The sequence below is a fragment of the Ursus americanus genome, chromosome 2 (genome assembly GCF_024610735.1).
Source record: "Ursus americanus isolate L20-20 chromosome 2, mUrsAme1.1.p, whole genome shotgun sequence".
NCBI lineage: Eukaryota > Metazoa > Chordata > Mammalia > Carnivora > Ursidae > Ursus > Ursus americanus.
The window spans coordinates 29,763,993-29,824,940 of NC_142128.1; the positions used below are offsets into that span (position 1 = coordinate 29,763,993).

The 60,948-nt window shown below is 42.9% G+C and overlaps 1 pseudogene; it reads right to left on the reverse strand.

The window, feature by feature from the left end:
* Positions 1 to 43,951: 43,951 nt before the first annotated feature.
* Positions 43,952 to 52,937, reverse strand: LOC123778613 (large ribosomal subunit protein uL15 pseudogene; annotated as a pseudogene).
* Positions 52,938 to 60,948: the final 8,011 nt, after the last annotated feature.

A 60,948-nucleotide genomic window follows, 5' to 3' on the forward strand; every position in this document is an offset into this window, starting at 1 on the left:
ATACTCTTGGGTGACTACATCTTCAATTTCATGGCTGATTCCTTTGTGATTGACTTATTAAGCTAAAGCAGGAATTGCACACTAAAATACCTCGTGGGCCAGGAAGGAAACATCATAAATGAGGATGGTTAGGTGCAACTGGAAAATACCCAGTATCTTCACAGGAATGGATACCCAGTGCTGCTAGATAGTCTACTTTTCAGAGTGGGAGGGTTTTTTTTTTTTTTTCAGTTATAAAATGTGCATTTAAAAATGCAAAAATTCCTGATTTTTAAGGGTTTTTTTTTTTTTTTTGGTAGTTGCAAGCTTTAGAACATAATTTAAAATATTATGGGGCCAAATAAACACATCTGTAGCCTAGATACAACTCACAGGCCATCAATCTGAGAAAGAGAGTTAAATGTTTTACATCTGAAATGTTATTTTAGTGTGCAATGAATATTTAATTTACAATGAATAACCTTGGGTACATCAAATACATATCAAATATGTTTATTGTTGCACAATACAAAGCCTGTAACCCTGTAAGAATTCAGTTAAGGGCCAATTTTGAGGTCTGAGGTTAGATTGCAGTGGGCACACATCACAAAGGGTTCCCACATAGCAATTTACAGGAAAGATGATGGGATTAAAGATCAATCGCCAGCAACTTGCACATGTATTATATTAAACAAGGCAGATACCTTGAGTCAGTCTTATTTCCAAATAACTGATCCATTATGGTTGAAAAGCTCCAGCCACACCCCCTGACCTTGCCCCACCATGTCCTCAAGGGTTAGACATTAATATTCATTGACGAAGATGGGTCTCTTAATTGCTTGTAGCTTTCAGCCCATCAATCATTGTTCTTGGTTCATCCCACTCAGTAACTACTAGTCAAGCCTGTTGAAATTATCTGATGTATTTGCCGAGATAGAAACCAGAACGGTTCCTCAGAAAAATGGCCACGTTAATCAAACCCTACAACTTGCAGCAAGTAGAAATCCATCCTAGGGTTTCATTCTATTAACCATTAACTGAAAAACATATTTAATATTCATGCCTAATGGACCCTAGATATCAAATTGATAAAATATCATATAGCATTAAAACACACACAACAAGATATTCAAGTAACTCTGCAAGGTTATATCTAGAAGGACTACAATGAGGTGAATGGAGCTAGAGGGTATTATGCTAAGCAAAATAAGTCAGTCAGAAAGACAAATACCATATGATTTCACTCATGTGGAATTTAAGAAACAAAACAGAGGAGAAAAAAAGAGGCAAACCAAGAAACAGACTCTTAACTATAGAGAACAAACTGATGGTTCCCAGAGGGGAGGTGGGTGCGGGAATGGGTGAAATAAGTGCTGGGGAGTAAGGAGCTCACTTGTGATGAGCGCTGGGTGATGTATGGAAGTGTTGAAGCACTATATTGTACACCTGAAACTAATATAACACAGTATGTTAAATTGGAATTTAAATAACAACTCTAAAAAGAAAATAAAAGGACTATTGTGTCTCCGGCTTTGCCTCCCTAGGAATCTGAATTTAATTCAGAATTTATTTTATAATAAAATTAACTTGATTTACTTATTATTTAATTAAATTAATTAATTTAAAATATATCTAATAATCAATAATCTTAGTTACTAAAGGTAGAATTCTAGATTCCTGAAAATGTGAATTCCAGTAAGGACAAAAATGGTGGGAGAATGAAGACATGGGGAACCAAGTGGAGTGTAAAAATGGGGAGCTCACCCACAGCTGGAGTCTGATCACTTATGCCAATGCCTGTCAATTTGTAGAGAAGAGCGGGGATGCCCTGTTGAGAATGATTTCAAGACCACATATTGATTTCGAGGGGAAGACTACTCTAATGAATTAGTCATGTCTGCTACCTGCATAGAAAGAAGGAATGGTGGTATGCTTGCCACATCTATGCCTAAGTAGAATAACCAGAATATTTACACAAAATTGTCAGAAGTTTTAATTTTCCTGGGACAGTGTCAGTTTATGCCTGTCATGTCAATTAATCCCTGTGAATTACACACAGTCCCTCCTTCATGTTCAGAAGTGTCCTAGTCTGGATAATAAGTGATAGATAGCCATCCAGGAAAAATTTTTGCATGATTATCATGAGTTCATTTTCTTACTCAAGAAATATCCCTAAATCCCTTCTGTTGGGCCTCGATGATTCATGATTAACCACAATCTTCCTTTCCCTAGATCAGGGTTTTCTCAATATTCTACTCAAAACATCTCAACAAAACACAGCCTTTCCTTCTTTAGACACATGCATGATTCCACACTTCCCATCTGAAGCACCCTCCGATATATTCTGGAATACAACCATGAGATCACCCTCCTCAGTCACTCTTATACCTCTAATAATTCTCCCCACCTTCTTCCCCACAATAGCTCCGGGAAAAAAGTAACCTCTCTTCTGAATGGAGCTCATTTGTATTTTCGGCCATACCAGGTATCCTGTCTATGTCAAACAGTGTTGATTTTTAAAAGCCCAGATTCGCAAAAGACTCTGAAAAAATGCATGTCTCAGATTTTTTTTCCATGCCCGATTCCTGGGACTTGAAGATCTTTGATTGTGTCTGGATTTTCTGGTTGGATTCTCAAGGATGGAGCCTGGGTCCTTTAAAACAAACACTCACCACAGCTGAAGTTCTAAGCTCTATTTGTTCTAACAGACACATCAGTCACTTTGTTTGCTATGAGCAGGCTCTAGGATAAGCCAGTTTCACAACCTCAGCAATATTAATGAGCTCTAAATGAGCTGGGTGATTCTTTGTTGTATGGGACTATCTATGTGATATTTGGTGGCATGCTTGGCCTGTACTCACTGGATGCTAGTAGCATTCCCTCTCCCCCAAATGAGAAGTGTCAGGGGTGGAGCCTGCTTAAGATTCTCTCTCTCACTCTCCCTCTGTGCCGCACCCCCCCAACTTGTGCTCTGGATCGAAAAAAAAAAAGAGAGAGAGAGAAAAGAAACAGTAAAATGTCTGGAGGGGATGGAGAGATGAGTACATTGGGGAGAGTGTTAGGGAGTCAGAGATGGTGGGGGCAGATTTAAGCCCAGTTTACAAACGTACTAGGAAATGGAGTTGGACTTCATCAACCGAGCAGCAGAGAATCACAGAACACTAACAAGAGGGATATGGTCAGATCTGGGCTTTAGAGAGACAACTTGGGTGTTGGGTAGAAGCAGGAAAGCAAGGTGAACAGCATTGTCTTTGAAATCAGGCTGCCCTGGGCTGGGATCTTGTTCTGCCATTGACTAGTCTGTGGGACCTTGGGCAACCCATTTCTTTTCCCTAAATCCCTATTTCCTCCTCTACAAAATGAGGATGATAACCCTGTTTACCCCACTGGCTTGTTGTAAGGATTAAGCAAGTTAATCCATGTAATACGCTTAGAGCATCTGGATATAATTGAAGCTCATTAAATAATTATTCTTTTTAGATTGCAAAGGGGAGTAGGGCTTGAGACTGAAGGCAGGGAGCCCAGTCTAGAGGAGGCAGTAAAACATGGGGGCATGAGACAGCACAGCGACTGAGTGATGGATCAGGGATGAGTTAGTTCCCACCTGAAATGAGTTGACTCAAGAAGTTTGCATTCTCCAGGCTCCCAGCAGCAAGGGACCCAGTTCTCCAAACAGATGCACCATCCCTGGGTGTCCCACTGTATCCATCTCTGGACAGTCCTGTGCGGGAAGTTTCCACCACCTCCAACCTCCCTTGACAGTGTGAGCCTGTTATCTGATCTCTCTTTGTTCAGAAAGAGTTAATTAAATGTGGGTCCGCAGTTGGAGAGTACATCTTAATATCATTCTGCCTTGTCTGAGTTTTCCCTTCCTTTTCTGCAGCCTACCTTCTGTTCTGAGGAAGAGGGGCTACAAATGACCTGCTTCAGGACCAAATAACAATTTAATAGAGTGGAGATTCATTAAGACACTGCTGATGGTGGCTATAGTCTCTGAATGGAGAAACAGCCCAGAGGATTTCAATTTTCTACCAGTTTTCTGACCTCAATTTACAAGGCAGAATTAAGTTCTGGAAACCAGAAAACAGAAAAAAAAAATAATAATGATACTACTGGCTTTTAATCACTGATAGAATCATGAGGAGTTTGTAGACCTCTAACCTTATCATTCAGTTCTCTCTTTTAAAGAGAACTTTATCAGGAGTGGATAGCTGATGTGATGGCTATTTCCTTTCATTTTCAAAATGTATTCTTTAAAAGATATTTTCAAAACACAAACCATGTGCCATGGCAGTGCCATGTCTTGGGAAAACAGCGATAAACAAGACCAACGTAGTCCTCGCGCTCATGGAGCTGACTGTCAGGGAGAGCCAGACAACAAAGAGGGGACTACTAGGAAAATTGTGGCAATTACTGTAAAGAAAATGAACCAACTTCTCTTTATGTAGCTCAAGGAAATGAATCCCAATTTTAAACATGATTCTCAGGTTATTTTCCCCCACATCATAAATGTATGAAGCTGACAGACAATTTCATACCCACCTCTGACAATTTTTGGAATTGACTTAAATTGATTGAGTCGTGGGTTAACGACCCAGAGTTATTATTTGCTTTCCTACCTATCTGCAAAGTCAGGGCTCAGGAAAAGAAAAGGGAAGCTTTCTTTGTTTTAGATTCTTCAGAGCTAGATGAAGTCTGGTTTCTTAGGAATTTTGGAGGAACTTCAGTGACAATAGTAAAGCAGAGGTTAGGAGAGAAGGCCCTGAAGTTAAATGCTTGGGTCCAAACTGGGCTGTACCACTTGCTAGCGTGCAGCTTTGGGCAGGCTTGTTCACCTTCCCATGTTGTCCTGGTCTGTGAAATGGGATGATATTCCATTTCTTAGTGCTTTTGTGAAAACTGAATGAGGTGATGTTTAAAAAGCTTAGCAGGGGCGCCTGGGTGGCTCAGTCGTTAAGCTTCTGCCTTCGGCTCAGGGCGTGATCCCAGATTTCTGGGATCAAGCCCCGCATCAGGCTCCCTGCTCTTGTGGGAGCCTGCTTCTTCCTCTCCCCCTCCCCCTGCTTGTGTTCCCTCTCTCACTGGCTGTCTCTCTGTGTCAAATAAATAAATAAAATCTTAAAAAAAAAATAAAAAGCTTAGCAAAGTGTCTGACACATATGACACATTAAAAATAGAATATAGTGGATAAAGAAAGTTCTCTTTATGGCCAGGTGGGGTGGAGGTTACTTGCCTGGTCTCTGAGCTTTAGCAACTGGCAACAAGAGGTAGTAGGTTCAAGTCTAAGTTTTCTTGGATATGAGTTTGGACAATTCAGTTCCCCTCTATAAGCCCAGCTTCCTCCTCTGCAAAATAGGGTAATAACGACCATCTCTGGAGGTTGTGGTGAGGGTATGAAGACATATTTGTAAATCATCTAGCATGGAAGCCAGTCCTCAACACATGGGGGAGATCATCATCGTCGTTATCATCATCATCTTCATCATCATCATCATCATCATCATCATCATCATGGTCAACTGTTTTTGCTGCTTAGATGCTTTTCCCATTTTTATCTGCCTAAGGTTGTGTTGCTTAGAAGCAGAATTTGCAACTGGGATTCCTGTGCAAATGGTTATTTGAGTGAGTGCTCTCAGGACAAACCTGTAATGGAGTAAGAGAAACAGGAGAGGGTGGGAAAGGTGGGGATGCAAAGAAGTGGTTTCAGGTGATGACTAGTCTTAGCTGGATCCTACAGGAAGCTCCAGTGTATGAACTGTAGCACAGAGTTTGCCCTATCCAGAGGCCAGGGAGCTCGGCTTTATACCCCTATATCAGTCACTCATTGGTTGCTGGCGACTCCCGGGAGAAGGACCTAATTCCCCAGACATGTCGGTGAGAAGGCTTCTACCAACAGCAGGGCAATCCTCTAGAGAAGTGTGCGTATGACCTGTTAGCAGTCAGTGGCACAGCCGCTGGAAGATGGCTGCATGGGCCTTGCATTGAGGCCCATTGAGGATTGAGGGACACCAAGAGTACCTACTGTAGCTTTCTAACGCACTTTGGTTTTCTTCTGGGGGCTCCCCTCCCCTACTCTCATTGTGATGACAGCTCTAAGGGTAAGCTTGAGACCTGTGAACTGGCCAAAGGCAGTTTGGGATGTCTGTAGCCATGGTGATTGGCTCCGGGATGAGCATGTCATCTCATGAAGCGAATGAGACCCAAGGAAACTTTTGCTGGGTATGAATGCTGGGAGAGAGCTTCTGGCTCCTTTCTGCAAATAGGGCTAGCAATTGTGGATTTATAAGCTGGGCCAGCGGGGGTCCAAACATGGGGGTAGGAGAATGAAGATAGCCCAGTGAACGGTAGTCAGGTGATAGAAACCAGGGAGTTCCCAACTAAATCCCTGGATCAAGACATGCCTGAAGGTTACTCTACTCTTGTGCTTCCAAGTTAGGGAGCCCATTTTTTTCTCTCCCTTTTGCTTAGTTCTCTGAGCTGGGAGTTCTGGGTACTTGCAACCAGAGTCCTGACTAATATCATCACTGTAATGGACCCAGAAGCACTATGCAAATGAGAAGCAGTCAATCAATTTATAGGATCATTGTTGTTATGTAAATAAAGTTCTCTTTTGACTGAGTGAACGGAGGCTTCCAAAGCCGGGGCAGCTTTCCAAATTAGGTTTTCATCATCTCAGGCAAAGAAGAGGCGTATTAGGCAGCGCAGAGGGCACTAATGCTGCCCCTACCTCTGAGAAAGAGGTTTTCCTAACAGCTTTCCCTGCCCACCCAGGTCAGGTGCTAGCAAAGTGACCTTCAAACAAAGTGGCCGAGACAAAGCTGACAGCCCAAACCGGGCGGGAGGAAGGGATGGAAACACTTCAGAAGGAGGGGCAGACAAAGGCAGAGAGGGTGAGCAAACGGGCAATGTCTTGATCTTGTTAAAAGATAAACTGAGGCACACTTAACGTTTTAAGAGTTTATTTGAGCAAACCTCTGTTTGAATTAGGCAGCACCAGACCGGGAGTGGTTAGGAGTGCTCCATGCTCCACCACGGACAGGAGCCAGAGGAAAGACTCTTAGAAGGGGTGGACGCAAAGCAGGGAAATTATTTGATTCACTAGAGCTTACGTGGTTGCCTTATTTGAGAAAGGCTGGCTGGATGATTATGATTGGTTGTCCTTAGGTTTCCGTGTCTTGACCTTGAGGCTTCAAAGGCTTGGGCTTTGTCGGCTTATGTAGGTTACTAAGGCTTTAAAGCCACCTCAGCCTAATGACCTCTTTGTTTAATTAATTTTAAAAAATGAGCAGAAGCAGTTCACTAACACAGAAAACCCCTTTTAATCCACACAAAGGATTAGTGATAAGGCAAAATGCATTAACCTTCCTCGTGGTTATCAGCATTTTAAAAGAAGTTTATTCTATTTTTTTTTCATTTCTTGCTTTTTTTATTTTTTAAAATTTTAACTTTTTCCATACTCTTACAATATGCACTCGTATTGCCCCACTGGCCTCAAATCACAAGATCTCAAAACTAAATGCAGCCAGAGAAAGAGACACAAGAATTTGTGAAAAAAAGTAATAAAGGTCTTTGAGTCCATTAGACTGAGCTTGATTTCTAGCCTTTCTGGACAAAAGAACATCTTCTCTATGAGTCAGTTTGGAAATTCTGTATGCCTTTTCTCTTAGTTGCAGGATTCTTCCAGCTTAAGGATAGGGAAGGCTCTAGCAGTTAGGGTTTGTTTAGGGGTATGAGAAGTCTAGAGCCACAAGGGGAAGACTTTTGAGGAGGGCCCACCAGAATCAGTAGAGTGAGGGGTAAGAACACTAGACAAGAAGTGATGAGAAAGAAAAATGAACTCGTGGATGCGACAGTGTGGAGAGAAAGGGAGGGAAGGAAAAAGTGGTTGCCGGTTCTAGTTATATGGGTCCTGCTTGCCTGGCCAGTTGGGGCGAACTGCCAACCGTGCCTGGCATATGGTACCCATGGCAGGTTGGTGTAGCCAAGAGTTATATTTTCCTTGGGTAGCATTTTTCGAAGTGCAGTTCAGGGACCACCATCAGCGTGTCCTGAGAGACCTGTTTAGAAAGCTAATGGTTCTTGTACTTTCCCTGCTGCTACTTAATCAGCATATCTGGGCATGGGACTGGGGGTTGCATTTTTTTTACAGCTTTACTGAGGTGAAATTGACTTACAATAACTTTACATATTGAAGTATACGATTTGGGGCACCTGGGTGACTCAGTCTGTTAAGCGTCTGACTCTTGATTTCAGCTCAGGTCATGATCTCAGCATCATGGGATCCAGCCCCGAGACGGGTTCCATGCTCAGTGGGGAGTCTGCTTGAGATTCTCTCTCCCTCTCCCTCTACTCCTCCCACCCACTCTCTCTCTCTCTCAAATCAATAAATGAGCCTTAAAAATAATAAAGTATAGGATTTGATGCATTTGGACATTAGAATGCATCTGTGAAATCGTCACCACAATCAAGATTGTGAACGTACCTGTCACTTTTAAAAGTTTCCTCAAGCCTTTTGTAATGCCTTCTTCATCTGAATACCTTCTTCCCTCATCCCGACATAACCATGGATCTGCTGTCACTATAGATTAGTTTGCAGTTTCCTAGAATTTTATGTCAGGGGATACACGGCATATATACTCTTTACACAAGCTTCTTTACACAAGTGTAAAGCTTCTTTGACCATATTTCTACAAGTCTTTGTATGGACACATGCTTCCGTTTCTCCTTGGTACATATGAGGAGTAGAATGGCAGGGTCATCCATTAGTTGAATGTTTAAAATTTTTTTTAAGATTTATTGATTTATTTGAGAGAGAGAGAAAAAGAGTGCATGAGTGGGAGGGGCAGAGGGAGAGGGAGAACAAGAGAATCTCAAGCAGACTCCCCTCTGAGCTCAGAGCCCCACACAGGTCTTGATCCCACAACCCTGAGATGGTGACCAGAGCTGAAACCAAGAGTTGGACACCCAACTGACTGCGCCACCCGGGCGCCCTGAACGTTTAAATTTTTAAGAAAACCCTAGACCATGTTCCAAAGTGGTCGTCGCTTTTTACGTTCTCCCCAGTAGTATATGGGGGTTCTGATTCCTCCACATCTTCATAAATTTTGGTCAGATCCATCTTTTACATTTTATTCTGGTATTAGTGAAGTGGTATCTCAGTGTGATTTATTTTGCATTCTCTCAATGACTAATAATATTGAGCATTTTCATATGCTTTTTTACCTTCTGTATGTCTTCCTTTAAAAAAAAAAGATTTATTTATTTATTTTAGAGAGAGAGAGAGGATGAGTGGGAGGGGCAGACGGAGAGAGAGAAAATCTCAAGCAGACTCCATGCTGAGCGCAGAGACCGATGCAGCATTTGAACTCATGACCCTGAGATCATGACCTGAGCAGAAATCAAGAGTTGGAGGCTTAACTGACTGAGCCACCCAGGTGGCCCTACGTTCTGTATGTTTTTTCTGGTGCAGTGTTAGTTCAGATTTACATTGGATGGTTTGTCTTTTGTTATTCAGCGGTAGGAGTTCCTTGTATATTCTGGATAGAAGTCTCTTGTCACATATGCATTTTGCAAGTATTTTCTCCCAATCTGTGGCTTCCTTTTCATTTTCACAGACATACTTTGGCATCTTTGGCCATATATGTGTGGGTCTATTTCTGGGCTCTTTCCTGTTCCATCGATCTTTGTGTTGTTTCTTTTGCCAACACCATACCATACTCTCTTGATTACTGTAGCCTTATACTATGTATTGAAGTCTTATAGTGCAATTTCTCCAACTTGTCCCTCTTTTCCAAAATTAGGAGCTTTTCATTTCCATATTAATTTCAGAAGTGACTACTCAGTTTACACAAATATGGCCTGTCGGGATTGTGAATGAGTTTGTAGAGGCCTTATAGATCAATTTGAGTATTGATACCTTATCACTGTTAGGTCACTCAGCACAATCTCTCTCTCTCTTTCTTTAGGTGTTCTTTAATTTCTCTCAGCAATGTTTGGTGATTTTTAAGGTGTATATGTCTTGCACAACTTTGGTCAAAGTTATCCCTACGTATTTCATATTTTTGGTATTATTATTTTTAAAAAGTATCATTTTATAAATTTTAATTTCCATTTATTCATTACCAGTATATGGAAACAAAATCGATTTCCAAAATATATTGACCAGAAACTTATTAAACTCACCTATTAGTTCTAGTGGTTTTTGGTAGATTCTATGAAGTTCTCCTTGTAAATGATCAGGTCTGTGAATAAAGATAGTTTTACTTTTTATTTCTCATATGGTTGCTTTTGATTTCTTTTGATTGATTGCCTTCCTGTGCTGCTAGAGCCTCTAAATGATGTTGAGCAGAAGTAGAGACAGCAGGTAAACCTGGCTGATTCCCGAGTTTGGAGGGAAAGTATAGAGTCTTTTACCATTAAATATGGGGCTGGCTGTAGGTTTTTCATGGATGCCTTTTTCAGGTTGATGAAGTTTTATTTAATGCCAGTTTTCAGAGTTTTTATAATCAATGGATGTTTGTTTTTTATAAAGAGTTTTTTGCAACTATTATTGAACTAATCATGCTTTGTTGTTGTTTTTTTTTTTAACAGGCTGCTCTTACAGTGAATTGCTTGAATCAGTTTCCAAATACTAAACCAAGCTGTGCTCCTGAGATAAACCCCACGCAGGTATATTTATTATCTCTTTACAAAAATCCTAGGTTTCATTTGCTTGAATTTTATTGAGAATTTTTGCCTTTGTGTGCATAAGAGACATTATTCTATAATTTTTTCTTTCTTCTACTGTCCTTTTCTGGTTTTAAAGTCAGGGCAATGGTGACCTCATAGAATGAATCGGGCAGGTATTCCTTCCTCTCCAGTTTTTTGAGAAGAGTTTTTGTAGAATTGGTATTCCGGGCATACCTCGTTTTATTGTGCTTCCCAGATATGGCAGTTTTTACTAATTGAGGATATGTGGCAACTGTGTGTCGAGCAAGTCTGTTGGCACATTTTTCCAACAGCATTTGCTCACTTCGTGTCTCTGTGTCACATTTCGGTACTTCTCACAGTATTTCGAACTTTCTCATTATTATTATACCAGTTACGGTGATCTGTGATTGGTGCTCTTTGATGTTGCTATCGTAATTGTTTTGGGATGCCGCGAGTCATGCCCATACAACATGGTGCACTCAGTTGATCAATCTTGCGTGTGTTCTGACTGCTCCACTTACCAGCCATTCCCTCATGTCTCTCTCTCCCTTGGGAGTCTCCTATTCCCTGAGACACAACAGTATGGAGATTAGGCCAATAAATAACCCGACAATGGCCTCTAAGCGTTCAAGCGAAAGGAAGAGTCGCACATCTCTAGCTTTCAATCAAAAGCTCGATGTGATTAAGCTTAGTGAGGAAGGCATGACAAAAGCCGAGATAGGCTGAAAGCTAAGCCTTTTGCTCCAGACAGTTAGCCACATTGTGAATGCAACGGGGAAAGTTCTTGAAAGAAATTGGAAGTGCTACTCCAGTGAACACATGAATGATAAGAAAGCAAAATAGACTTCTTGCTGATAGGGAGAAAGTTTTAGGAGTCTGGATAGAAGATCAGACCAGCCACAGATTTCCCTTAAGCCAAACCCTCACCCAGAGCAAGGCCCTACCTCTCCTCAATGCTGTGAAGGCTGAGAGAGGCGAGGAAGCCGCAGAAGAAAAGTTCGAAGCAAGCAGAGGTGGGATCATGAAGTTTAAGGAGAGACGCCGTCTCTGTAACATAAAAGTGCAAGGTGAAGCAGAAAGTGATGATGTAGAAGCTGCAGCAAGTTTTCTAGAAGGTTTAGGTGAGAGAATTCATTGAAGGTGGTGATGCTGAACAATAGATTTTCAGTGTAGATGAAACGGCCTTCTATTGGAAGAAGATGCCATCTAGGACTTTCATAGCTAGAGAGGAGAAGTCACTGCCTGGCTTCAAAGCTTCAAAAGACAGGACGACTCCCTTGTGAGGGGCTAATGCAGCTGGTGTCTTTCAGTGGAAGCCAGTGCTCATTTAGCATTTTGAAAATCCTAGGGCCCTCCAGAATTGTGCTCAATCTTCTCTGCTTCTGCTTTGTTAATGGAACAACCAAGCCTGGATGACAGTACATCTGTTTACAACAGAGTTAAGCCCACTGTGGAGACCTGCTGCTCAGAAGGAAAGATTCCTTTCAAAATATGACTGCTCGTTGACAATGTACCTGGTTACCCGAGAGCTCTGATGGGAATGCACAATGAGATTAATGTTGTTTTCCTGCCAGCTGACACAACATCCGGTCTGCAGCCCACGGATCAAGGAGTCATTTCAATTTTCAAGTCTTACTGTGTAAGAAACACATTTTCTAAGGCGACAGCTGTTCTAGTTAGTGATTCCTCTGATGGATCTGGGGAAAGTCCATTGAAAACCTTCTGGAAAGGATTCACCTTTCTGGATGCCATTAAGAACATTCATGATTCATGGGAAGAGGTCAAAATATCAACACGGGAGTTTGGAAGAAGTTGATTTCAACCTTCACCAATGACTTTGAGGCGTTCAAGACTTCAGAGGAGGAAGTAAGTGAAGATGTGGTGGAAAGAGCAAGCGAATTAGAAGTGGGGCCTGAAGATGGGACTACATTGCTGCCATCTCTTGATAAAACTTTAACACAAGGAGTTGCTTCTGACGGACGAGGAAGGGAAGTCATTTCTTGAGAAGGAAACTACTTGTGAAGAGGCTGTGAAGATTGTTGAAATGACAACAAAGGATGTAGAATATTATATAAACTTCTTCGATAAAACAGTGCTGGGGTGGAGAGGATTGACACCAGTTTTGAAAGAAATACCACTGTGGCTAAAATGTTATCAAACGGCATCGCATACCACAGAGAAATTGTTCATGTAAGGAAGAGTCGACTGATGTGGCAAGCTTTATTGTTGTTTTATTTTAAGAAAATGCCACAGCCACCCCCACCTTCAGCACCCACCACCCCGATCAGTGAGCAGCCATCAACAGTGCGGCAAGACCGTCCACCAGCAAAAAATCATGACTCATTGGAAGCTCAAATGATGGTTAGCATGTTTTAACAATAAAGTATTTTTAAGTTAAGATATGTATATTGTTTTGTAGACATAGTGCCATTGCTCACTTAATGGGCTACAATATAAATGGAACTTCGATATGGAGTGGGAAACCGAAACGTTCACTGGACTCACTTGATGGGGGTATTTGCTTTATTGTGGTGATCTGGAACTGAACCTACAGTATCCCTGAGGTATGACTGTAGTTCTTTAAATGTTCGATAGAATTCACCGGTGAATTCATCTGGCAAGTTAGTTTTCTTTGTTGGTGAGCTTTTTAAACTATAAATCCATTTCTTTGGTAGGGAGGAGTCTCTTCATATCTTTGACTTCCACTGGGCTTATCCAAGGCCACTTGAGTCACTTTGTTCATTGTCATCTTTAAAAGCTTTCTAGATAATTCTAATGTGCAGCCAGGGGCAAGAGCCCCTGGTCTAGTCCAAACATAGAGATGTAACTCATCAATTTTCATAGCTACAGAATATTTTATAGTACGGTTGCGTCAAAAGTTATTCCTTTGCTTCTCTATTCATGTTCACTTCGGTTGTTCCTGATTTCTTTCCCTTATGCTCTGTTGTTTGGTGCAGAAAGTTTCATTGCTATACTATTTTCTCCATGGGGTTATAGCTTTTATCCTTTTATAATCTCTCATTTGGGCAAATTCATGCTTTTGGTCTTGAATTGTATTCTCTCTGATGACACCACCACCACGCATCCTTTCAACTGTTTTTGCATTTGCCATTTGCCCAGTGTATCTTTAACCTGTTGATTAATTCACAAACTTTTGTTGTCACTTGTTTTAGGAGTAAGCAACATTTGGCTGGAATTCAAAAAAAAAAAAATCCTCATCTGAAAGCCTTTGCCTTTTTACAGGGTTATTAGCATTTTTAACAGGAATTCTGAAAGACCCTAAAGTCTTGAAGCCTCAACCTCATGGATATCATGGTGGAGTTTCAGGCACCATGCCAGCCTGATAGACCCCAGGATGACCACTCCGTCTCCCTCCCTCCCAGCTCTCTCAATTCTTGTTTATGCAGCTGTCACAGGAGGCACTTTCATTGCAAATGCAAAATGCGAATATAAACTGTTTCTTTCTTAATTTATCACTTTTTCCCTTCTCATTTACAAGAGGCTTAAATTATTAGCACTTGTCTAAACAATGCAGCTTCTCCTGGGATCTGTGAGGAGGTGTTGCTGATAACTTCCAAATGATGTCATCCCCCAAAGCACAACTCCAAAGCGCCCATTCCATCATGGGCATTGTTCAGAAAGCGCTCGCATAATTCAGAGTGACCCATAGCCCCGACACATTTATGAAAGTGCAAATTGAAAAGTAAACCAGAAATTTCATTTCCACGTTTGGGACTCTCAAAGCTCTGTGGATTCCCTATGCACTGACACGTGTCATCAGCGGGGGTGGGGGTGGGGGCAGAAGTGGTCTCCTGAGGGAGCCAAAGGATTAGATTCCCTCCAGCATCTTTTTCTCATCCTCATCAGTATGTTAAGCATTTGGGGGAATTATGACTCCCCGCCCCACCTTTCAGGAGCTCTCCATGGTAACTAATTAAACTAATTAGGAATTAAACACATCCTCAGGGCCAGGCACTGTGGTAAGCTTCAGAATACATGATTTCATGTATTTGTTGCCACAACTTTATGAGGGAAGCACTGCTAGCCTCCCATTCTTCAGATGAGAAAACCGAGGCTCTAAAAAGTGACATCACTTGTTCAGGGTCACCCAGCAAATTGGACAAGGAGCGGGAATTTGAATCCAGGTCTGGTGTGGAGCCAGAGGGATGCCTTTACCTTCAGTGATGATCTGGTTCAATATAGTGTGAAGAACTCATCATAGTCAGGCTCCTGCCAAACTCTCTGTTCTAATCTTTCTACTCTGGACCCCTGGACCCCTCACAACCTATGCTCGAGCTGTACTTAACCATCTCTTGTATGCGCTTTGTTGCCTTGCTCTTCTGCTCCTTTGCTCAGAGACTGACACTGCCCAGAATCGACCACTGTATCCCCTGTGGCATTCCATCACAGTTGTCCTTCACAGCGTCCTGGGCATTCACCTCTCCCCACCCCGCCCTCCTCCAGAGTGTGAGCCCTCTGAGTGCACGACTGTGTTTCACTCATCTCTGGTTCTGAACGCTTGGCACAGGGCCGGGCACCCAGCAGATGCTTAGCAACAAATTGAATGTTCTCCCCACAACTTTTTCTTTCTCTCTGTTAAGGAAAAAAAAACAAACCCAAAACCAAAAACATCAAGTCCTTTGATCTGTCATTTTAATCTTCTTCAGACAAGTCGGAGGCACGTCTATTTCCCTCAATGTGTTGGTTTCCCTCTATGTTGCTGGCCTTAAACACCAGACTGTCTATAGCACCTATAAGGTCTCGGGCATGCTTACATTTCCTCTCCAGAAATTAAAGAGATCAGCAGGACATATGTTTCCCGGAGCTGATTCTGACTGCTTTGCTTCCATGAGGGTTAATCATATGCAAATACCAAGGTGAATGAGTTTAGAGATCCGATGTATAGTATGATGACTGTACTTAATAACTGGTAGTTAATAATACTGGAAATTTGCTAAGAGAGTAGGTTTCGGGAGCTCTCACCACACACACATACACACGTAACTGTGTAAGGGGATTACATGTCAATTAGCTTGACGGTAGTAATCATTTCACGGTGTATATCAAACATCCTGTTGTACACCTCAAGCCTATACAATTTTCATTTAAAAAAACAGATGAATGGGTGGCTTCCATCCGCACTGTCTCAGACAGAGTTTCTTTATCTCGTGTCACTTCTCATGTGGTAGAAAAAGAGTGACCTGACATTGGTGTTGTACTAGGTGGTAAGTACTGCAGATCTGGCAATGATCAATGCCTGCTGGAGGATCCCTCACAAAGGCTGCAGTGGGGCTTGCACGCTCAATTGCCCACAAGGGCCAAGAAGGGAGCTTAAGTGACAGAGGTGGTCCAGGTGGACACTGGACCAAACGAGCGTGCCGCCACGTTTCACGGAGCAGCCTCTTCTTGCTCCTGCCATGATTTGAACAAAACAATCCACTATCAGTTACGACTTATTTGCTTGCAAGGGATAGAAATCTAATTCCAGTGGTTTCAACAAAATAAGACATCCATTGGCTCATGTCTTCGTAAGGCTCAAGCCTTCAGGTATGGCCAGATCCAGGGGCACATACTTGTCTCTTTCTAACTTTGGCTCTACTTTCTTCTGTTGGCTTTAGTCTCAGATGGGGTCTCTCTGTGTGGTGTTAGGGTGACTGCTGGCAGCCTGGATTTAGCTCTTCTCTGGTGTAACCACTCTTGCCTTTCTCTCCAACAGTCCCAGCTACATTCCCATTGACTTTGAGTCACAGGTGCATTTCTGACCAGTTTCCTGTGGCTGGGAGACTGAGATGCTCTCTGTTGGGCTGGACCTGAGTCACACACCCATTCTTGGTCCAGTCATTCTTCTCCAAACCATGCAAATGAAGAACTGAGGAAAAGGTGTTTCCCTTGAGGAAGGAGAGAGAATAAATGCTGGTAACCAAAACAGAGGCCACAGCTGAATGATTTGCATCTGTAAGCCAGCCCATCTAACCTTGCCTTTAGAAAGCCCCTGCACCTCTCCATTCCTAGAGACAGAGATGGCCACAGAGTGGTAAGCACTGGCTACATACCTCCCACCACACAGTAAGCCCAGGGCTGCTTTGGCCCCAGACTAATGAGGCATGGGGTATTCACAAACCCCTCTCCGGAGAGATTGCAAAACACAGAAGAAATTTAATAGTATCATCAAGTAATCACACCACACTTGGACTCTTTAAAATGCGCTCCTTCTTCCCTTTGATCTTGTTCTAATGGATAATGCCCATGGTACTTGCTGTGACCTAAATCCCTCACAAGACTGCTGGAGAGGAAAACCGCACCAGAGAACAGCAGCCTGGAATATCAAGTGCAAGGGGCCAATTATTCCTGCTCCTTGAGACCCCGGCTACCCGGCTTGCATATTCATGGGATCTCAAATGCAGATGAGATAGCAGCTGTTGATGAAAATCGGCTCACTTTGTTGTGGGGGAATTTGGGGACTCCGGGAAGGCCTCTTGAAGCTGATCAGTGGTGAAATGTCCTCTTCAGGGGTTGTTCTGTTCCCGCTTAGCGTGGTCTTTGGAATAATAAAAAATCTGGATCTTTCAGCTTCGAGGAGGAACAGATGCTTGCCCTCCAGCTGGGTGTGTGGGAAGGGCTGAAAGTCTGGATGTAGATTGGGAAGGACAGGGTCTTGGTTTACCTGCTGCAGAACTGCCCTAAATTAGAATTTTCCCTTTTTTTTTTTTTTTTTTTTTGAGGGGGATGAGATTGGGAGTAGGGTAGAGATGGGACTCAAGTGTTTGCTGCCTGGGATGGTTCTAGGTAGTGCTTCTCTTTAATAGACACGCAAACCATATGACTGTCTTGTTCATATTGCAGATTTTTTGTTTTTTGTTTTTTTGTTGTTTTTAAGTAGGCTTGATGACTAGCACAGAGCCCAACGCAGGGCCTGAATTCACGACCCTGAGATCGAGACCCAAGCAGGTGTCAAGGGTCAGATGCACAACCGACTGAGCCACCCAGGTGCCCCACAGATTCTGTTTGAGTAGGTCTGGGGTGGGGACTGAGATTCTGCCTTTCCCTCAAGCTCCCAAGTGGTGCTGATGCTGCTGGTCTGTGGGCCAATCTTTGAGTACAAGGTTGTAGAGTGATGGTTCCCAAACTTGGTTGCCTTTTGGAATTGCTTGGAGAGCTTTCAAAAATCAGGATGCCCAGAGGGTGCCTGGGTGGCTCAGTCAGTTAAGCACCCTACTCTTGGTGTCGGCTCAGGTCGTGGTCTTAGGGTGGTGGGATGGAGCCCTGTGTCAGGCTCTGGGCTCGGGGAGTGGGGGATAGTCTGCTTGAGATTTTCTCCCTCTCCCCTGCTCATGCTCTCTCTCTCTCTTAAAATAGATAAATCTTTCTAAAAAAAAAATCAGGATGCCCAGACCACACCCCAGACCAGTTAGATTGGAATCTCAGGGCAGCCCCCAGGAATCAGTAGTTTTGTAAAGCCTCCATAATTCCTATGTATGTACAGGGAAGTTTGAAAATCAGTGGTGTAGCGGTTCTCAACCCTACCTGCTGCATGTCATAATCACCTGGGGAGTCCACAAATACCAATGCCTGGCCTCAGGATGAATCCCTTGGGAGGTGTATTGTGGGGATGGACCTATGTTCTGTGTTTTAAAAGCCTCAGAGCTGGGGCACCTGGGTGGCTCAGTTGGTTGAGTGGCTGACTCTTGATTTCAGCTCAGGTCATGATCTCAGGGTCATGAGGTCAAGCCCAGAGTTGCGCTCTGTGCTGAGTGTGGAGCCTGCTTGGCATTCTCTCGCTCCCTCTGCCTCTCCCTTCCTGCTCTCTCTCTCTCCGTCTCAAAAAAATTAAAAATAAAAATAAAACTTTCAGAGCTGAATATCTGCAGCCGAGGTTGGTAATCAGAGATGTAAGAGGAAGTAACCTCTGTGGTCCTGCCCTGAGATCCTGTGAGTTGCTTTTGCTATTATTATCAGGAGGGGTATTATCATCACTTCTGGACTCAGCTCTGTGTCCTCCAAGGCTGATGTGCAGAACCATCACTCCTACACTCTCATCCACTTCCCCACCCCTCATGCCTCTCCTTCTTAATTTCATGACTACAGAAGTAATACGTGTTAATTGTTAGAAATTTGGAGACACAGAAAAGTGTGCCAGATAAAATGTACCCCAACAATACCTCCAAATATAACTACGATTACAATAGTACTCCTTGAATAGAACTACTACTTCCATTTCTTCTTATTTCTTTTTTTTTTTTAATTTTATTGTGGTAAGAACACGTAACGTGAGATCTACACTCAGATTTTTAAGTGTACGATGCAGCATTGTTGACTGTCGTGACATTTTGTACAGCAGGTCTCTAGAGTTTACTCATCTTGCTTAACTGAAACTTTATGCTCATTGATTAGGATTTTCCCCTCTTCCCCCTCACCCCACCTCCTGGCAATTATCATTCCAGCCTCTGATTCTATGAATTTGACTATTTTAGATACCTTAAATAAGGGGAAACCCTACAGTATTTTGTCTTTTTGTGTCCGGCTTATTTCACTCACCGTAATGTCCTCTAGGTTCATCCATGATGTAGCACATTGCAAATTTCCTTCTTTTTTAAGGTGCATAGTATCCGTTGTATGTACACCCCACATTTTCTTTATGCATTCATCTGTTGATGGACACTTGCATTGTTTCCACATCTTGGCTGCTGTGGATAGTGCTGCAATGAACATGGAAATGCTAATCTGTCTTAGAGATCCTGATTTCAATTGTTTGGGATAAATACCCATTGGTGGGATTTCGGGATGGTATGGTAGTTCTAATTTTTGGCTTACATACTTCAGGTCTTTTTTATTTTGCAAGTTTAGAGTTGTTCCATCGCCACATTTTCCCTCTTATAATACATCACTGCCCCATAGCATATCTTCATCTATATTTCTTTTCTTCTCTTTTTTTTTTTTAAGATTTTATTCTTAAGTAATCTCTATACCCCAACATGAAGCTCGAACTCCCAACCCTGAGATCAAGAGTTGCAGGCTCCAACGACTGAGCTGGATAGGTGTCCCTCTTATTTTATATTTCTTAATGACTGCCACTTGTCATGATTCATTTACCCATTCTTCCCCCCTCCCTTTTATTTTTTGGAGAGAGAATCTTAAGCAGGCTCCTGCCCAGTACAGAGCCCATCACAGTGCATGACCCTGAGATCATGACCTGAGTGAAATCAAGAGTCAGACACTTAACTGACTGAGCCACCCAGGCGGCCCTACTCTTGACAGCTATATAGATTGCTCCTTACTTTAATACAATTCCTTTAAGAAAACTTCTTACATGTAGAGCTATGGACCCAAAGAGCAGGAACATTCCTTTAGGAGAATGGATTCATACTGTCTAATTAGGGCTTCAAAATTATAATTCAGTTTTGAATACTCAGTACCTTATCTCTAGTAATCACCTAATTGTTGAATGAATGAGTGAATGACTAAATGAGTCACTGCATCTCCAGCATTAACAAGGACCTGGCCCATAGGAGTCATTCAGCAAGTGTTCCTAGAATGAATGAATGAATAGACTCTGAACAAAACATTAAAAAATGTTTAGCCATGGCTGGGATATGTCAGGAAAAGACTCTAGAATATAATTTACTTTTTTCCCTCGCAAGCTGCCAAGCCCAGTTTCCCATAAACGCTTCCCAAAGTGAGAGCTAGCATCATACTTTGCTCGTGGTAAGGTATCAGGAAATTAATTGTTCCATTTCTCAAAGACCTTTACTGCACTATATTAAAAAAAAAAAAGCCCTCCACCATAGCAATTATCTGTAATTACTAATGAAAACAGGTGTCTTAAATGCCTTTTCAAGTTGAGACATAAATGGTTCATTATCATAGCAGGCAACTACCAATATTCAATTTTCAATGGGATGTTGAGATCAAACATAATGCATAGGATCGTGGGGACACACAAAGGGAACAGCGCTTCCTGGATGCAGCTCATTATAAGAATTTGGCGGAGGGGCAGAGGTTGACAAGCATTCAAATAAGAAGCAGAGAGTATCTCGGGGAAGTGGAACCCTGCATGCCTGTGAAGTATAAAATAGCAACGGTGTAGGGGGGGTAAAGTGTCTTCTTCCAAAAGGCTTTTCAGGGAGTGAAATTAGCTCAATCATGCTATTGTCTCTGAGCTCAGTTTCTGCATCTGTTAAATGGCCATGAGAAAACCTAAATGTCTTTGGCCACAGAACTCCTTCTATACATAAGATATTGGGGTGCTGTGGGGAAGTAACTGAGAATGGATGAAAGGGATAGCATAGTGGCTGGCATGTGCCTGGGGGTCGTGATGTGATTCCGTTCTCCTTTTTCTCCTTTAAAGTTCTCTTTAATTCCCAGTTTCTGTAACCTTGTGATGATAAAGGTGGACAGGGTATAACAAGGTATCTAAGCCTTGTGGAAATCGGAGTAGTGCGTTCCTGTCCCTACACTTCTGGTTGCATTGCATGCTGGGAGTTACAACTCATGAGCCGGTGCATAAAGCAAGGAGTAGACAGTAGAGCCGTTGAGAGGTGTCAGACCTTGGCCTGACTGGCGCAGGACACTGTGTTGACATGTTTGAGGGATGGACACATTTATCTGGGGGCCATGTGTAGTTCTTGCCTCCTGGTTTTAGCTGGAAATAGTGAAGTGGGATCAATATTTCCTCTAATTTCATTCTTCTGGGGTTCCCTGTTTTAATTCAGATGATGGAGCTTGTGGTATCCGTCCTGTTGACAATATCGCTAGCAGAATGCCCCCCTGGACTTTGTGATTTCCACAAATGCAAGCCCCAGGAGCTGTTCTGCTCTAAAAGGCTTCCATGGCTGTGTGTTTGAGGAAAACTACATTCACCCTTTCCCTCCTGGGAAATTCGCAATGGAAATCGACATATTACTGCAATGAGAGTCCTACAGCAGAGAAACCCAATTAACTGGGTTTAGCCAGTCCTTCCTAAACCTATTTGGCCACAGAAGTCCTTTTATAGGTAAGAACTATTAACATCCCACTGAGCTAGTGTTCTGTAGAGCGCATTCTAAGAAACACTGGTTTACAGTCTTTTTCTTTGGTTTCTCTATCAACTTTTGCCTTCTCATGTATCTTGATGAGCATCTTTCTCAGTTAATGAAAAACTGAGCTGCAAGGCTATTTTGTTTTTGTCCATCCAACAGTCTGGATTTTTCTCTCCTCCTCTTGTGCAGGCGATGCTGGCGAGTTTCCAATCTCAGAATGCTCGTCTGCCTCTATAACAGGGTTGCCCGCAAAAATAGAAGACATGCGGTTGAACTTGAATTTCAGACAAACAAGGAATAATTTTTTAGTCCATGCTTACACTGTCTGTTTTATTTGCTAAAGCTGGTAACTGAACCATTAGCGTGGATGTGCACCCCAAGGCTGGCCAGTTATGGAACTCCTTCCCTCTAGTTTATAACGTCTGTTCCAAGGGCTGGTGTCCTCCCTAAGCCAAGTTAATGGAAGACCTTCCCCTTCAATTCTTGATTTGGTGCTGGAGGAAAAGGACTCTGCCTTTCATGTCATAAAGGTGAAAGAATGGTAGTGAGTGACTGGGGGCAACCATACTCTCCTCCACATAGAGAAAGGCTGTCTGTGGGAGGTGAAGATGAGGCCACCATCTATGGAGAAGCAAGCCAAAAGATGGAGAGAGATAGCTCACACAGCCTTGGTGATGTCCCTTGATATTTACTCCTTTCTGAAACTAGTCCCATCTTCAGCTTGCTAGTCAAACAGCCAATACACCTGTCTTTTCTTTTATTTCTTTTTCTTTCCTTAAGCTAGTAGGAATTGCAACCAGTACAGAAGCAGACCTGGCCCTTTTTTCCTGCTGTCACAGTCCCATGTATAATTTAACATATTAAGCATCTACTGTATTTCAGAGCTTGTGCAAAGTGATTTCCTTTGCTCATTGCTTGGCATTCAAGACTACTCAGGTCCCTACCTTGACCTTCTTGGCACAGTCAGACTCAGGGAGCCAGCACTTCTTCTAGGCACCTTCCTGCTACCCCGCATCTTCCCACCTTTAATCATTGCTGGGTTGCTAGTGTTTGAATGGCATCCTGAAGGATCGGTATTCTTCAGCACAAAACTCATGCAAAACTATCAGATGAGATTCTGCTGCAAACCTTTTCCCTCCTGTTATCTGTCAGTGGAACAAGGAGTGGTTCCTGTCCACAGTTTGCTTTGTTACTTACAATGCTTCACAGTGGAGCAGCTGTTCAGCATTAGTGTGAGAGCGAAGTCATGGGAACCTCTGGGGTGTTGTAAGGATGTGAAGCCAAGTCCTCCTCCTTGGAGCCCCTGTGAGTTATGTAAGAAATGCAGTGACTGGTGGGGGGAGGCTGTTGATTCTCTCAAAGACATTCATTTGGACGAGCCAAGCTCTTCTGATATTTTGGGACAAATAACTGCCGAAGAGTTCACTTGACATTGCAAATTTCCGAACCTCCTGGACATATGATATCCAAAAAGATGTTAAGAGTCCTAAATAATGGCAACAATGCTTCTGTTCAAGGACTGCAATGGCCCTGTCATTTCTCTAGGTCCCTCTCCCCTTCCTCCTTCTAGCTTATGATCCACCTGTTGTGAATTATTAGTGGGCTTCTTTGTACACGTTCTCCCCACCCTGTGTCTGCACACACCGTTCCCTCTTATTGTAATAGCTTTTCCACCCTGATTCTTCCAGTGAAATCCACCTGAGTAACTCCTGCCCCTCTCTGGATTTCTGGCTCAGTCATTACCTTCTCCTTTGAGCTCTCTTTAGCCTGCATGTGATGCCTCTCCTCTGATTCCACAATAGCCTGCATTTACCTTTGTCACTGAACTTATCACATGGTCTTGTAATTATTGGTGTGTTTCTTTATCTCTAGACTATCCGCTTCTCTGGGGGGTAGAGATGGGGAGTTTTTCATCTCCATAGCTCCAGAATCCAGAACCTAGCATGGGACCTGGAACAATAATATTTGTGGATCAGTGAACTTAAAAAAAAAAAAAAAAGGCAAAGGGAAAAAAAGTAAGATTTCTGAAATCTCTGTTGTTATTTTTGGGAGTCCCCTAAGGAAGTGTGGCCTCATATATGTGTCTCAATACAGTAAAAATCTGTTGTTTTCACTGAAACCATTCCCCCTCGCATCTTTCCACCAGCCTTAAATTTTGGTAAATTCTTCAGGTACTGGCAGAACTGATGCCAAACTTTGGTGCTATGGCCAGAGCACGTGACCCAGCCCAGCCAATCAGCACTGTCCATCATCCTGGCTATGGTGATTGGTTCAGGGGTGGCCATGTGACCTGTGGCGATCCAATCAGAGTAAAGAGCAGGTCTTTGGCTGGAAGCGCTGGACCACAGAAGCTCTTTTCTTTGGGATGCTGTGTTGGGCAGATGCTAATGAAGTCTGGGACTCTTGTAGATATTTTGCTACTGTGAGGGAAGCTGTCCTGAGGACACAACTAAGAAAATGGTGGAGAAAGGGAGCTGGAAAACTAATGATAGCTGCAAAACTAATGATAGTTTCAGTCTTTGGAGCAGCCCATATTGAAAATCCACCCTAATTCTGGACTTTACCGTTCTACAAGTCCATAAATTTTCTCTTGCTCATTTTAAAGCCAATTTGAGGTTAATTTTCCATTACTTGCAACAGAAAGTCTTGACTTATACTCAGAGCTCCTCTTTCTTCCCCACGAACTTTTTGTAGTGAGAGCTATGCTTAAAATCAAGTCAGTCATTCCAATTGGTTTGATTGACTTTAGCTGAAGGTACATGCTGCATTTTGATCTTCTGGGAATACTCTCCGCCTTTCTTGCAATCCACCTTGTCAGCATTTATCGAACACCCGCTCTGTTCTGAGCACCAGGCCAGATGCTCTGTGACATCCCAGTAATAGCAAAGATCTCATCTGCAAGGTACTGGCAGTATTGTGAAACAGACGGAGTCCTGAACCATGGCTTAAAAAGTACGTGCTCTCTTTGCCCCCGATTTATTTTGTGACCTTAGGCTGATCACTACCCCTCCCTGGGCTTTAGCTTCTCATCTATGATGTAAGGGCATTGGTTGACAATTATCTAAAATCCTTTCTAGTATTAACATGCCACCTTTGGCGCATGAATATTTTAAGTATACTTGATATTGTGTCTGGTCAAAATAGAAAGAGCTTCAGGCTTTTTTACCCAGCTGATATTTGTTAAGAGTCCACTATGTTCTCGCTGCTGAGACACAGCAGTGAACAAAGCAGACGAAAGTACTTGCTCTCTTGGAGCTTACATTCGGGTGGGGGAGGCAGTCAATAAATAAATACCTGAGAAAGATACACAGTTGATCCCCATTTGTCATGGATTCTGTATTTGTGAATTTGCCTACTTGCTAAAATTTATTTGTAACCCCCAAATCGATACCCAGGACATTTGCACAGTCATTGGCTAACATGCACGGAGTCTTGAAAAATTTGTCACTTGATGCACACAGTTCCCAGCTTAGGTCAAACAAGGCAGTGCTTTGCCTTCTTGTTCAGCTCTCACACTATATAAACAAACGTTCTTTTAGCAGTCCATTTAATGCCACGTTTTTCACATTTTCTTGCTTTTTGTTAGTGATCTCGCTGTTTAAAACAGCCCCCGACTGAAGTTCTGAAATGCTGTCTCATGTCCCTAAGGCACGAGGGTTGTGATGTGCCTTACAGGCAAAACACCTGGGTTAGATAAGTTTCGTTCAGGCAGGCCTTCAAACAGAAACACAGAAAAAAAGGTTACGTATTGACGGGTTGACAAAAAAGTTGTGACCAGAGGCTTGCAGGAACCTAATCCCGTATTTCCCCTAGGAGCAAAGCGTTCGGTATTTGCTAATTCAGAGTGCACTGCCACTTCAGGGCACATAACTACTGCAAATAACAAGAAGCGACGGGCTACTATGTCAGACCGTGGTGGGAATAACCGAGAAAAATAGAGCAGGGAAGTGGGAAAGAGTCCATATTTTAGAGGAAGTGGCAGGAATGAGTGAGGACTGCAGCGGGCATGTATTTGCATGTTGGAGGAGCAGCCGGAGGGGCTGGTGCACCTGGAGGGGAGTGAGCTGGTGGCCGTGGGAGGTGATGACGTTGAGGAAGGCGTGGAGGCCAAATCATGTAGGGCTTTGACGGCCGCCGTGTGGACATTGGTTTCACTCTGAGCCCTGAGAAGAGATATGATCTGAGTTGGTTTTAATGGGGTGCCTCTGACTGCGGTGCTGAGAACAGACTGAAACCGGAGAAGAAGGGATTGGTAAGGAGACTGTTGCAGTAACTTGGTGAGAGCTGTTGGGGGATCTTGAACAATGGACCTGCACCATCACTGTTAGCCTCCTAACCAAGCAGGGGTTGCTGGGAGTTTGAGAGGCTCTCTCTTACTGCACAAGTCCTTGAACTTGAACAGTAAATTATCCTCAAAGTTTCATTAGCACACCTTGGCATGGCTCTCTGCTCGGATGGCCTGTGCCATGTTCCTCCTGAGAAGTGGCTATAAATAGCCTGCGATTCTGCTCTCATCAGGGGAACAGGACCTGGAGTCGCCTTCCGGACACATTAATAACCACCCTCTCCTCGCCCCCAGATTAATCTTGTTATGAGGCAGCTTCGCCATGGATATCTTCTAATCGTCATTTAATTCCGGCACTCCACCATCCTGTTTCTCACTAGGCTGTGCTCCTCCCCGGGGGCCTCAGGAGCATTGGGCTCGGTGGAGTTTCCAGCCAAATACCTTTTCCAGACAATTCATTGCGTAGCAATACGGATATTGTGTTTTTGGTCTAATTAACCGAATTCGTCTTTATGGCTGATCTAGGATTACATGTAATTCTGGACAAATTTTGTACAAAATATAAGATTCAAGGGGGAAGGCAAGAGATCTGACTTCAACTTTCACCAGCTCCTTAGGGACAGCCAGGGAGAGGAAGGAAGAGAGAACTTAACATCTGTTGAGCATGTACCCTGTTCATTCATTCATTCAAAATTTACCGAACGCCTGCCATGTGCTAGGCGTTGTTCTAGGTGCCGAGGATAGCGTGCAGGGCCAGTATGTGCAGTAATCAATTAAATGAGAAGCAGAATGGCGTGCTGGTTAAGAGCATGGACTCTGGAGTCAGGTCGTGCTCAGACCCCAACACCAGTTGCGTGACCTTGGGTAAGTCACTTAACCTCCCCGTGCCTCAGTTTCACCATCTGTAAAATAAGAAATAGTAACTATATCTTGGCTGAGAGGTAGAAAGTTATTGCACCCCTAAATACAAAGTACCCTTCCTCTTTCGTCCACCTGAGTAACACTGGGACAAGGGTCTTAGGAAGAGAACAATGGAATATCAGTGTAGCAGGCAGCCTTAAATCTCAGCTGGTCCAACACTCCCTTTATGCTACATTACAACAAATAGCTACTGTGTATTTTCTTGACTGTCTCTGTGGGTGGGGAACTCACTACCTCCCCAGGCAGTCCATCTCATTCTCAGACCTCTGGTTTGCCTGAAATGCCTGTTGTATAAGTTAAGACATTCTCTCTCATGCTCGTTTTCAAGCCAGTTTGACTTTTTGTTTATTCAAAAATGGTTTATTTGCATTCAGACTACATGTGCCCTTTGTTTTCCCAGCATTTAAAGGAGCTACCAAAATTCTTGGGGTTTAGGTGAATTCTTCTTCCTCCCAGCAATTCTTTTTAGGAAGGTTCTGACAGTGGTTATACTGTCTTTAGTTACAATAAGAGAGGCCTCTACTGGGGAGGGCAAGACTAATGGTTTCTAAGCCCAGCCTAGGTGCTAGGGTCTGTGATACAAGTTTTGTACAGGTAGAATAATCTAAAGATAGTGATAGCTAACATTTATTAAGTGCTCATTATGAGCAAGCACGGTGCTAACACTGTATGTGGATTGTTGGTTCATTTAATCCTCATTACAACCCTATGATTTTTATTAGCTCTGTTCAGTAGATGTAGAATCAAGGCTCAGAGAAACTCAAGTTACTTGTCTAATAAGACGTAATAAGTGGTGGAGCTGTATTTTGTACTCATGTCATCTAACCTCAGAGCCCACTTTCTTAGCCAGAGACCACAGCCTCCTTGGGTCATGGAGGTTCCCATGATGGCATATGAAATACCATGTATCCTCTAAGTTACTACATGGCTGCAAGTCTGACAGTTTATCTCTGTGCCTAGTGACATACTTAGCATATAGTAAGTTCTCAGTAAACACGGAAGGAAGGAAGGAAGGAAGGAAGGAAGGAAGGAAGGAAGGAAGGAAGGAATAACTTCGTGCATAGGATTGGTACAGTCTGAGTGGCTTTTTAAACCTGCTTTAAAAATTACACTTTCTTTTATTGACCATCAAAGTTAATATTGAGTATGAAAAATCTCATTTCTTGGAACTGGAGTTTTGGAAGCATCCTAGGGGCAGTAACCTTGGGTTTGGGGAATTGGAGCATTTGGGGGGGAGGCAGACACCTTCAGTGACTGTCCTTCCCTGCACCTGTCTGCTTAACCTTGATACTCCCTAGGTCTCCTCTGAGGTTCAGCCTGGGCCATTAAGGAAACAAATTGGAGAGCTCCAGTGTCAAAGAGATTTTATTGCTGTTTATTTTTGTCATGAATTTATTACACATAGGGTACTTGAAGGAACCAACAATTCGTGCCTCCTTTCCCTGCTCACATAGCTGATTCATTTACCCATTGCCTCAGCAATGGAATGGAATGAAGGGGACAACGCTAATTTTTCTAGAAGCAACTGGAGAAGACATACTTCTGGCTCCAAGACCAATGTATCTGTAGGAGCTGGTGATTCCGAGGTGGGAGAGCTGGGAGAAGGCAGGTACACCTGGAATTTGGAATCAGTTGTCTGTAACCCTTCATATTTAGCAAAGTCCACAGAGATCCCAGTCATGGGGCCATATTAAGGTCAGGGTCACAAGCTCGTTAAACAGCTGTGTTCACAAGTTAACAATCCTACTTGAAGGATTTGCTTGGAATGGTTGTACCATGAGCTGAAGAAGTCCCCAAAAACAGGTTTCCAGAAACAGGAGGATATAATGCTTTGGAGTTCGGGAGGCTTTGGGTCCCAGCTCCACTCCTTAGTTGTTTGAATTCCTTGTCGATGAGCACATCGGTGTGTATGGAATGTGTGGGGCAAGGGGGTTTAATAGAAATAGCAAGCTTTTGTAGAAGTGATTACACTGGGGTTCAAATCATGATTCTCCTACTCACTTAGCAGCCATGAGTCCCTAGGCAGGCCTCTTGGCTTTCTCACGCCTCAGTTTTCTTATCTGTAAAATAGCAGTGAACATATTTAATCATCCAGGTTTGTCTGAGGGACTAATGCAAGAGCACATGTAAAGTTTCTGGCATAGGCATGCTTTTCAAGGTCAGGTCTCATTTTCTTCCCATGCTTCTCCTATATGCTACTCATACAAAAGGACAAATCCTATTCTTAGCCAATGCTAATTGGATATCAGAACTCTGATGCTGAAGTTAATAGAAAATCCATCCCAAGTTGCCTTGAACAGCGAAGGGACATCTTAACTTGCGTAAATGAGCATCCCAAAAGGAGCTCTGGCTTCAAGCACAATTTGATCCAGCTTACATGGGTATTTTTCACTTCACCTCTCTAAATTCCTCTTTTCTGCTTCGTTTCTAAAAGTGACTCCCCTCGTGATTCAAAATGGCTGCCAGGAGCCTGCAGGAGCCCTATGCATCCTTGTCCCAGGACAGCAGGAACGAAGAATGTCTTCCCCCCTACAGATAGGCAGGGAAGATTTTTTTTTCTCTAGCAAATAGGTTTCTTCACTCATTGGCTCAAAATGCATCTGATGCTCTGAGCCCATCAGAGTGGCTTCTTGGGGGAATGAGGTCTGCTTGAAGCCAATCAGAGCCCATCCCTAGAGGCAAGGGTATGGAGGAGCTGGGGGATACCAAACTCAAACTGCCATTTCATTACAGAGAGGGGAGTGGATGCCAGTTGCTTTTTTTCTTTCTCCTTTTCCAGAACAGTTCCAGTTCCCCTGGAACGCTCTAAGTCGCGACCTTGAACCATTTTGGAGGACCTCATGGAGCTAGATTTCAATAGGATGCTATTTTTAATCTTTCACAGCCCCGACTCATTTATTATGTGTCACAAAGAGAGGAGATCATCATGTGGGTCCGACCGTGGTCTCTGGGTCTTCCCAGCTGGAAGAATCTCATGCAGCCCCCACGAGAGTGGAAAATATGCTCAATTATAAGGGAGTGAATTGGTACCAACTAAAGCCCCGTGCTACAATTTGGTGATGATTCAGAGGGAAATGATGGTTAAGGCTTAACAATGATGCCACAAGACATTTGCTTCAGAATTTAGTTGCACAATTATCCACTTTAAATGGTAGTTCAGATCGTCAGGAATCCCTGTGCCAGCTCACAAGCCAGGAAATGTTCAAACGAGAGCGAGCGTGTTTGAGAGTCTCTGGGGAGTCTTTCCTCTCTGCTAAGGCAGTGGTGTCATAGCCCTGGCGTGTCCTGAGGCTGCTGGTCACAAGGCACTGGTGTGAGTTCTGCTCCACCTCTTAACACGTGGCTCTGTTTTCTCACCTGCAAAATGGAGGTGGTGGTGGCATTTACTGCAAAATTTGCAGTGCAACCTCAGATGGATAGCGCCAAGCTTAATGCCTGGCGCAAAGCAGGTGTTCTGGAGGTTGCTATCATTGGAAGTGGTAGGAGGAGACCGTAAAGGAATAACTGTAACCCTCGTCAGTTACAGTCTACCATCATAGAGCTTCTGTTGTCCCATCTCCGGAGGCGGGCTATTGACAGCACCTGCCTTATACAGTTGTTAGGAAAAGTGAATTAAAATGTACATCCTTCAGCACCCAGCACATAGTAGGTGTTCAGGGAGGACAGAGTCCAGTGGTTTTCAACCAGGGTTGAGTTTGTTCCCGAGGAGCCGCATGGTCGTGTCTGGAGGAGTTTTGGCTGTTGCCCCACTGATGGACGGAGCTCCTGGCATGTGGGGTGTGGAGGCCAGGGAGGCAGCTAAATATCGCACAATGCATGGGACAGCCCCCTGATGACAAAGACTCACCGGCTCAAGCTATCAGTAGTGCGCAAGGGTGGAAAAGCCTGGACGTGGTCCTCTTTTGCTCCTTTTGTGGTTCTCGTGACTTCTGCATCCTGTGGAAGATTCTTCTTGTAGGACAGAGGCCAACTCTCAGAGGAAAAGACAGCCAGGTTGGCCCTCGTGGTGAAGTGGGTGTTGGTTGTGCTCATTTAAAAACATTATTTAAAAATAAAGCTTTAAAAAAAATCTCATTATTCTAAGACAACCTGGGCTTTACCACCTCCTGTGTCTGTCTTTCCACATCTGACCTGGGTTCAAGTACTAGTCCATCCAGTTGTGACCTTGAGCAAGATGTCACCTCTAAAAGTCCTCTGCAGTGAGGACTTTTCTCACCTGCAAAATGGCAAGAATGATTCATTTACCCCCTGGGGCTGTTGCAGGGATTCTGTGAGTTAAGTTAGCAAAGGCACGATGCCGGACCCTTAACTGCATCTCGCCATTGGCTGTCCTGTGGTTGTTAACTCTTAAATGGCGTCATGGCACCTGCCCTTCCCACCTTTTGTCGATGCTTAAGAATAAAAAGAGCACAGATGTAAAAGCTATTTTCCTCCAAAAGTCAAAAGGAATCCTAAAGGTAAGGCTGTTGTTCACATTAATTTACGGGATGGTGAGGAACATCCTGGAAGACTCCCTCTGGTGAGGATTTCATGAATTTCAAGAGCACAAATCCTGCTCCCCGCAGAGCCCAACTTCCTTATCCTCGATTTTGTGCAGATGAATTCCAGACCCCGCGCGTTCCCCGGGAGCCTGCATCTGATTTTCTGACTGCTTTATTTATTCCACTACAATTGATTTTCCATTTTGTAGCAGAGAAAAACACAAAGCAGAAGCAAAAAGGCGTCCTCAATCTTTTACCAATTGTATTTCCTTTGACCTGATCTTTCAGGAAAACAGTGTGAAGTCCCTTAGTGTGTGTTTCTGTGCAAACGATTGTGTATCTGCATTGTGCGGGGGTGGGGGGGATGATGGGCATGCCATGTGAGTGCGTGTAAGTACTTACGTACCTGAGTGTGTGTCCGTGTGTGTGCCTGTGTATCAGGGTGTGTGGCCCTGTGTCTTTACGTGCTCATGTGAGTCTCTCAGAATTCACGTGTAAGTCTATACGTGTACCTGCGTGTTTGTGCTGTGTGTGTATGTGTTGAGTGAGTTCACGCGTGCCAGCACACATCAGTTCTGTGTTTGTAAGTAGGCAAGTAGGTGAATGTGTTTGTCACGTGACTCTTACTATAAGTGTGTCGTGGCACGTGTGAATATTCAAACATGTAGGCACACACGCACGTGAATATTTATGTGCCTGCTAAAGGCTGTGACCACAAGCCCGAATTTGTGCTTGTGTGTATTTTAGTCAATATTATCAATGGCTGTGTGTCTGATATATTTGTGTGTGCTTGTAGGGGCGTATGTATGCATGCACATGCTTGTGTGTTTGTGTGTGTGTGTGTGTGTGTGTAAGAGAGAGAGAAGAGAAGCAAAGATCTTCAGTGCATTTTCTCTTTGTCCACCACTACTCAGGCGGATTGTGTTCTCCCCACTTAGTCTGCTCCAGAAAGAAGCAGAGACAACGACCTTGTAAACTCAGAGGGAAAAAAGTCCGTTAGTTCCCCCCTTCCTAAGTGACTCCTTACTGATATTTTAAAAAATGAGAGTGTATTAAAAATGTAAGTCGGAAGCTATTTAAAAAAGCTTCATTGTGTATCTGACATTCTCAGAAAGGCCTGGAGTCAGAAGGGCCAGACTCTCACCCATGAATCTTGCTTCATGTGCGTTCCGATGAACTGCACATCCAGGAGAGTGTGCTGGAAATCCCCGGCATAGCTGCGTGTTTGGTGATCCATGTTTAAGAGTTGCCACTTGGATGGTTTTGGAAGTGATGATGGGGGACATTTTGGTGCTGGAAGGGGAAACCCACGGATTTTTAACTGTGATCTTAGAAAGTTCAAATTATATATAGAAGGTGTGAGCTGGCGAGACGCTTACACATTATCTAAATTTTCTAACTCCATGGTGAGGAAACTGAGGCCCACGATAGAAGGGATTCTAGGGGGTGGAGAGACAGCAGGAACAAGATGGGTGAGGTCTCCATAGAGCTTAAACCTGACGAGGGGGAGGTGGGTGTGTCAGCCCTGCTTACTCTGCTCCAGACACACCGCTTTCGGTTTCTCCAAGCTCTCTCCTGCCCCAGGGACTTTGCACCTGCTGTTCTCTCTTCCTGGACTAGTCTAGAGTTGACGTGGCTCACTCTTGGTCATTCAGCTCTTAGTCCCCGTATTAACCCTTCACCAGGCTCCATCTGAAATACTCCACACCCCCACAGTCATTTCCAACAGACTGTCTCTGTAGCCATTCACACTAAATATGATGACCCCATTTGTGTGCGTAACATGTTTACTTTTTGTTTTCCCCATCTAGAATGTGAGCTCCAAAAAGACAAGATCACTTCTGTCTCATCCACTGGCGTATATCTATTGCCTAGCACATAGTAAAGTGTCAAATGAATGATTAAAGGAATAACTGCAGAATTTCCCAAGGTAGTAAGTTTTACGACAAAAATAAAAGAGTGGCATAGTTTCTCTGAGGCACTTGAGCCAAGAGCTTGATATTGAAGTCTCAACCTGTGAAGGTGAAGGGAGGGATCTGGACTCTGCAGAGGAGGAGCTCTGTGGAGGCCAGCATCCCTGGGGCTCTGGGAGGACGGAGAGGTGGAGAGTCGCAGGGGTGAGCCAAACACAAGAGCCTGGAGATGTTGGGCAGAGGTGGGCACACTTTTCCAGTGAAGAGCCATGTGGTAAATCATTCGGGGTTTGCAGACTGTATGGTTTCCATTAGGTTGGCTTCAGTCTACCTTTACAGGTAAAGCAGCCACAGGCAGTAAGAAGACAAGTGAGGCTGTGAGCCAATGAAACTGCCTTTACAGGGGGGAGAAAAACTTTGGGCGGGGCTTGGCCCCTGGGCTGCAATTTGCAGACCTCCCATGGAGGGCTTCCTAGGCTGTCGGAAGGGGTTTGTGTTCATCCTTGGGGCGTCAGGAAATCTTTTGATCTGATTTGTGTGTTTAAAAGCCATCTGTCTGAGCTGAGAAGAGTGGAATGGAGGCAGCAGAAAGAGGCAAGGGAACAAGGATCTTATCGCAGTTGTCCAGCTGAAAGAGGTGGGGCCTTGGACAGAACTATAGACTCCTAACTCCCCTCTCCGGGCACCTCATCTCCTTTCTTACATGGACCTGAACTCAGCTGTCTCGCTTGTCTTCCTTGGTCTCCTCAGCTTCCAGCAGTCCCGTGCCTGAAATGGGCTGCTTGGTCTTTCCCCAGCATGGAAGACTGGTGTGGGGCGGTGGGGGGGCTCTGAACGGACTGTGCTGAGGCAGAGGCAGGCTCTGCACACCTGTCACCACAGCCCATGACCTTGTCTTCCAGGCTCCAGAGGCTACGGAGTGAGAACAGGGGTTCTCACGTGCTCAGGGGAAAAGGCAGGACACAAGCCATATACCATGTACACACAACACACACATATCATGCATTTACATGCATGCTACTTGCCACACACAGAGCACACACAACTCACATGCATGCACGTGCATATGCCACATGCCATGCCCATACACTGCACCAACATGCATAGCTGTAACACACACATGCCATATGCCACACACATCATACACCACATACATCTCACGCACATACACACACACGCCACATGCTGCACCCACACCATACCCACGTGCATACCCACAAGTCACAGATGCCACACGGCACACATCGCATACCCATAACACTCACAAATGCCACACGCCACGCACATGTCATACACGTGCATACACGTACCGTACACACACCACATACGTCGTACACACACACACACAGAGGCTTAGAATTTAGAGTTGGACAAAACTAGGTTCAAATCCTTGGACAGGCAACACAGTTTCTCTGAATCTTCCCTTCTTCAGAAGAGATCCATAGAACTTTGGTGAGGATCCAAAAAATGGGAGTGTCTTATGCTTGAAATCCTACATTCCCACCATAGTTGACACCCTGTTTTTATTGCTGTCTAGTATTAATAACTATTGCTTTATTATGCTATAGCATAATAAAAACATTATAATTGTGTAATTATTTAATATACATCAAGAGCTGAGAATAGTGCCTGGTGCACAGTAACCACTCATAACCAGTGATCATTAAATATGTATTATTGCTTTACTGTATTACTAAAAGTTTAACCATCACACAACCATGAGATAGGCATTATTAATAAAACAGAAACGTACAGGTAAGATCTTCCAACCATATCTCTTCTGGCATGATCGTGCTGACAAACACTGATGTAGGGCTGTGTGGTGGGCATGCATGCACATTACATGGGCAGGGACACATTTGCTTCACAAACCACTATAGGTCCTATACATGGAAGGATTTCTCATTCTATCAAATCCATGGTTTAGAAAGAAACATATTTGGGAACAATTTCTAACCAAGCCTTGTAGGTAATCTGAACTATTAGACAACACGTCCAGGGTGAAGTTAAGACTTGACCAGGAGGCTCAGAGTGGCCTGTGGTCCATCGTGCCCATTTTCTCCTCTGTTCAGTGGGGGAGGGCTCATAGGCTGCCTCGAAATGGGTCACTCTGAGAGTAGAGTTGCATTGTGAGGCAGTGTGGGATAGGACCGGGAAGTCCAGGCGTGCATTCAAATCTGGGCTCCCCCACTTGCTAGCTGTGTCATTTTCAGCAAACCTCTCAATCTTTCTGAGCCTCAGCATCCACATCTGTAAAATGGGTACAATAATAGTTCTCAAAACAAGGCAGTTGGGAGGATTAAATGAATTAATCTTGCAAAATGTTTAGTGGTGTCTAGCATAAAGAAAGTACTCAGTGGGGTCATCTGGGTGGCTCAGTCAGTTGAGCAACTGACTCTTGCTTTCAGCTCAGGTTATGATCTCATGCGTCATGGGATTAAGCCCCACCGTGGGCTCTGTACTCAGCAGGGAGCCTGCTTGAGATTCTCTCTCCCTCTCTCCCTCACTCTGCTCCTCCCCCTGATCGTGCTCACTCGCTCGCTCTCAAATACATAAATAAAATCTTTTTTTTTTAAAAAGTGCTCAAAAATTTTAGTTATTCTTAAAGCCCACTTTATACTTTGAGACCCTGTAATTTAGTACCAGCACAATCTTTACCTAAGAGAGAAAAATGAGACCTCATCAGTGCTCTGCTCTGAGAGCCTCAATTTCTCAGCCCCGATTATTCTGGAATTATTCATCATCTTCTGGGCATATTAAAGCCTTGAAGGTAAGGGCCAATTCGATTTATTTCTCTACTCTGAATGACAGCACAGTGCTCAGCTGGTTTCCATATTGGGGGCATTGTCAATCCAGTTCTCAATTCTTACCTTTCCTCCTTGAATCACAGCCTTTCTTACTGAAGCCAACCCAAGTCTAACTCCCTGAAACTTCCTGGCAATGGAGTCTTTCTCAAAATTGCTCCTGTAACTTACTGCATCATCATAATGCTGTTGCACTTTGCGGTTGGAAATGGCCTCAAAAAGCTATATGCGAGTTTGTTTATCACTGACTCAGGACTATAGCTTGGAGTCAGTCTGACACCTGCACACTCTGTCCCATGAAGGAAATTTCAACAACTCCGTTGTGTAGTGCTTCACCCAGACCTTCTCCCCAACTTCCTCTTTCCTGTATCAAATCACTGTCTAGTTGGCTTATGGCTCTGATTCCATTTTCCCCCTGCAGTTTCAGCCTCTGGGATTTTGCCCCCCTACTTCCAGACTCTGCTTGGCTTTTCCTCACAGGTTCCTTAGTTCAGACTTCTTGGGTTCTTCTGCCTTTCCTATTCATGAGCTCTGGCCTGTAGGAGATTAGACTCTAAGGACATACATTCATGCCATCCTATTGGTTAAGTGTCTATCATATTGGAAATAAACACTCTCCTATTCTGTTACTGCTTATATCACAACGTGGGTTATTTTTCTTTCTAGCACTTATTACATTAACATTACAGCATATTGTATCAATATAATTAATTATCTTCTTTTGTCTGATCCCCCACCTCATAGACCCCTAGGAAATAATGCCTTCGTGGAGGGCAGAGATCTGATCTGTCTTCTTTACTGCTGTATCCCCAGCAACTTGCAAAGTACCTAGCATGGAGTAGGGACACGTCATTCTGCATGGAGTAGGGACAGGCATACTTATTCCTTGTGAGTCCCACAACCACACTTTATCTCAGTTTGGGCTCAGAGGTGGTGGAAAGACTGCCTGAGATCAAATTCCTGCTTTGCCCATTCAGAGCTCTGGGATCTTAGGTGAGTCACTTACCCTTTCTGAGACTCTGTTTCCTCGCCTATACAGTGGGGATGATGTGATCTATCTTGTAGGCGCTTTGCGACGAGTACATGGCAGGATGTGAAAGTTCATCCCCTGTTCCTGGGCAATCACCCCGAGTAGTAGTTTTCTGTTGCTGCTGTAACAAAGTTGACCACAAAGTCGGTGGCTCAAAATAACAGAAATCTATTCTCTCACAGTTCTAGAGGCTACAAGTCCAAGATAAAGATGTTGGTGAGGCCCTGCTCCCTCTGAAGGCTCTAGGGACGAGTCCTTCCTTGACTCTTAGAGCTTCTGATGGCCCCAGGAATCTCTTGGTTTGTGGCAGTCTTTGACTTCACATGGCCACATGGCCTCTTCTCTATGGCTGAGTCCTTTAAAAAAAAAAAATGTCTTCTAAGGCCACTCTTTGAATTTAGCGTCCACCCTAATCCACTATGATCTCATCTCAATCTTGACCTTAATTACGTCTGAAAAGACTCTATTTCCAAATAAGGTCACATCTTGAGGTTCTGGGTGGACATGATTGGGGGGGGGTTATTATTTAATCCACTCTACCCCCTCACCTGAAAACTCCACTCTTCCTGATGCATGCCCTCTCATCCTTCATTCTATGAGTTCATCATCTTTCCTCCATGAGTGATCCACTCACACATACGAATTCCCAGGAATCATCCTCACTCTCTTGGGCAGTATCCCTTTCAATCAGTGGTGGTCGAATTAGACGGTGGCTCAGCTCTTAACAACCGTGGAAAGAGATGCTGTCCCTGAAGACCCAAACTGGGAACTACCCAAATGTCCATCTACAGAGGATGCATTAAAAAACTGTGATACATCAATAGAATGGAATCTGCCTCAGCAATACAAAGGATCAAGCAACTGTTATATGCAACCACATCAATGACTCTCCGAGGCATTATACTGACAGAAAGAAGACAGACACAAAAGAGTACTTCCCGTATGATTTCATTCACATGCAAATTTAGAGAAAGCAAAGCTACACTATAGTGATAGAAAACAGAACGTGATTGCTTCTGGGGTTGGGTGGGAGAGGTATTGACTGGGAAGAGTCATGGAGAAACTTTCTGGAATGATTTATATATTTACTGATGATTACTCAAGTGTGATATCCAAACTCATCAAACTTCATTTCAATGGGTGCATATTACTATCTATAAATTATATCTTCAGTAAGGATGAGTAAAAAAATAACTAAAAGAGAGATTGAGAGAACAAGAGGGGGCATTAAGAATGTCTTCTGTAATGGGTTTATTGTGTGCATACATGTAGGTCTGTATGTTTATAACTGGATATTGAGTTGAGGAAAAGACATGCGTTGGGTTGAAAGTTGGGCTAAAACCCATAAGGATCCACCCGGCTCTAATGTTACATGACACCCCAACATCGACAGCATGCGTTGGTTGCTGAGGTGGAACCTCTCTCCTGACCCACAAATTGACATCAAAGAGAGGTCTCTTCCTCAGAGGGCATTAGAACTCACATTCAGAGCTGACTCCTTGAGTGATCAATCTTCAACTGTCAAAGTTCTGGCTTTGCAATTAACTCATTGAAGCCATTTTCTTTCTGAGTATGAATCAACAGCCTTTTCTTATCATTCCTGTACATGTTTTACATTCAATGGCATCTTTTAATCCAAAAAAGATTGTGTTATTAAAGTTTTGTGTGAAGCTATGATTGCCATCCTTGGAACTGAAGATGCAATCAGAGGAGAAAATGGATGCCTTATAATTCAATGAATGGATGTGCTTCTGCGGTAATTTCTTTGGTAATTACTTGTGTAAACTGTGTGTTTCTGTAATTGAAACTCAACAGTGTGGGGTAATTTATCAAAATCTATAATTTATTGTAGCTTTTCCATCTTGTTTCTTGGATTCTCTGCTTGTCCTCATTAGGATGTTGTCCCCCCATCACACTTCAGGCCATCATAACCATTTGGACGAGGAAGCAAAAATACACATTGCATTTGGGGGGAAGGTTCTGATGGACTAGATGGAAGTTTAAAATCCATTTTCCAAAGGACACAATGGTTATTGTTTGCAATATGTATTTTCTGACAGGTTCTAAGATGTGATTTATGAAATGGTTTTGAAGAGATTGTCTACTTCAACTGTCTAGATAATAACACCATTTTTCTCTTGTGGTCACCAAGTATTCTGAGTGTCTCAGGTTTGTTCACAAAAGCCTAAAAAGGGAGGTGGGGACTGGGGTGTGTGTGTTTGCTAGCAGAGGTCATCCGAGCTTCCTGAGAGAAAAGCTGTGTCCTCTGACTGGAGGAATTATCATGGGTCAATGGGAGGGAGCAGTTCTATGAGTCCCATTCTGACTCCCTAAGACAGCCACACCAGCAAATACCCAGGAGCTGTCCCTGCTGCTTACAACTGTTTTTCTCTCCAGTAGATCACTGATATCAAGCCATGTGTGGTGTTTGAAGGACCTTAAACTCAAAGACAATTGAAAGAAACTTTAGAGAAACTTCCATAATTTAACATTTTAAAGCAGAATTTATGTGTTTCATCGTAAGAATGATGCAGAGAAAAGAGGGGAAAATGTAGAAAACAACATTTGCTTTTCTACCATCAAAAGATAATGTAGTTAGTATTTTGATGTAGTTCCTTCTAGTACTGTTTCCTCTGCATAGTTCCTCTGCCACTTGATATTATTTCATCTTGCATAATTTTTTCGTAGCATTCAAAATAATAAAAAAGAAAAGTTTAAATTGTTCTTCATGATTTTTAAGGTATAACTTACAGTAAAATTCACCCAGTTTAGTGCACCGTTTTCTGAATTTTGACAAATGTGTACCACCGCCATAGTTAAGATACAGAACAGCCACATTGCCACCAAAAATTCCCTCATAAACCTTTTAAATCAGCCTGTCTCCCCACCCCTCAACCCTTGTAACTACACTGATCTATTTTTCTGTCTCTCAAGAAAAAACATTATCCTAATGACTGCTTAATATTACAATGAGTAGATATACTGTATTTTTCTTAACAATTTTGTTCTGTAAAACATTTACTTTATTCTGTTTTTTCCTATTATAAGTAATGCTGTGATGAACACTTTTGTGCACCTAACTCTTCCCAGATTTTAGGTAATTACCTTACTATGGAATTCCAGAACTGGGATTACTGCATAAGAGATTATGAAAACTTTAAAGTCTGTCTCTAGAACCAGACACCAAATTAATATCCTTGATACTGAAAATCCAGAGGGACTATTTATAAAAGCTTAATAGTAGGAGGGAGAGAATATGGAATTTGGAGTAGGTTAACACTAGTGTTGGATATCAGGATTTTTTTTTTTTAGGCTTTTATTTTTAAGTAATCTCTACATCCAATGTGGGGCTTGAACTCACAACCCTGAGATCAAGAATTGCATGCTCTTCCATCTGAACCAGCCAGGTGCCCCACCAGCATTTTTGATCATGCCATTCTTCTATTTAGTCTTCATTAACTTCTTAATGACCTCAGAAAAAATATAAATATCTCAGGTTGACATTCAAGGTCTTTCATCATCTGCCCTATGCCTATTTCCACCACCAGACCCTGATTTATATGTATATCTATATCTGTGATGTGCTGTATATGTGCCTACTACTGTGGGTCTCCCAAATGTGCCCCCTTCTCTCATGGTTCCTGTCTTTGTACATGTTTGCCTCCCTTTCTGAGAAACCTCCTTTTCCCTCTACTGTCCCCTTTCTATCTGATTTTTTAAACCACCACTCACTGCTGTGATGGGCTAGGTGCCCTTGTTTTGTGCTCCCATAGTTGCTTCTGTGTATCTGTTAGGACTCATTCATTCATCTACTCAACAATTATATATTGAGAGTCTACAGTGTGCTGGGCACTACAGACGTGGAAGTAAATGAGAAAGACAAAAATCCCTGCCAAGTGGGAAATGACATTCTTACACAGGAGGAGGTGATACTGGAGCAGAGCCCTGAATGATGAAAAGAAGCAGCCGTAGGGGTATGTGGATGAAAAATGCTTTAGACAGATGGCAAAACAAATGCAAAGACCCTGAAAGTGAATGTGCTTAGCTTTTTTTTTTTTTTTTTTTTTTTTTTAAGTCTGGTGAGGAAGAAGAAACTTGTAGGAAGTAAGGTTGGAGAGAAGGGTAGGTCCAGATCATGTAGGTCGTGACACAGAGTATGGCTTTTATCACAAATATGATGGAACAATGAGAGCTTTTTAATTATGAAAGTGATAGGGTATGACTTGTGTTTTATTTTGGGGTCACCTGAGTGGCTCAGTCGGTTAAGCATCTGACTCTTCATTTCAGCATGGAACATGCTTGAGATTCTCTTACTCCCTCTGCCTCCCACCCATTTGTGTGCATTCTTTCTCTCTCTCAAAAGAACAAAAAACCCCAAAAAATAAAAGACTATTCTGACTTCTTGGTGAAGAAGAGAAAAATAATGGAAGAAAAATTACCGAGTAGGAGGCCATGGCAGTCACATAGGCATGAAACAATGGTAGCTTAGGCCAGCAGTCAGCAAACTTTTTTTAATAGGCCAAATGGTAAAGATTTTAGATTTTGTGGGCCAAATGGTTTCTTTCACAACCACTCAATTCTGCCATTACAGCATGAAAACAGCCATAGACAATATACACATGAATGAGGGTAGCTGTTTTCCAATAAAACTTTATTTACAAAAACAAATGGTGAGCTGGATTTGGCCCAAGGGCCATAGTTTGTTGACCCCTGCCTTATACTAAGAGTTATGATGATGATAGTGATAAATGATTGGATTAAGCATACATTTTGGACATGGAGTAGGTTTGCTTAGAGACATCAAAAGTTGTGCTTTTGACCTAAGAAATTTAATATGCTCCTAGATGTCTACATGAAGATTTTGAATCAGCAGTTGGAGAGTTGTATGAAATATAGAGTACTATGGAAAGATTGGCTGGCAATATTAATTCTGGGATTACCAACATACAGGTGATACTTAAAAGAATAAGAATGGATGTGGCCATCCAGGAAAGAGTTTAGATGGGGAAGAGAAGGGAGGAGGGGAAAGGAGAGGAGAGGAGAGATGAGCTTAAAAACTGAGCCTTGGAGCATTTCAGAATTTAGAGGCTGGTAAATGATGAAGATTCAGCAAAAAAGACTGAAGAGGAGCTTCCAGGGAAGAAGAGGATAGTATCTCCAGATTCAGAAGAAGACAGTGTTTTAAGAAGGAAGAATGCCCAAATGTGTCAAAGGTTGTTGGAGATTCTTATAAGATAAGGATACAGAATTGACTTAATTTTGGCAACATGGAGGTTATTGGCAACATTGGTAAATGGAATGGTGTAGAGAAGAGTCATATGGGTATAGTTAGAATAAGTCTGGAATGTGGCATTGTTTACTGTAAATGGGAAAGAGAAATGGGGTGGGGGTGGAAGATGTAGCGTCAAGGGAAGTGTTCTTAAGAACGACAGTTGCCATAGCTTGTCTGTATGCTTATAGGAATAATCCAGTAACTGAGAATTGAGAGAATTGATGTGGGGGTGGGGGAGAAAGAGCAATTGAAGCATTTGAGTCTTTGCAGAGGAAAGGCCTGTCCGTTTGGCCTAACAGCGAAGTCAGAATTAGTCTGTACAGATGCTTGTAAATTTGATGGTGGTGGTGGGACAATGAAGTTCTTTGGAACGCTTGTAGTTTGTCAGCGAAAGAAGAGAAAGTTCATCCATTTTCCAAGGATTGGAGAAGAGGCATTGAAGGTTGGGGGGAGAAGATGTTAAATAATCACCCTGGAAAAATAGAAAGGCAAACTTTTCAGGGAGACACAGCAAGATTTTGTCGTAGGACCTTGGGCTTAAGAATAAGTGAGGTCAGTTAGCTGGGTGTGTGTTTTTCCAGCCGTGTTGAGCTGCTGGGCTGCAGGCACAGAAGAGGTAAAGTACTGGGTTTAACCTGGGCTTGGCTTAGCTAGGGAAACAAAAGATAAGGCAGAGGAGGTCAAAGAGTTAAGGGTGTCCCTGAGTGATATGATTCAGTGCTTGATCAGTCACAAAACTGTGTGAGGAGCAAAGTGAGACTGGAAAAGAGATAATCAATAATGAAGTGGTGATGGATGACCATGGCTTAGAGGCCTTGATGCTGGAGAATTATTGTATTAGAGGGTTCCACGAGGGGTGAGCTGGTAGGATAAGAAGATGTACTCAGAGAACATATTCCTGAAGTTTCAGATCTTAGATCTGGTGCACTCGAAGTTCTAGGGTGCATCCGTGCAGGTGGGCGGCTGAGATGAGGAAGAACAGATTTATAGAGGTAGGGTGGTCTAGGATCTGAGAAACTAGGTCTTGGGATGGATAATAGGATGGGTGTTTTGAGTGGGTATTGGAGTCACAAGGAAGGATGGTGGGAATAATGGTGGATAGGAAGAGAGTGATGGAGGTCCCTGAATCTTCCTTGAATGAGAGTAACTGTGAGGTCAGCAGAACACTGAAAAGAAGGGGCTATGGGTGGTAAGGCTTGGTGTGAACGTCAAAGGAACTGAAATTTCAGAAGCGGTAAGAACAAATGGCCAGGAAGCACCCACTTGAAGCAAGAACACGTTTTACCCTTTGGCATGTGAGAAAACAGTCAGCAGTCTCAGAGGATAGTCATATTTTGGTTAGCCTATGTACGTAGTATTGCTCTATTATATCGACAACAAAACTGAGGCCAGTGAGGTTAGGCAACTTGCCCAAGGCCATAGGGCAGCTTGAATTCAAGCCCACTTCTGCCTGATCCTGGAACCTGGGCTCTGGCTTGGTACCATTTGTGACTCTGAACATCGTGCTGTATTTCGTTCTGTTACCTCTTCTGCCCTGGCCACATGACTAGCTTCCTCTGAGGTCACCCCCTGAGGTTACTCAGAAGGTTCTTGGCATTTGCAGCTTTGTCCAGGGCTGAGCTTGGCTGAGAATCCTTGAATGTTGTCCTCAGGGTTAATGACCCGTACCGGGAATTCACCCTTGACTTCTCCTTCCCACATTCTATTCAGAGCAGGGACAAGTTGGTAATGATAGCTGGTTTTCATTCTCTTGGTGCTGACAGGGAGATAATGAGTCAAATTGGCCTGGGTTATGAAATGAAACCCTGGAAGGGAATTATCATCAGTCTCCTTAGCGGGGAGAGTAGAGAAAGGGATTTAAATTAAAGTGGTAACTGCCGACTTGGTTGGCATTCAGACAGTCTCCTTAAGTCTTTCTTCTTCTCCACGTCATCATTAAATGAGACAAAGCAGACAACTGGTAAATGGGAGGGAGGTAGGAAAATGCTCAAACACTGTGATAGTTAAGCTGTAATAGTTCTCATTTAGGTTCTGAGTCGTACACTGAACGTGAAGCATTCTCCTCGGTCCTCGCTGCAATCCTACAAGGTGGGGTTTCCCGCCTGCCCTTTTTACAGAGTGGCAGCTGAGTCACAGTGTGATACTACTTGAGGTCACACATGTATCTGTGACTCAAAATCTGCCCCCTCTCCACTTCATGATGGTCTCTCTCCAGGGACCCTATTCATCTACCTTGACTTCTATTAGAAGCTGGAAGGAAGAAGGGACACCAAATCAGGAGGCCACAGCAAATTTCCATGTGGTCTACCTCTCTGCTGTATAGTGGACTCCAGTGCATGGCTTCCTGGGTGAAAATATTGCTTCTATCATCTACCATCTGTATGACCTTAGGGATATCACTTAATCTCTCTGAAACTCATTTTCGCCATCCACAACATTGGGATAATTATGACATCTATCTCATGGTGTTGTTGTGAGGATTAAATAATTTAAGTATGTTTTAAGCACTTAAAAAAGTGGCACATAGGAAGTACGAGTTATTATTTTTATACTTGCTACTATTATTTTTATTACTGTTAGCTAATGATGATGATAATGCTGATGTTGGCATCAATAAGAGCTACTCTTTTGTTCTGCCCTTACTGGGATGCCCTTGACTGTGATAAGTGATTTACATGGAATACCTTAGTTAACTCACATACATTAGGATACTTCTGGATGCAAGTAACAAATTTCACTTCCAGCTGGCTTAAAGGAGAGGGCGCTTACTACTGCCTGTAATGGGAAACTCAGAGGTATGGGGGCTTCAAAGTAGGTCGATTCAGAGGATCAACAATGATACAAGGACCAGGCTTTTTCCGTATTTCTTCTGTGCTTCCCTCGGCGTTAGCTTCACCCGTAGACTGGTCACAAGACAGTTGAAGTGATTATAGTCAACACGTCTAGACCAGACAACAGCCAGAAATGGAAGAGAAGGAGATTCTTCTTGGAGGGAGGACACTTTTCTTGGAAGGAGGTCACTTTTCCCAGAAGTCTCCAGTGATCTGCTCTTCTTTCATTGAGCCAGGTTTCGTCACGTGCTCATTCTGGAGCAATCAGAACAAGAGGATTCCCCCCAGAACAATCAGGTCATCCTTCAAGCCAAGGGTGAGATCAGCTCTCCAGAAGCATGGAGAAATCATGGTCCCTGAAGAAAACCATGTTTCTGTAAGGAAGAAAGAAAGGGAGATGGATCCAGTGGGCAAAATTAGGGTCTACTATACATAGGTATTGTTATTTCTTTTGAATAGAAAAAGAAGCTGAGGGTCTGAAAGGTTAAGTAATTTCACATGGTCATCAAATCAAAAGTGGAACTTGGGGGCACCTGGGTGGCTCAGTTGCTTAAACATCTGGCTCTTGGTTTCAGCTCAGGTTGATCTCATGGGTCATTGGATTGAGCCCCACGTCAGGCTCCATGCTCGGTGAGGAGTCTGCTTGAAGATTCTCTCCCTCTGCACGCCCCCCACTCCCTGTCTCTCTCTCTCTCAAATAAATAAAATAAATCTTTTAAAAAAAGGTGGAACTTGAACACAATTGTGTGTGACCCTAAAATACATGTGCTTTAGGGCCACACCAAAGCTTTATGGGGTATGGGGAGGAGGTGGGGCACTTTTTATTGAGCCTGTCCATGTGCTAGGCACTATAAAGATACTTTACAAGAATCTTCTTGAATTCCTTTAGCCAACACAGTGAATTAGGTATTTTAGTTCCATTTAATGGGGGCGTAGTAAACTGAGGTTAAAGCCGGGGATGCGGCTTGCTGTGATCTGAGCGAAAAAGCCAAATATTGAATCCATGCCTGTCTGGCTCCAAAGCCCAAACTTTTCCTGTGACCCCAAAATAACTGAATACCATTCTCACATTCCTCTATTATTTGGGATTTATATGAAGAAAAACCAAACTTTTAATGAGGATCCTGATGAATTTCAGTTCAATGACCCAGTTTTTTCTAATTTTTATTTTAGAATAAGGCACTTTCCAAATATATGCCCCAGTGAGTTTCTCTTTGTTTTTGCACTCTGAGCTCTATGACCTCTTCTTTTCTCCTGCTTCACTGTGAACATTTAGGATAAAACATCTTAATTGGCTGCTCTGATGTCCTCCATGATGCATGGGGCCAGGAGTGTGGGAAAGGCCTCCTTGGGTTTTATGATGGCTTGCTTCCTCTTCTCCCTTAGCTATAAGCAAGGAGAGAGGTGAGGACATTGTGATCACAGGAAACCCAGGTCACATTCAGATCTTGGGTGGTAAGCCCTCAGAAATTTCTGCTCTTTGTTCTCTTAAGATCCCTTTAGTTTTAAGACAGGGAAATAAATTCTGGTTAGTTGAGACACCAGTAAAATGCCAGGCAGTATACTAGTATTTAATTTTAACAACATCCACATGAAATATTGGTATCCTTTGTAGAGGTGAAAAAAACTGGTTTGCAGAAGCAAACTAACTACCCAAGATAACACAGGTGAGTGAGGTGTTATCACTCACAGCTCAGAGCTGACCTGTGTCTGACTCCAAATCTTTCATTTTTCTATTGTGCTTCCTGGGTTGTAAATTCCTATAGGGGTATCTGCCAAAGTCCTATACTTCTTTGCACCCTTCCTCTATATCTTATGCATAGTCATATTAATTTAATTTGGTTGCAAGTAACAGAAACCCACTCAGTCTAGCAGAAGCGAGAGGAAGTAATTTTAAGGATACTGTTGTATCACAGAGCCTAAGAGCAGGCCTGAGTCTCAGGAGAAAATGGGAATAATCAGGTCTTAAATACCATGTAGACTTTCCCTCCATTATGTGAGCCTCTTTAAGTGTTTGCTACATTCATCTTGTTCACTGGATAACAGTTTCCTTCACTTTAACACACACACACACACACACACACACACACAGACTGCTGGCACCTCTAGTTTACATGTGACTATATTATTCATGCAGAAGACCTTTCTTTTCCCCTTCTCTCTCTCTCTGCATCTCACCCCCCTCCATTTTCTATGCTTAGGGATTACTTGGCAAGGCTAAGTCTTATATCCAACCTTAAACTATTTGTGCCTAAAGGCTGGGAGTAAAGTTGTAGCAAGATAGCAGCTCCCCTTTGGACTGCATGGGTAAGAGGGAGGGGGATTTGATCTCAGGAAAATGTGAGGGGGAGACTTTAGAAGTTGTAGTTGTGCTGGAGAGACAACCTAATAATTGGCTTTTACGAGAAATATTATAGTAGCATATACTCATTAAGAAGATTCAGTGAATTACGTGTAAAGCATACAGAACAGTGTCTATTGAAGTATATGCTTTCTAAGTGTAGCAGGTGACAGAGTTGGTCACCCACCAGTGTTAATTTATTCCCTTCTTGGAGTCATGAGGTGAAACCCAGATTGAGCTGCCATTTGGAAAGGAGAAAAAGTCAGCGTCTGAGCCCGGGAGGACATGAGTAAAAGGGCATGGACTTCTTAGAACTGAAATTGGTGCATGCTTATCTCTATGGCAGAGGTCCCTTGGTTACAGGGAAACTCAAAGTTTTTTTTTTTTTTTTTCTCCTTCACTTAAAACTGTGTTCTTAACCAGGGATGCACATATGGATTTCTTTTTTTTTTTTTATGCAGAATTTATCTTAACTAATTTTGCTTTTGAAGTCCTGATGACCCCACTTCCAGGGATTCTAGCTCAGTTGGTCTGGGGTGCTACACACGTGTCCATTTTTCAAAAAGCTTCTAAGGTGAGGCTAATACATACAGAAGGGAGAGCCACTGATTTAAGCTAAGAAGCGATTGCCTGAGGACCTGAACTTATTCCAAGAAGACACCAAGACCAATAAGCTGCATGATCACAGGCAGTCAGGGAAGGTATAGTTTGCCACAGGCAGATGCTGGCAAGGCTCTCAAGTCATGTCCTCTCCAGCAGTTGCTGTGCTGACTCCACTGATGGGCCTCTTTTGGAGTAAGACCTGTTTCTGATAATTACAAGAGAAAGAACTGAAACTCAGGTGGATCTTGTTAGTGTCAAGTACACTCCTACTGGCTCCAATTTACTCTGCCCTTGTAATTCACCATTTCCTGTTTGAAATGGTATCACAGCCTATTAGGAAAAGCTCTCAAGACCTAAGGTGATGGGATAACAGTTTCAAGAGGCCATTCGTGATATACAGCCAAACTTCAAGAACAGAAGGAGAACATAGGCTTGCTGCATTAGCTGACACCAGGGGAGGCCACCCCGGTCTCACCATTTGCTCACTTTCAAGACAGTTGCAACAACGGTTCTGCCTAGAGCAAGCTAACATCACCTTGAATCTGTACACTTTGCAACCTATAAACCTCCCTCACGAATATCTCAGGGCTCCTGGGTGTGATAACATGAACCAGAGGAAGTATATAAGATGATTTTAAGTGGTACAGGGAGATTTTTAATAGTTCTCTTAACGCATATTAGGAAAATGTGATTTCACAGACACTATTACATATGATAAAGTAGATGATTAAGGGTTTTTGTCTCCCCCTTTTAGTGAGTTGATTTAAAGAGAGGTATTAATTGCAGGTGGTGGGTAGATAGGTAAGAACCTGTGATGTGTTTTGAGGATGATCAGAGTTTGGGGAACACTTACTTCATGGGATCGCCAAAAACAATCCAGAGTAAGTAGGTTGTTGTTTGTTCTGAGTTTCATTTTATAGGTAAGGAATTTGGAGGCTTTAGAGTTTAAATAATTATTTAGTTTAAATAATTCAACCAGTTTTTTTTTTTTTTCTAACAGGCTAATGTATATGCCAGGCTTCTTTCCAATACCTGACTCTTCTACAGAGAGTCAATATTTAAGCCAGAGCCTTTGTTTTTCTAGCAGATGAGGAAGGGCTTTTCAGGATCATCCACAGTATTTTCATTGTAGCTTTTCAGGATTAGTGACACATATGGCTCTGGATACATAATAGAGTGGACTAAGTCAGTGGTTCTCTAAGAGTGGTTCTTGGGGCATCACCTGGAACTTGTTAGAAATGCAAATTCTTAGACCCATTCTAGAACTACTGAGTCAGAAACTCTGGAAATGGTGCCCAGAAATGTTAAGCCCATAGGATGATTCTGATGCACATGAAAGCTAGGGAAACTATACTATGTTTCTCAACTAGGGGTAATTGTGTCCTCCAGGAGACATGAGCCGTTCCTGGAGATATTTTTGGTCATACCAACTGGGGCAGAGGGTGCTGTGGGCATCTAATGAGTATTGGCCAGGAATGCTGCTGAACATCCTGTAATGCACAGGCCAGCCCTGCACAATGAGGCATTATCTATCCCAAATTGTCAATAGTGCTGAGATTGAGAAACCCTATACCCAACTAATTGATGTTGGCCTGATTAGCCTGGAGCGCTACTTGAGAGACCAAAAGTAGTCTTAAAACTGGCTTACTTCGGGCTCTGGTTGACTGAGTAACGTGACTTACATTTGCCAGTGCCCAGAGGTGAATGGCTAGTGTGCAAGGATCTTCTCCAGGTTGCCCATGGCCATATTAGTGATAACCGAAATGGATACCAAAGTGTTGTCAGAGTTGGTGGTGGAGTGTAGCCCAAGAAACCAGGGCATCCTGAGGCAAATATGTGGGGCTTGTATTTGGTGCACCCTGCCTTGTCTCTCTCAGCACTTCAGATTGTCCCCTGAGTGCTAAGATTCCAAACCTCTTGCCTGTCTAGTTCCCTGTTAACGAGGCAGTATAGCATAATGGTCAACAGCACCGTTTGGGGGACCACATATTAGCTTCACCATTTCTTGACAGTGTGACTTAAGGCAAATTCCTCACTTTTCTGAGCTTCAGTTTCCCCATCTGTAAGATGAGAGTGACAATGATAGTTCTTTCCTCTTAGCATTTTATGAGGATCAAATTGGACGATGCATGTCAAACTCTTAGAATAGTGCCGGACCCATAGAAAATCTTGCCCTATGCTATCTATAATTATTGTTAATACCTGCTATTGCCTCTTTAAGTCTTTCCTCCTTAAAATGGCAAGTCTGCTCCTTCCACTCTCAGTAAGAAGCTCGATGCCCAGCTCTTTGAACTCATGCCAGCTCTGGTCTCCTCTGTCTCACCTCTGATATACCAAGTGATGAAGTGTATCGAGCACACCCTGCTTCTTAGACTTTACCCTGTCTCTGGAAGTTTGGTGTTATCACCAGTGGGGATGGGACAGTTGTCTGGCACTTCACTAACTGCCTCAAATCTCAAAGAATGCATTTTGAATGATGGGTTATCAGCATGAGGGAAGATATTTTCAGGCAAGGGCTGGCTTTGCTCCACAGAGGCAGGACTCTTTCTGCAGCTCTCATAAGGTCAGCCTAGCCCAGGTTAATATGGCTTTCAAAATAATAAAGGAAAGAATAAAAATGTGTCTGCTTTCATTAAGTCCAACCCTTGCCTGCATATTAGAATATGTATAAATCAGCGCCATGTAGAAAGATGGCTAGCCTCCAGGTCAAGCTAGGTGCGAGGGAGGGGAGTGAGGCTCCTCATTAATGGTCCAGGAAGCCAATGGGGTCAACATCATTAATAGCAGAGCATCTCCAATTTGTCTTCAGATGATCAAACGGCTGAGGGAGGGGCCGATGGGGAAAGCTCTGAACATGTCATTAGGATAAAAGCTGTTCAAGGTTCTTTTCCTTCTATGTAACCTCAAAAATATGCCAAAGGCCTCCCAAGAGGCCTCCACCTCATACCATCATCTACCCGATGCCAAGATCTCTTTCTGGCTTTGCATCCGAGCATCACAATGGGAAATCTCCATCTTGTCAAAACAGGAAAGAGAAAAAAAAAAAAAAAGAATGGAGAAATCTCGCACAATGCCCATGCAGCCCTCTAGTAACAGTACCCTCATCTTATATGGAATTATTGGAAAGCATTTTGAGCAGTTTTCTGATTCCAAGGCTGGGTGAGGAGAGAGTCCTGGGGGGGTTCAAACATTAAGGGAGTTCCTGTTGGGTTTGTTGTTTCAGATGTGTTTCAGGGCCATAGCGTATCTCCCAGAATATGTGTGGGCTTCATACAAAAATAATAAAGTCAACAGCCAGCCTCCCTCCTTCAGAGGGAGTTATTTCTTGAATGTTTTTTATGAGCCACCCTAGGGGGGCGAGCACTGATGGGGGGGAGAGCACTGATGGATAGAACCTTCCATTTCAAAGGTTTGTTTCGTTTTTCAGGGAGAAGTGATATTTTGGTGACTCATCCTAACCACAGTTGTAGGGGGAAATTTGCTAAAGGCTAAGAGCATTAAACATAAGGAACACGAAACAGTTAAATGGCATACAGTACAATATACCAAGCTCTATGCCAGGCACTAAGATGGTGGTTCTCAACCTTGGTTGTGTATTAGAATTATCCTTGGCATTCAGAAACAATCTAATAAAAAATAATACAATCCAATGCCAAACCCCAGACTAATTAAACCAGAAACTCTGGAGATTCTTCTAGGCATCTGTATTTTTTAAAGCTCTCCAGGTGATTTCAGTGTGAAGTCAGGGCAGAGAACCACTAACCTAAACTGACAGGGTTGAATAGGATATAATTTGCTCCCTTGAGAAAGCAATCATGCAAATCAATGCAGGTGATACAGGATATTCGATGCACTAATGGTAACGCGTACAAGGTATGGGGGATTTGGAGAGAACGGAATGACTAATTTTCTTAGGGAGAACTTTGTGGAAGAGATGATGTCAATAACTTTGAAGAAGATAGAGGATTTTATCAACTTGGCAGACGGGGATGAAGTCGAAGGGAAGCACACTGCTATGCAGGTAGAGAAAAGCCAAGAAGATGCCAGAGATTTCCAGCCCTTAACTATTAGATGAGAAACAGTTTGTGCAGAATGGTCACACCCAACTTGAAAGCTGCTCTTGACTGATGAGACATCAGTGACTCACAAAATCCCCTCTTCTCTTCAATGGAGTTCACAGAGCCAGAGCCGAGAACTACAGGGCAGTGCATGTCCAGAGATGCCCTTCTCAGATGGAGGTGACAGAAGACATTGAATGATACCCAACTTTGTGCACTGTTCGTATTTTTTAAAGCTGTTTTTAGCATTTAAGGAACTCCATGTGACTTCAAACCAGGACACAGTACCCCTCCCCCTGCCCTTAATCTTTTCCTTTGCTCTTCTGCTGAAGAATTTGGCTTTCGTGATAACAGGTGGCTTTAGGAGCTTTCTCTTCCCCAGAACATTGCAGTGGTCGTATTGTACTGCATCAATGATGGGGGCACCTCCAGTTGTGTTTTTGGTAGCATTTATTAATGTCTGCTCACTGATCAAGGTCCATCATTTATTGAGGTTGACAGTTGGGCAGAAGTTCTGGTTTCTCTTTAAGTGGTAATGCCTCATACTAATCTTGTCAAAGTAACCTCAGTGGTATTTGTCAACCTTGACCCTGTGTTGATATCTGCCACCAACATCACCCTGGCCTCCCAGATGTTTCCAGTGCTCATAGATACGGCTATCTCCGTGGCTCACAAGGCCCTGAAGTTTGGGATCTTTCCTCAGTCTGGATTGCATGTCAGTGACTGAGACACACCATTACTATTTCTCAAGCTGCAACATTGGGTGGGTGAGTGGGTGGGCGGATGTTGTACCCACAGAAACAAAGACAGCTATGGTTACCAAGATACAACTTAGGAAGACTTGGTGCTTGGTGCAAATTTTGAAGACATGGTATGTGGATTTTGGCAGTGACATCCATGTTTGGAAACACTGCTTGAAGTCAACACCAGTCAAGCCCTATGCCCATCGCCAGTCGGGTTGTGGATATGCTCATCTATCACCTGACATCTCCACCGTTACCAGTTAATGGTGGGATTACCCATAACAATGCTACAACTAATGCTCTAACTACAATAATTTTTTAAACAGTATTAAGGGTTTACTAGGTCATAAATACATTATTTCAAGAAATCTTTATTTTCTTCCACTTACACTCCATTTATTTTGTTCTTAATACTCATCAGATGTTTTACTTACATCTTGGTTTACTCGTGTAATAAGAGTAATATATTTTCTTAGGAGCAGGGAGGGGTAGAGTGAGAAGGAGAGAGAGAATCTTAAGCAGGCTCCACGCCCAGCACAGAGCCCGATGCAGAGCTCGATCTTACAACCCTGAGATCATGACCTGAGCTGAAATCAAGTGTCATATGCTTAACTGATTGTGCCACCCAGGTGCCCCAATAAGGGTAATATTTTGAAAAATTTAAAGAGATTTTTTTTTCTTCTTTTTGTGTGTTAAATTGTGTTCTTCCAAGAAAGCTTTAGACTATGGGGGAAGAAAGATGCCACCTTGGGAAAGAGAAGTGTGTAGAACAGGGAGCATCATTTTAAGAGAGGAAGAAAGCTGAAGGCCCATTCTTGCTGTTTCAGGTGGGGTGGGAAGGAACGAGGTAGCAACTCAGTGAGGGCAGGGAGCTAAACATATCTCTATCAACGTCTCTGGGCTGAAGTGCAGGGAGGGGAAACCAGCAAGACCGATGAAAGCTGAAGAGGGGTTTTCTTTTCCTGCTTCCTGTTTGGTGTCTGAGAGAAGAAGGATTTATATGCTATCAGCCAAGTTCACATGGGTGGCTACTTCAGGACCAAATCAGGGGCACGCTGTGGTTAGGGTAGGTGTCTGAGACACCATCTTAAACCTCTCTTGGCTCTTGCAGGGACTAGAAAAAGACAGAATTTCTTCTGGATTATGGAGGGATCCAGATGTTAAGTCTGAGAATGACTAGGAAGCTTACCTCAGGGGTTGCTGCTCCAGAGGCAAAGTGGTCTCTGGTTGGGGGGCTGCAGGGCGGGCCACGTGGCCTCGGGGCTGATAGAGAGTGGTCGCCCTCAGGGAAATTGCGTCTTGAGAAGAAGCAGGGATGGAGTTATCACAGGGCCCATCTGGGTCAGGAGAACACAGATACCAGGTTAAGTAGTCACTGGCTTCCACACTGTCCACTACCAAGCAGGGTGCCCAGAAACCAGGCAGCAAGGGACATCACCATGGAGACCAGAGGAGCCTGGATTCAGTGGACCGGCCTGAGGGGGTAGATCGGAGGTCCCTCCCTTCTTGCCACCTGATCCCCATCCTGCTCCCTGATCCCGGTCCAATACCCAATGGAGAACAAGTATGAGGGGGAGAGCAGATTGGAAATGCTGGGAAGAAATTGGCTTACCTTAGGAGGTTATTGGAAGTCTTGCATCAGACCGAGTTACCTTGATTACATGAAATTTGAGTTTCCCCTACTATTTCTCAGGATAAAAATTTGCGAGGATACTCAAGTTAATTCAAGAAATACAAAGGATGCTTTTCTTTGAAATCTGAGTACAAAGCACAAACCCGTGACCCTACTCTATTAGTTTCCAGGACTGCCGCTGCATCAAGTCACCACGGACGGGGTGGCTTAAAATAACAGAAATTTATACTCTCATGGTTCAGGAGGCCAGAAGTCTGAAATCAAGGTGTCAGCAGGGTTTATTCCTTCTGGAACCTCTGAGGGAGCTTCCGGTGGTTATCTGCAACCCTGGGTGTTGCTTGGCACGTAGGGGGTAGCACTCCACTCTGCTCAGTGTTCTTCTCTGTGTGTCTCTGTGTCTCTACTTCTTTCCCTATAAAGATGCTAGTTGTTGGGTTTAGGGCCCATCCTAATTCAGTATGACCTCAGCTTAAATCATTATATCTGCAAAGACTCTCTTTCCAAATATTCTGGGGCTCCAGGAAGCCATGGTTATTTGGGGATACCGTTCAACACACTAACCAACAGTACTTACTTATTTCTCCCTCACTCCCTCTCTCTGTGAGGTTTTATTTACCACATTTGGCACCTCACACAGAGTGTGTTCCCAGCTCGTATTTATTGACTTAATGAGAGAATGGATGTACCCAGTCAGTTATGACTTTGGCTCCTTCCCCTATAATCATCCTTCCACCCATCCCAGCAGTGCATCTTTTGTCCATCGTGGGGCAGGTTACTCCTCTGTCCCCATTACCTGGGACCTGCATTCTCACCTTCTTCCCCTCCTTTGTAGAGGATTTCTCCAACAACATGGCTTTCATCTTACGAGCAAGTTCCCCAAATTCTTTCGCCTCTGCTTCTAAATAGAGGGTGCTTACTGAACCTTCATTCTGCCTCTCGTAGCATTTGTTGAGAAAGAGAGGATTCCTACCTCTGTGCAAACACGGAGGACCTTTATTCCTTGCCTTGCATGGCTGGGAAAGGCTAAAGCTCTGTGTACCCTTCCTGACCCTCCATTAGCTCTGCTGTTTATCTGAGTTGAGGATTAGCCTGGGCAAGACACTTCTTCTGCAGGAGGGAATATCTCCATGCAGAATTTTGGAAGGCTTTTGATCAGCATGCCATGTAATTAGGAGATAAAATAGGTCATAGGCAACTGATGGAAAATGAAAAAAAAATAGTTTATTCAGCCAGTGAGAGACTTTGTGCTTCACTTGTTGTGTGACAGTGGTTACTTGTTAAGGGCTATTTTGCTGTATGCTTGCAACAAAAGAGATTACCTAGACAGCCTTGATCCAATATTGAGGACCTGCAAACTAAATTCAATTCAGAAGCCAAAACTGCTTTCAAAGCCCTGAGAACCTGCATTTTCCCTGTAATGATTACATTCCAGCCCCAGATCTAAATGGTGGTCAAAATTAGATCCTTCTACCATCTCCAGCTCTGCCAGCCTACTCTAGCCCATCTTCCTCTAAAATGCTCCTACCTTTAAAAAATAATAATAAAATAAAATAAAATAAAATAATAAAATACTCCTATCTTTGCTAACAGGCAATGAAACTCAAGGGTAAAGCCCATACCATGGAGTCACACAGACCCAGCTGTACACTTTGTTGGATGTCTTCAACTAGTGCTCTCAGCCCAGGCTGCATGTTAGAATTACCCAGGTAGCTTAACATTTCTGATACACAAGCCTCACCCTAGACCACAACCTTTGGGGGTGGGACCTAGGCGTCAGTATTTCTTAGAACTCCCCAAGCAATTATAATGTGCATCTGCGTTTCAGAGCCAGTGACTTTCGGACAAGTCATTGCCTCCCTAAGTCATTTTGCTCTTCTGTAAACAGAGGTAACTTCTATTCTCATTGAGTCTTTGTGAGGAGCAAATGACAATTTGTGAAACATGCTTAGTACAGTGCCTGGCATTTACTAATCTCTCAGTATGTGAGAGCTATTTCTATTTTTAGTCTTGTACTTTTCCCCAAAAGGTTTCTTATGTCTTGTTTCCAAAATAAGATGGTAAATTCTTCTCTAGAGGCTGTCTCATACATTTCGTTCCTAATTAACAATTAAGCAAGTGTTTATTATGGTACATTTCTATATTAAATACTATAGGGACAAGGGTTTTAAAATAGATAAGACAGAGCTTTTTATCTCCAAGAGCTCAACACATAACGGGAAGATCATGTAACAGACATGGCTCTAACACCAAGTACACTCCAGGATGAGCACGTTAGTATAAGTACCCATGATGTGTAAAGGAGGAAAGCACAGTTCATTGTGGTTGGGGTGCTTGTCAGGCTTCCTAGAGAATGTAGAGCCTGTACTAACTGGGCTCCGTTGAATGAGTAAATCTGGGGTGGACATCTCCGTGCCAGGCAAAGAGCATGCAGGGAGAAAGAACAACTTTTATGACGACAAAGAGGATGGAGAACATTGACTTTTTCCCCAGAAAAGCAAGTAGTTCCTGTCTGAAGAGTGCCTTCTGTGAGGGACCGTGATGGTAGGAAAGAACATAAGGTAGGCCGAGGCAATTTATAGATTGCCTGGAAAGCCAAGGTAAAGAGTTTGGACTTTTTCAGTGTTTTCCTAGTTGGGAGCACAGGTCGTTGGTCGTTAGGATCTTCTTGCTTCTTGGGGTTGGGGTGTCCAGATGTAAAACAGTCTTGCCTGCAACAGCGCATGAGACCCAACTGCATGTGGTCCACTAGCATCGAGCCTAGTACAAAAGAGTATATATCGCCCCAAATGTGCACAGGGTAGACACTGTCAACATGTGGCCCATTGACCGGCAGCATCAACATCACCTGGGAGCCTTTTAGAAATGCACAATCTTAGACCCTCCCCCAGACCTAGTAAATCGAAGTCTGAATTTTGGCAAGATTCCCAGGAATTCATATGCACATTAATATTTGAGAAGTACGCACGTTAACATTTGAGAAACAGCAGGCTAACCTCTCTGCACCATCTTCCCCATCTCCACCCATCCCAGCCCCCTTGTCATCACCATAACAACTTGCATCCCATAATAATCAATAAGGATGTTAGCAGAAAGGACAAAAGAGGCGAGTTAGCAAATATAACCTTTACACCCAATTTAGAAATGTTTTGTTTCTGGGAGTCTCTTGTGATTCCAATCTCTTACTTTGGGCAGTCCTCACGTTTTAACATACAATATTTACTCATTAATGCTGGAAAAGGTACCAGTAGATCTGAACATTGTTGCTGCCAGTGTCCTCATTCAGATGCATACAGGTATTTTCCAAAGTCCAGCAGAAATGCTAGGAGTACATAAATCCTAACAATTGTATCCTTCTCTGACTGCCTGAAATAATTTTTTTAATTTTTTAATTTTTTATTCAAATACAATCCATGTACACTTATTTTATTTTACTTTTTATTAAGTTTTTAAACTTTAATTCCAGTAGAGTTAACATACAGTGTTATATTAGTTTCAGCTGTACAGTCTAGTGATTCAACAATTCTATACATCATGCCTGAAATCTTGATTGCCAATAGAGAGTATTTAAGTTATGCTCTATTAGAAAGAGTTACACAACTAACTTTCCTGAAGTAAAATTAGTATGGGAAATACTGTATATTTTCTTTCCTCTTAGAGATTGATAATACACGCTAACAGAGTTCAGATTCTCTGGTGTCCTATAGGAAATAAACCTGCTTAATTTACTGTTCCCACTACGTTCCACCACAGAACACGCTTAATAGATGCATTAATCTCTCATGGAGCGCAGTTAAAGAAGTTCTGCTCTAGGAAAGAAAGGAGCGAACAATGTCAGGAGGCATAAAATGAACCACTAGAAATGTGCTATTCATACAGAAATAAAGGAGGAGAGGCAATAGTACAAGGCAGATTTGAAATCCGTTGGCTTCAAACTTCTGTCCTGTAAGAAAGTACTCAGTTCATTCAGATCAATTCCAATTGACTGAACACCTTTTTAAGCCTCTCCAAATTTCTGAATGTGTTGTTGGTGAATGGGAAAAAAATTAACCCATTTCACAGGTAGAGCAATATACATCTTCCATGAAAGAGGCAAGGCCTTTGTTGTAAGACATGCCCATGACCCTGGGTAAGTTCTTCAGTTGCATAAGACTTAGTTTTCTCACCTCTAAGATGGGGATAATTATTTCCACAAAGCAGAGTTTTCTGAGTATTATTATTTTTGATTTAAGCAGCCAATTTTATTTTAAGGAAATTTAAAATATAAGAAAAAATAGTGTGTGTGTGTGTGTGTGTTATTATCATTTCTGCGGCTCTTCATGTTTTCATGGGGCCGCAGATTTTTATCTGAAATATTTTTTTCCTGCCTAAAGAAATTTGTTTGACATTTCTTCTAATGCCAATCTGATTCTGCTTTTGGATTGAGTATTTAGCTTTTGTGAGGCTGGAAAGTTCTTCATTTCACCTTCATTTCTGAAAGATATTCTCACTGAGTATAGAATTCTAGGTCGACAGGTTTTTTCTTTTAATTAATTTATTTTTGTTATGTTATGTTAGTCACCATACAGTACATCATTAGTTTTTGATGTAGTGTTCCATGATTCATTGTTTGCGTATAACACCCAGTGCTCCATGCAATACATTTCCTCCTTAATACCCATCCACAATAGCTAAACTGTGGAAGGAACGGAGATGCCCTTCGACAGATGAATGGATAAAGAAGATACGGTCAATATATACAATGGAATATTACTCAGCCATCAGAAAGATGAATACCCACCATTTGCAGCAACATGGATGGAATTGGAGGGGATTATGTGAAGTGAAATAAGTCAAGCAGAGAAAGACAGTCATCATATGGTTTCACTTATTTGTGGAACATAGGAATAGCAAGGAAGACATTCGGAGAAGGAAGGGAAAAATGAAGGGGGGGAATCAAGAGGGGAAGATGAACCATGAGAGACTATGCACTATGGGAGACAGGTATTTTTTTTCATTACCTTAAAGAGATTGCTCATTGTCTTCTTGTTTACATTGTTATTTATGAGAATATTGTCAATTTTCTCTGTTTCTTTGCATGTAATGTGTCTTTTTTTCTCTAGCTACTTTTATGATTTTCTCATATCACTTGTTTTAAGCAATTTGGTTATCGTGTCTTGGTGCAATTTTCTTAATGTTTCTTTAGGTTGGGTGATTTTTTAGATCACTGGGATTGTAGTTTTCATGACATTGTAAAGTTTTTAGTCATTATTTCTTCAAGTATTTTTTCTGTCCCCTATTCTTTAGGGTCTCTAATTACACATATATTAAACTAGCTGAAGTTGATCACAGCTTACTAATGCCCTATTTATTTTATTTTTATTCTTTTTTTCTCTGCATTTCACTTTGGAAGGTTTCTATTGACATATCTTCAAATCTACAAATCTTCTTTTACAATGTCTAATCTTCTATTTATCTTCCATGGTGTAATTTTCATCTCTGGAAGTTAAATTTAGGTCTTTTGTACGTCCTCCATGTCTCTACTTTACATGCTCAATACTTCTACATTCTTGCACATATGGGATATAGTTATTATAACTTTTAATATCCTTATCTAATTGCTTCCATCATATGTGTCATCTCTGGGTCTGTTTTGACTAATTTGTTGTTCTCCTTATTATGGATCATACTTTCCTGCCTCTTTGAATGCCTGGTAATTTTTGTTTGGATACCAGACATTGTAATTTTAGCTAAATAGTGTTGGACAGCCTTGTGTTTCTATAAATATTCCTGAGCTTTGTTCTGGGATGCAGTTAAGTTACTTGAGAATATTTTGATCCTTTTGAGGCTTCTCTATCAGATTTTTTAAGAGAATCAGAGTAGCTTTTCGTATAGGGCTAATTTTTCCCCACTACCAAGGCAATATGCTTTTGAGTACTTTAACCAATGCCCTGAAAATTATGAGGTTTTCTACTCTGATTGGCAGGAGTAGGAACTTGTCCTGGCTCTTTGTGTGCTCTGGGGATTATTCCTTCTGCTATCTATTTTCAGGTGGTTCTTTCCCTAGATTTGGTACTTTTCTTACACTATGTGCTGATCAGTATTCAGCCTAAGATTTGGGAGCGATCTTCTCAAGAGTTCTCCATCTGTCTGCTATCCTCTGCTCTCCAGTACTCTTCCCTATAAACTCTTGTCACCTTGGTCTCTGAATATCCAACATGTCTCAACTCAGAGAGAACACTAGACTTTGCCTGAATTCTCCTCCTTACAGTGTGGCTTGAAAACTCTCCAGTAATTAGTTGGGACAATTTGTGAGTTGGGTCTGATGGGGTCCGTTTCTTTTAGGGATCACTGTCTTGTACTGCCTGATGTCC